Source organism: Mustela nivalis (genome assembly GCF_964662115.1).
Source record: "Mustela nivalis genome assembly, chromosome: 2".
NCBI classification, from domain to species: Eukaryota; Metazoa; Chordata; class Mammalia; order Carnivora; family Mustelidae; genus Mustela; species Mustela nivalis.
In genome coordinates, this window is record NC_139021.1 from 124,105,026 (window position 1) to 124,177,114 (window position 72,089).

Genomic DNA, 72,089 nt, shown 5'->3' on the forward strand with positions numbered 1-72,089 from the left:
TGGCCAAATAATGAGACAGGAGAGTTCTGAGATGAAATTTCCAGGGAACTACATTCCCACTGGCCACTAAGCTGGACAATTTTTGGAGGCTCCAACGCACAAACCCATATTGTATACAGCATCTCCCAGGTGCATATTCTGAAACAATTAAATGAGGATTCAAGCCGAACCATGGGGAAAGAATTTTAAGTATTCATGATTCATCTTGTTCTCACTGAAAGTCAGCATAAAAGCTTGCACGTACAGTGTTTCCAAATAGCTGACTGTCCTAACATTTTCTTTCATAAGAGATAGGTCATGCAGGATACTCATGCAAGAGGTGCTTTTATGAAGGGTACTTTATCCACCCCACCACCAAAAAAAAAAAAGTATAATGAATTATTTTCTAAAGCTGATGATTTCGGAGCATTCATTTTTATGAAAGTCAAAGTCACCCCCACTCAGTAATGAATTCCTTTTGGACGCAATTCAGACTTTCCAAGGTTACCAATACAAATTTTACAGAAAAAAAAAAAAATCCTACCAGTCTGACAAGAGATATCCATGAGAGGTTGAGGGACAAAAAGTTAAGGAAGCCAAAAACAGGATGAGATGACTGGGCATTTAATGAGTACTTGAAGAACTTACTTTTATGCCAAAGGAAAGAAGCCAGTTTAGGATGGGTTTTAATTTATGCAAATGAAGAAGTCAGAGAAAGAAAAGAAAGAAAGACTTACTGGTTTCCTTTTACTTTTACCTGCTGTAGAGTCCTGTCCTTGTGACCTAAAGTACTCTTGTGAAAGGGAAGATTCTGGAAGGGGAGGGAAGGGAGAAGTCTGTCAAGGAAACTACAAAGGTCTGTAAATGAACCCTATATCTTCCCTGTCACTATGCCTTTCCTTTATTATCTTACTTGTTTTAGAAAATATGGAAAGGGTTTCTGTGTGGGGAAAAGGAAACTTGAGTTTTATTTTTCCCAGCTCCATTATATATAGAAAAGGAGGCAATCAAAAGAAAACACTCAGATATAATTAATCCCAGTACCACAGAAACAACAGCAACAGTTGTCTTTGAACAAATATGCACAATACCGGTCTCTCTTTGCGAAGAGGCAGTCCTATTACTTGAATGCTCCTGAGGATGGAAGCTGCTGGGAGCAAACCAGTTTAGGGACCAAAGAAATAGAGTCATAATTTAATCCTGTTCTGATTAGGCTGACAGATGGTGTCATCTATGGATGCATGGCTTTGGACCCACTCCCTGGGACATTAGAACAATATTGCTGGTCAAAGCTAGGTTTGGAAAATTTCAGACCAACTGGAAAAGCAAATCTATTAGATTTTTAAGTTGATTTATGGGCAGGGCTGCTTACTGTTGGAATAGAATCATTTCACAAAACTTACTGGCCTGGGGATCAGAACCTTTGGCTACGAGCCCCTGTGCAGACCCCAAATCCTGACCTTTGCAAGTGTTCTAGCCATTCTGAGTGCTCATTTCCTCATTTGTTTAAGGCATTAAAAAAAAAAAAAAGAGTTTCTAGAGCAGTTGTGAGGATCGAAACAACTTATGTGAAAACATTGTATAAACTCTAAAACGATGGGTAGGTAAGATTATGTTTAGGTTATTATAGATACTCAGTGTTATTAGATAACTAAACATAATTATTTTTTTGTTTTGTTGTATATTTTTGTTTGTATTTTGCTTTTTTGGTACAGGTCATTTTGTTCTAAAATTTCCCTCGCTAGGGTATATCTAGGATGACCCTGCTCTTCTTCCAGCTTTTATTTCTTCACTTTTTTTTTTTTATTTCTTCACTTTCAAAGAAGTAAGGAGATCTAACATCGGTTCAAGCTCAAACACTCCAAAGGTATGTGACTCAAAGCACAAATATAGAGCAGAATCTGTCTTGAGTAAAATCCTATGTGGACAACATCTGAAAGGAAGTCAACAGGATGACACTAAGTGAGGCACTTGAAACTAAAATATAGAACTTTTAATAGTTGATGTTTGCTTTGGCTTCTCCAAGAAAAGTTGGAGAAATGAGGTCTGTATTCTTTGGAAGATTCTGATTGAAAACAGGATTTTTATTAAGTTTTAGAAAAGCCATAAGGCGAGGATGAATTCTCTGATAGCCGTTCAAATATTTCCTGAACATTATCCCTTTCGAGGGATTGGAGCTTTGATGAATGTGGCTGTCACCCCCAGAGATGACATGTACTGTATAATAAATGGATCCGCGCCTGGGTGTTTAGTCTTCTATGGAAGAACACAGAATACAAAGATTTGAGGGTAAGCTTATTTTGCTTGGTGCTGATTTTACATCTGTGCAGGTAGGTGTGCAATTTTAAAACACAAATTACCAGGATGCTATAGATCTCTAGCAGTCGGGCCGTGAAGAGACACATGTGTGCAGCAGAACCAGAGATGTCTGTGAGTTCAGTCAGGTCTGACTCAATAGTCTCTAAAGTAGAAGCTATAACAGATCCAGAAATACCAGCCATTGCCCACTCATGGCTGCTGACTCTCAAGCCAAAATAAACTGGGCTGACTGAACTTTTTTGTCACATCTGATTCAGCAGCATGCAGCTTAATGGACTGCTTCCCCCAAAGAGAAAAGTGGTGGACATCTGCTCTTAAAAATGACTGACATGTTCTCCAAGCTAGCGTTTCCTCTAAGGCTTTCATGCCATGTATTGCTTCAGTAAAATTTAAAACTTTTTGAAAAGTATTTTTCAAAAACTTAAGGAGAGATTATGCTTTTTGAGTGTAGGGCAGGCATGTCTTCCTTCCAAGACTCTTTTGCTGTAATTGAGATCACTAGGATGTGATCTTCCCGAGTGTTCTTCCTTTCAGGCCAGTGGATTTGTAAAAATAAATCTCTCTGCTCCCTTACATGTAACAAATGAGCATCTTCTGCCTTGGACATCTGCTAGGAATGCACTTTAGATTATCCTGAAGGTCCACATGATGCTTTTAAGTCTCCCATGGTGCTTTCACATGAATGGTGTCCCACCACTTTGAGCCTAGAAATATGGCTGGGTTCAGACAGAAGCCTCTGCAGAATGGCTGCATCCTGTGAAAAGAAGGCAGCAGATTACAGCCAAAATCATTATATGACCACGATGAGCTCTTGCAATGTTTGAGGGATCCCACGGTGGCCATCCTACAGTGATCAAGGGCCATGAAACTACAAAATATGTTTTCAGAAAACAAACAATGTTCATTCCTTTTAAACCTGTTCTCTCAGATCTGCTCTCTTTTTTGCATCCACTCTCACATATCAAAGTGCATGTTGGGAGCAAGGCCAAGGACTACAGGTTCTACACAAAACCCACAGAGAACCAAAAGGAGCCCTTCACAGGCATGAAGATAGGTGGGAGGTAGTGAAGTTTATGGAGGTTATAGTGGCATTTTTTGGGAAAGATTATGGATATAAATTTTCTCAATAGCAAGGGAAATGTCTTATTCATGTGTGTATCTCACACATAGCTAGCAGTGGCTTGTGTACAGTAGGTATTAAAAGATATTTGTTGATGCCATTGATCATTCACAGAGCAAAAAATTGCTCCACATGTGCCATTTGAGTCGCCATGGGGCATGAAAAGATGAATAAAATAAGGTCCCAATTCCAGAGTTTACCACAGCGGCACCATTTGGTCCAGGCTTCAAATTCACAAAAGGCCTAAAATGTGGACATTTTTCATTTTTGAACATAAGATTATATATGCCTTCCTAGAGGTAAAACTGACAAGACTGAGGACTGAAATTGTTCATCATACAGATTTAAATGAAGCCACAATTTTTTGCAACTCCTTCTATGGTTTTTATTTTAAAGAGTTAATTAGCCTTTTATCTTATTTATGTAAACTTGTTTATGTATCCAAATATTGTCTATCATTTTCCTATCTGAAATAAAAGATTAACAAAAAGTTGGCTTTTATTAATGATGGCATTATTCATGGTAAACATTGTAGTTAGGAGGTTGCTGTTCCTTGTGATTTTTACCTTCTTTTTTGTTTTCTAAACATTTGAAGCATTACATGGAACACATATGACATATAATCAGAGAAAAGCAATAAAATTATATTCATTATGCAAAACAAAAAATATTCAGCAAATGTGTGAATGAGGAAAGTCAATCATAGATGACAACTTAGTTTGAACTAAAATGGCTGGAAGGATCATAAATAGAAAGTTCAAGAAAAGGAACTGATTTGGAAGAGGGCATGTTCCAATCGTGGAATGTTGATCTGGAAGTGGCAGAAGAGCATCTACATGGAAATGTGGAAGAGAGGCTTGGGGAAAAGCTGGCAATAGAAACTTAAGGGATCATTGATGAGAGCAAAATTGCAAAGGTAGGGTTGAGCCCGGATGGACAAGATAGAGCTTATACATTTAGAGAGCACAAGAGTCAACAGACCCATGGAAGAGAAGGATCAAACAATGAGAGAATATGAGACTCAGAGGTGGGGATCGCACATCACCACAGGAGTGGAGGAAGCCACAAAGAAGAGGCATTTCACAGCACCAAAGGCAAAATGTCAAGGAGGAGGGTGGTTGGGAAAGCCTATGGTGGTTTTGTTGTTTTTTTCCTTTCTTTCTTTTTTGTCTTTCTGTTTTTTTAAAAGATTTAATTCATTTATTTGAGAGAGGGAGAGAGCGCATGGATGGGGGATGGAGAGGGGCAGAGGGAGAGGGAGAAGCAGACTCCTGGCTGAGCAAGGAGCCCAATGTGGGGCTCCATCCCAGGATCTTGGCATCATGACCTGAGCCGAAGGCAGATACTTGACTGATTGAGCCACGCAGGTGCCCTGGATTTTTCTACATTCACCCAGAGGAGTAGGTAAATACTATGCTCTCAAAGAATAATTAACGTTAGGAAAATCTCAAGAAATTATAATAAGTGAACAAAGTAGAATATATACATAAATAGTGTGGTTTCGGTTTTGTAAAAGAATTAAAGATCTAAATAAGCACAGAAAAAATAACGCACTCAACAGTAGTTTCTGAGCAGCTAGTTACCAAGTGCTAGTCTCTGGGACACAGAGGTGAATAAGACAGATACACTTGACCTTTATATTTTCATTATAAGAAGGATAGACAGTAAATAAATTTATAAAGTAAAGATAATTTCACCTAGTGTAGGAAAAAAATAAAGATTGATGTCATGGGGATGATTGAGGAAGGCAAAAGTGATGGTCTCTTTGAGGACCTTGCATTTAAGCTGGAATCCAAATAAAAAGAAAGAGTCAGGAAAAAAAAAAAAAAAGAAAGAAAGAAAGAAAGAGTCAGGGTGAGGGTTGCTGGAAGCACCAGCAAGAACAAAGTCCCCAAGACAGAAAAAAACTTGTTTTCTGGGAACAGATAAAATTTCAGTATGTCTGGAGCTGTGTGGTTTTATGATAGATTATAAGAGATGGCCTATGCCCCCAAACAGCTCATAGGCACAGGAGAGACAGACGCATAAAGAAATCATTACATATATTATGATAAACACTGAGACAGAGGCAAGTACAAAGTGCTATGAATACACAGGAAGGAAGGAGAGTCACTCAGTTCTGGAAGCTGTGAAGTGAGAAGTAAAGGAGGAAACTTCTGAGAGTCATTGGCCTGCTGCCTCTCCTATAGCCTCTAGTCTGGGACCATGATAATTGATGAATCCCCCAGTTCTACACAGAGTTGTTTCTTGGAAGGAAACCCTAGAAATCAGAGACCTGAGACTAGAGCATTCTCTACTCTCCAATAATACTTGTGTTCACTCTCCTAGAATTCCTACAGCATGAAGAACAATCTTGGCCAATGGGATTGTGTCTCCTCCCCTTATCTATCAACTCTGGATGGTGAAATGGGCCACCCAAAAGAGATGAGGGCTGAGTAGACAAAGAATCACTAATAGACTAGTAGTAATGAAGTGCATCACTGAAAAGAAAAATAGCAAAGTGTTCCAACTTTACATTGTTATGTGAAATATAATGACATATTTAGGGGAGCATGAGTACTATTTACAGCAGAAGGGGTGTGTGTGTGTGTGTGTGTGTGTGTGTGTGCACACACATGTACATGGTGATGGTAAACGAAGTTGAAAAGTCAAGTTAGGGTCAGCTTATGAAAGGTCTTCAGTGATTTTCCTGGGACTTTATACTTGATCTTGTTGGCAATGAGGCACCATCATTTTAAATAGAAGAGATACACGATCCATTGCGCATTTTGGAACAGCTCTAAATGCAGTTTGAAATATTTATGGGGGATTAACCAGGAGGTTGGAGGGTCAGTTGGGAAATGACAACAGTCACCGATGCAAGAAATGATGAGACGCTAAAAGAGGACAGTAGCTGTTGAAAAAGAGAGGACAGGTTAAAGATTTAACGAAATTATGAGCAGCATAACTGAAAGAATGAGGTGATTACTTGGGTAGGAAGGATAAGAAAGAAGAGCAGAAGGTCAGGGATATCTTCAGATTTAGTGTGGGTGCCTGTGTGGCTAGTGATGCTTCTAGACATTAGATGGAACACAGGGAAGAGAGTCTATTGGTAGTGGAGTGTGTCAAATATGTATTCTATATAGACTGAGTGTGAGATGCTTACAGAGCAGCTGAGGGAGATGCAAATCCAGGCATGGAGTTCAGGAAAGAGGTTGAAGTTAAATACCAAAATCCCCACAAGCTACAGAAGTTAGTTGAAACCAAGAGAGCTGATGATATAATTATAGCTTTTGACCCAGCTGTTAGCTGTCATTCAGGTCATATGGGAACCTTTGAATAATAGGGAAGAACATTCTTTGCCAGAAGGTAGAAACAATGCCCAAGATCCCAGAACCACAACCATCTGAATTCTCCAGCTATGCACTTGGCAGACACTAAACAACAGCATCCACAGAGAAAACATATTTTGTCTTGTAGATTCAAATTTCCTTGCCCAAAATTCTTAGTTTGGATACAAAGACTATACGATATCTGACATATGGTTGGTTTAGGAATTTTTGTTTTCCTCAATAATGTGATCTGATTTACATATGATCCATTTGACCACTTACACAATCAATTTTAAGTTTAGTAAATATTTGACAAAAATATGAAAAGCTTATATACACAAGTTAGATGGACTATGAATATGGACTTGGGAACAGATGCACAGATTCCTTCTGACTTCTCTTTCAGGGCTCTTTCAGCTCTCTGTCTCTCCTGGGAAAATCAGTTTGACTCTGTAATTCAATTGGGAAATTCCTCTGTGGTTTGTTTTGGTGGCTTCAAAAATGTAAGGAGGTGTGAAAGTATCAGACTGGCCATTGCAAAGTAGTCTTCGTGGTACCCATCGAGAACCAGTGAATCGTTTTGGTCAGTTTGACTTTTCTGTGGTCTTGTAAGTCTATTCATTACTTAATTACCTAAGGTTTGACGCTTCATAAGGCAAGCAGAATTTGACATGGTTTTAACGGTTGATTCACCTAAAGAGTCCAAAGATTGTTCTTAGTTATAATGACAAAGTCTATATTTTCTTTAGTGAAAATGATTGATGTGCTTTTGCTCTATTTGCAAAATGATATCAGAGTGTCTCTACATGGCAAAAGGCTCTGTAAGTTGGTGAGGTTTCTTTTTTTTTAATAATTATTTTTAAAATCACTAAAGTAATGAATACTTAAGACTTTCAAAGTATGAAAAGTATAAAAGCTAAAAAAAGAAACCTCAGGAAAGGTGAGAATGTCTATGATCATCAGAAACGTGGGGATCATTTTCTAGGTTTACCAGGCACTTATAAAGGTATGAATAACATTCATAAAAATAGCGACATACTAACCACATGGTTTGATCCCTTGGTGTTACCTAACAAAATTTTAAAGTGGTTTTTCCTTATCAGCACTTACGGATCTACTTTATTCCTTTAAAAAGCTACACACTATTATGTAGTATGGATATTTCATAATTTAATAATGACCCTACGGATGGACACTGTGCTGTTGCTACAGAAAATACTGCTTTGATCAGTCTTATACACACATTCTTGTGCACATTGTCTGTAGAATACTTCCTTAGAAGTTGAGTTGCTGGGTCAGATGACAAATGTATTTTTAATTCAGACTGTTACTGCCAAATCATTTTCCAAGTTATATCCTCACTAGCATTAAGAATTCCTACTTCCCTTGAGCGCCTCTAATGTAGCATCCTAAAACATTTTTGAATCTTTGCCAAGCTGATAATTGAAAAATGGTATCTTGTGGTTTCATCTGCATTTGAAAAATGGTATTTCATTGTGGTTTGATTTGCATTTCCTTGACTATTCCTTTCACATTGAATCATGTATCTTTGGCTGATTTTTCCAAAGGATTTTTTTTTTTATTTGTAAGAGCTCTTTGCTCATTAAGAAAACTAATGCTTTGTTACATTTGTTGAAAGAGTAGTTACCCAGTTCATTGTTCAATTTTTGAATTCACTTATGGTATATTCGTGATTCTAAAACTTTCTAATTTTACAAGTTGAAATTTATTCATTGCCTATGGTTTCTGGTTTTGTATCTTGCTTAGAAAACATTCTCATCATTGCAGGGTTTTTTTTTTTTTTTAATTTGAGTGTTTAATTCTTTGGTCCATCTGGAAATATTTTGGACATATAGGTTGAGATAGGTATTTAATTTGATATTTTAAAGACCTTAAGGCACTTACAATACTTTATCCCTCCCCACTCATGATTTATCATATATCAAAATCCTTATGTACTTCAGTTTATTTCTTGACCTTATTCTGTTCCATTTTCTGCCTGACAGAATTGAATTTTCTTGGTTATTGTAGATCTATAATATATTTAAATATTCTTAAAGCTCGTTCTCATTTTTCTCTTTACTTTTAATGTTTCCCAGGTATTCTTTCATGCTTTAGTCATAAAATCTTTAGAATTAACATGGTTCATCTTTAAAAATAAAAATCTTGTTGCTGTCATTGTGGAGATTGTGCTAAATTTGTAGATCAATTTAGGAGAAATTAATACTTTTTAAAATACCAAGGTATCTAATTCCCTAATAGAAATATAACCTTCAGTTTGTTAAATTATCCACTGATGCTTTTCAAAATCATTTTGAAGTTTTCTTCACATGGATCTTGCACATTTACTAAGTCTATTCTTATATATTTTATGGTTATAATTTATATTACAATGGAACTCTCTCCTTCAAATATCTTATGTAATCTTTGTTTATGTATAGAAAAGCATTGATTTTGGCATAATTTTAGATTATTATTTTTAATAGTTTCTTATGTTTTTATGTGCTTTTCTTGGAGTTCAAGTTTCAATCTTCTACAATTAAGTGATAAATTTGACTCCTTTCTAACTTCTATAACTCTCATTTCTCTTGTATAACTGCACTGACACCATTGCCCAGAAAGGAGAGTAATAGATATATTTATGACACCTTCAGCCATTTAGAAATTTTAAACCTTTATGTAGAAAAATCTGTCCATCTTTTCTCTCAGAGCTTCTGGGTTTCACGTCTTGCTTTGGAAGATCTTTTCCATTCCCTGAATGCTAAAGACACATCCTGTATTTTTTTCTAATATTTTATAGTTTTCACTTTTATATTTAGTTCTTTAATCCATCTGGAATTTATTTCTATATATTGCGTGAGATAAAAATCTAACTTTATTTTTTCCAGATGGTTCACAAATTCCCCAACATCATTTATAAAGTTGGTCAGCCTTTCCTCGCTAGTTTGAAATGCCACTTTAGTCACATTCTAAATAGATCTGTTTTTTAAAATCAAAGCTTAAAAATGCAATGAAATGAATGACAGTAGAGAACAAAGACAAGAAATGCAGACAAAAAACAGACATCAAGATAATGTTGTATACAAACTCTTTAATGTATATAATAAAATACAAAGGTCATTCGAGTAAAATAGTATTGATATAAATAATTTGGAGAAAATACTCTCACAAAATATTCTAGAAAGGACTTAGAGGATGGACATGCGTAAAATATAAGGCTGCAGCCGTAGATTATTTGAACACTGTTTAAAGTTCCTCCCATCATATGGAATGTTATTTGAAGCCTCAGGGCTATAAATGTCCTCCAGCTGCCGAGTTTTACCCCCAAATAGGATATTTGCAAGAGTGGATCAGAATGGCCCAAAGTACAAAGAAATCAGCAAAACCAAACCAAAACAAAAACCCAAACAAAACAAAAAATGTAACAGTCTCTTCTTATAATTCAAGATTTTTTGTGTGTGTACGTCATTAAGTCTCTGCAATATATTTCAGCATTTCACTTTCCTAGCGCCAAAGCAGAGTGAAGGTGGACAGACACTTGGTCTTCTACAATTCTTTCTCTCTCTTAACCAGAGAATAGATTAAGAATTGAAACTAAGTGCCAAAGGGAATAGATGTCAGTGCTGAAATCTGATACCTTGGAGGAAACTTAAACCATGTGCACCTATAATGCATACTTTTCCAGAGCTTTGGAAGCTTTCTATTAAATCACAAATCCACAATTAATATTACAGTAGAGAATCCCAATGCTTCTTGGTTGTGTCTTTCTGTTTTACAGGGCCTGAAGTGCTGCAACATATTAGTGGAAGCACTACAGGTCCGACCAGTAAATTTGTGTAAGAGTCTTCATTTTGGAAGATTAGCTAGAATGTTATTGGCCAATACAAATATTTAATTTCCTATGTTAGCAGTTCCAGCTGAAATAAAAATTCACAGAATAATGAAAGATAAAGACAGTTTAAGGATCTTGCAATGGGAAGTCATCTTTGGGACTCATCTAGTCAGGGTCAAAAGAAAACCCATGCCATGGTTACGTTTCCATGCAACATCATTAAAATATGTACCCTGTGTTTCCTCATGAGTAGAATGATATGTTTTTAGGAAAGACATTTGATTGAGTTTCCATCAAGGAATTAGGTAAAAACAACCACAACAATAACGACACTACCACAAACGAGCCACTCTCCTCACTGGCTGGGGATTGGTGTGTTGTGGGTCTGTGAGGGATCGTAGAGAGGTATGGCTTGCGACACATCGTACAGATGATCTGAATAGTTATCTGCTTACACATACCATGGAAGCAGGTCCCGGGTTGTCAATATACGCATGGCAACTGCTGTTCTAATCACTTTATAGGAAATGCTGGACTGTTTTCAAACACTACAACGTTTAGCAATCTAGAATAAAAACAGACAATTACTGAATACAAGGTTAACTCTTTTCATCAGGGGTCTTAGATTTAGGTTGGACTTAGGTTTTGTTTTTAAATGAACTAAATGACTATAAAAATAGTCCATGAGAGTAGAGGTACCCACGGTTAGGTTAACGAATGTTGCCCTTCACAGATTTTCCTGGAAAACCTGTGGGAGCGTGTGTCTATTCTGCCACCATTTATTGCCGAGATGGTCCTCCGTGCCCTTTGTCTTCCTGGAACGCTAAGTAAAGCCAGACTCTGGACTTCCCATTTCCAAGGCCTTTGGAGGAGTGCTAATTACAAAATACTTTACTGAAACACTAGGAACTCATTCACGAAGCCAAGCCAAGTCTCAGATTTGAAAATGTTTAAAAATATCCTTGCAACAGCCGTACTACTTTATAGTTTATCTATTTTTAGATGCTCAATGTTTGTTTTGCTGGAAGAAAAAAATTAAAACATGAAAAGTATGCCATGAGCAAATCTGCAATAATAAGCAGCACATACATGTTGTAGAAGAAAACATTCAACATAAAATAGTCAACAGAAAAACAGATTCTGCCGAGGCGTTTTTATAAATAGTAGCACTTATTATTTTGCTTCCAATTGCTAAGCATTTTAAATAACATGCCCTTAAAAGTTGTCAAGTTCTTTTCTTTATATAAATATAATTTCCTGATCTTAACGTTCATAAAATTATTATGAAAATTATAAATGTATTCCACTCGTCTCATGTGTAATATTATAATCATCATACTGTTAAAATTAGAAACACAAGGAAAAAAAGGATGAAATAAAAACATGCTATCAGGCACTGAAAAAGCCAAGGAGTGGAAAATATTAATTTCTCTGTATAAAAATAGAATTTGCCTTTGAAACGTTTGAATCAGATATTTTGAACAGATATCCTGTCACACAGATTTATAGATAAAATTGTCCCCAGTGGTTGTCAAACAGTCACACCCAATTTAAGGTCATACTCCGGTCTTATCTTTCATGTCCCTTTGAATTCCTCAGCATAATAACAAGGAGGAATTCTGCTTTGAACCCTAAAAGAGCAGTTTCGTAACTGCTTGCCTCGAATGTAATCATTGCTATACAGTCAGGTAAATTTTCACACTGTATCTTTAAAAGCAAAAATCATTTAAAAATGTTCTGAATGACCTCCATCTGGAAAGTACAGAGGTGTGTAAGGGGAAAGAATGTCTATTTCAACACTGGGGAGGTGAAGTCTTAATGCAGGGAAGAAAAGCGAATTTCCTGATTTCCACAATGCCGTGGCGTGGCGTACTCTGCACCCGGTCACCAGTCAAGGGCTGCTGGCTGCGTGTCCGGCTGATGCAAGCCTCTATCCCTGACACCTTACCAGAGACCAAAGGCCGACTCAGGCTCCCATAGCCGCAGTTGGGAGGGGTTCCATCTACCTCTGGCTGACTCCAGAAACTATGGTAACACTTAAAGGGCCTGAAACACCTTTACTCCCTGTTTCAGTGTTTCCTTGCATCAACCCACATAATTCGACTTGGCAATACAGAAAATGGCAAAGTAGAGTTAAGAAAAATACTGATGAATACCGCAAATCATGTTTCAGAGTGGAAATTGTGACTTTGCTAGCATTACCAGTATTTCCTGCCTCACAACCGAAATGGCTTGCTGTGAATTTTGCAGTGCCCAAGCCAAAAGCAATAAAATTTCTGTAAGAGCATATGCACCATGACAGAATACCACATCAGCCCAGAAAAATGATTTTCCTGGGAAGGTCTGTGCAGCGATGGAGAGGGCTCTCAATGCTATGGAAGCTGGGCAGAGATTTTCACTGCTTCCAGCTCACAGTGAGGTAATTTTAAAAGCACTTTTCCCTTCATTTGTTCTGCATTCACTGAATGTACATTTTTTGATGTCAGGGACATTGCAGGAAAGATCAGATGAGATAGTCTGACAATGGAGCCAAAGTTCAAAGCTTCTCTATTTTCAGGTAACAGCCGTGACAGTTTGTCTGCACTAAATCTTTTGAGGGCATGTCACTGTAACCCTGTCCATAGCTTTTCAAACAGTTCAAGACAAACAAATCACTTAGTCGTTGAACAACTGTAACATCTGATACCATCGCACAGAAGTTGTAGCGATAGCCACTAATCAAAGTTCTTTCCATTCAGTTGAAAAAAGAAAATCCCTCAGCTTTGGTTTAAGATCACTTTTTATGTTGTTCTTTTGAAAATTATTATATGCCAAAGTTAAAAAAGAGGGAGAGAGTGGAGATTCTGTCCATAAGAAGGAACGTTCTAGTGGCTGCTTTCTGTCAGTAAGGAGCTATGGGGTGGACTGCGAGTCTTCAGGGGTGACTGGTAAAGTCTGCAAGGGGACCCCCAAGTCACCCTTAGAGCCGCTCTCCGGGTCTCCGGATGAGATCGCACTTGCAGTGGGTTCACACGGGCAGTGATGTTTTGCTTTCAGGCTGCCGGGCTGATGTAGCAAGGAAGTGCGGACATCCATCGCCAGCACCACCAGGCGGTAGAGCTGTAACACCACCACAAGGAAATTCTTGGCGGCAAAGAACACCAGCATCTGGTTTATGACTTTGAAGTAGGTCATCAATATGAGACGCACGATGAGGAAGGGGCCGTCTTGTATGAAGATGCTGATCCCAATGTTCCAAAGATCGGCGCTGTATTGGCAAAAGAAGAAGCTGGGGAACCCCCTCATTGCCATGGACAAGGGGCAGACCACATGCTGTACTGAGAGCACAAGACAGACCAATTAGTGCACCTCTGAAATGTGTAAGACAGAATGAAATGGGGACAAGTCATCAACGATGGGGGCTGTAGTACTTAACAGTTAGGATTGATTCTATAGTTTAATTCTGGGGGGAAAGAGTGAGCTCATCCTTAACATTGAACACCACGTTTAGCCACCCCTTAACCACTTAACATCTGTGGTCATTTTATGTTTAAAATCAATTTCAATAAAACACACAAAAGAAAGCCAGTCCTCAGCTTTCCATCCATGTCACAAATTTTAGATCACCTTCTAGTCCCCATCCTGGGGACACCACACCACCTTTTCTGTCCCTAGGGTCTGCAGTGTCGAGAGAGAGCACAGCAGGGCATTGTAGGCCTCAAGCCAGATAGACTGGCTGCCTCGTTTTTTTCTTAGTAAGATGGGGGCCAAGTTACTTAACCTTCCTGGGCCCCAGTTTTTTCCTTAGAAAACCAAGGTAACAATGATGTCTGTGAGGAGGGGGCCCCTATTCCTTGGCTCTTTTTATTTCCATGAGAGTAACATCCTTGGCTCCTCTCTGATTTCTCACTTCTCTCTTTCCCTTGGGATAATGAATGACTTCGCTGATGCTGAGTTTGGGATTCTTCTGTATCCTCCCTTTGGGATTTACCTGTTTCCTGGTTGACTCACTTAGCCACACTTATAAATTGTGTTGTGGAAATGCAAGTGTTTATAATTCAAATTCAACCTAATTCATGTTAAACATATTTTTCTAATGGTGGGTGGACAAAAGCCCAAAATAAATGCCATTGTTATTTTATTTTGTCTAATGCCGTATGGTTTCATTTCACGGTTTACAAGAAACACTGGATATAATTACTGATTTTCCAGTTGAACAAAAGGAGGCCCAATCAACAGATGAACCTTTTTGTTTTAATTTCTAAAATGCTAATTTAATTCAAGGTCAAGGGCATAAAATAATCCTTTATAATAATGAAGCCTTCCATTTGGAATTTTCAAACAAAGAATGCCTTCGTCTATTGGAGCCTGCAAATATTATGAAGCTGCTTTGATATGGGTGAACATAATGTACTGTTTGTTGGAAAATACAATAGTGATTTAGTCAGAAGTAACATTTGGTCTTTGTTTTTCAAACAGCTGCATAACATTATCACCCCTGAAAGTTTATACAATTTCTTTCCCAAATAAAAATTTTCTTAGCAAGGCTATAAACCACAAGATATAGGAGGGTGAGGAGGAACAGTGTGCATAAAAAAAGAAAACCTAACATAAGATCAATAGTGGCCTCTCTCTCTTTTTAAAAAAAATTTATTTATCTTTTTTAGAGGGTGAGGAGAGAGGAGGAGAGAGATGGGGAGAGAGAATCTCAAGCAGAATCCCTGCTGAGGGCAAAACCTACACAGGGCTTGATCCCACAACACTGGGATCATGACCTGAGCTGAAAACAAGAGTCAGATGCTTAACTGACTGAGCCACCCAGGTGCCCCAATAGTGGCTTCTCTTAAGAAGTTAGGGTCAGGAATTGATTCTAAGGGACCTCCCAAGAGTGTTCTTCAACATCTAAAGTGATGGTACCAAATATTTTGTCAGGAAACACCACCTGATCAAGAGGTATAGATTGGGCACATTACAACAAAATGTGTGTGTGTGTGTGTGTTATTAGCATACATTTGTTTGTAATTATTAACCGGTAATTAGATTTTGGGTATTTCTAAAACTCCACCCCCATTCTTTCCATCTATTTTGATGACATTTTTGTTTCAGAGAGTGTTTGCTAAATTCTAAAATGGCCTCCGAAAACTCTGGGCCTCTTAAAGTAAGCCAAAAGAAGATGTAGGAAGATTAAATATCTCTGTTTTAGATTAATTTTAATCCTGAGGCCATTGAGTAGGGTGCCATAAAAAAAGAAGTCAGGCTTAAGGAAAATGTAATTATTAAATCCCAGAATTTCTTCAGGGTAAAGTAGCATCCTAGAGAATTCTCAAGTCAGAATTCCAGATATCTTTCCTGGAAGTTAGGAAATGGCTCCAATTGACCTTCCTGAGATGGTAAAAAAATGTTCTGCCTAATGCACTGCCTACTACAGCAGCCATATGCAATAGATGAGCATTTAAATTGTGGCTAGTGTGACCGAGGAACTGAACTTTTAATTTTATCTCATTTCAATTAATTTAAATTTAAACAGCCACATGTGGCTAGTGGATGCTATATTGGACTAGATCATCACTAGTATGATATGCTTGGTAAACAGTTTCTTCTTACGAAGTCTTAGGAGTTGATGTATTTATTAATATGACCAATGGAATTCGAAGGGCCACTACTGAGGAAAATTTTAATTTTCCTTGTGGCCCCCAAACTGCTCTTACTCCCTGTGATATTCTAAGATATGGGTCTGACAAAAGAATGAAAATGAGGTCTGAAAATATCAAGAAGTAACATTTGTATCCCAGCAACTATGCTAAGTACTTCACAAACTCTATCTATTTAGTTATCACAAGAAACTTCAACTCTAGTTTCTATGATTAACAGTCCCATTTCATTGGTGAAAATTGAGGCACAAAGGTCTTACATAATTTGTGGGAGATTTTACAATGCATAGGTGATGGAACCACTCTTTGAAGTGAGTGTAAAGCTGTGCTTCAGTACACGCAACTCTCTCAGGATCACCAGGTCACAGAATGGATCCACTAGCGGTTTTCTTAAGTTTCAGTCAACTTTTCTTCTAAACTGAACCAGAACTAACACTGGAATATCAAAATGATTAAAAATGATAATCTTCTCAAATGCCTACAAAGATTATAGCTTGTAATCAGGAGTTATAATTTTCTGTTTCTTTGAGCAAATATTGAGACATTTACCTGCCAGGTCGAGTGGAAACTGTAGCATGCTCCAGGTCCATATGACAAGGATGGCATAGACCAGGGCAGGACTATTCCTAGAACACAGACAAAATTTTAAATTAGTAATAAAAAATATGATCATTTTTAAAGAAATATTTTCTCTTTTTTATCATATTTGAGCATACCTTAATAAACCTCTCAAGTGTTGTCAAAATATCTTGGTGATATAAGAAACCCATGAAAAAAATCCATTCATGATAATAATGGATTAATGAAAAAGTAAAAAAAACTCTGAGACTTAAAATCCAACTTCCACCTGTGCCAACATCTGTGTAAATTATGGCAAAGCCTCTTTGTCCCATATTTTCATCTTTAGTTTTACAAAATCATGGAAACATTATTGGAGATAGATGCTAGGGTAAATGTTAGACTTTGACTCAGAAATTCAGAGGGCGGACTTCAAGAATTTTCAAGGAGAAAATTTAAATTTTTTTTTTCTAAGATCATGATACGCTAACCTAAAGATACATCTCAAAAGGACTACATGATGCTCCCAAATTAAAAGTTCAACACATAAAAGAAAACTACCTTCAGCCGGGAAAAGAAAGTGGGAAGATAAATCCAATAATAAAAAATTTACACCAATTTCTAGGATGTAAGTCAGGGAATGTGACAGTTTCATTCACTATTGTATCCCCAGTGCCTGGAACAGCAAATAAGAGAACCTCAACAAATATTTATGGAAGAAATTATTGAATGTACGAAAGAAGGGCCGTACTTGGCAAATATACAAATACACAAACGTCATTGACCTATGAGAAGGGTCTTGAAGACTGAAGTCAGAAAGAATATGTGTTATAAAAATACAAAGGATATTAAAGAAATATCAAAATTAATTTTTTTTAGCAAAAATACAAAGGAAGGTAGCAATTTGAGGTTAGTGGTATAATAGCAGATTTTATTGCCAACTTCTCTGTCAAGAGAGATTTTCAGATTGGAGGGGGATAGAAAGGCATCAAGTTGAAACCAAATATAAATGAGGTGGTTGCAAGAGATATCTTTAAATGCTTCAAGTATTGAGGCCTGGAAAAATTGGATCTCAAAAACTATGAGAGAAATTGTAAATGACATTTCTAAGCCTCATTATCTTGGTAGTTAGTGGCAGAGACAAGGGTGATGACAAAAAAAATAAATAAATAAAGTCTTAATTTTCAAAATGAAGCAGAAGTGTATCTTAAAGTACAAAATGCACATTTACAATTAATCCCTAGTTAGGTTATATAAGTGGTTATTTAGAAGATTTCTGAAAGCCCTTATAGAAGACAATAATTACTAGGCATTAGCACGGGTTACTTGGAACAATTACACTCAGCATACTAAGATTTTCTCTCTCTGTCTCTCTCTCTCCAATAGAGTTAGGATTACCAAGCAAGTAATGATATATAAATTAATATAAGACATTTGGGTTTAAATAAGACTTGTGAAAAGGCCTCCCACAGTGTTCTTATTAACAAGATTAAGAAATGTTCTGGGTATAAGCACAGTAAGGTGGATTCCTAACTGTGTAAATGACTCCCCAAAGAGAGCTCTCTAAGGGTTGCTGCAGGCTCTGCCTTTGATTCGATTCCACTTCACATTTCACCAATGACTGGGTTGCCACATTGATGGAAGGCTTCTCATATGCACATATGACATCAAGGCTGGATAGAAAACAATTACCTTAGAAGACACAATCAGGATCTCAAAAGATCCTGACGAGATATAACCGGATGACCTAGAACAGGATAGAAGAGGTAGCATTTCACAGCAGCTACCATAAAAAAGGCTCAAGGAGTTTCCCTTACTATGATCTAATTATAAGTTCACAGTATGACACGGATTTATGACTTTCCAAAATTAAATGTGATCATAGGTCATTTCATAAGAAGTATAAAGTCTAGAATTTTAAGTGGAGTTACCTAGGGAATGCAGTCTATAACTTTATTCCATCTTTGTAATGTCAATGTCTATACATAATAGACCTTCAATAAGTAGCTGAATTATTCAATAATTTTACCTACAGTTTCTGAACTCATACTGTTTCAGGAAGTTTCTAATGATTTAACTATGATCACACTTAATCCTCATACCAATTTCACAAAATAATTATACTTGTCCCTATTTGACCAGTGAGGGAGGCATAGATTTGTAGAAACTCTAGTTGTCCAAAGTAATGTGGTTATTTTAAGTGTTGGAAGCAGAAGTCAGAATTGGATCGCTTGTTTCAGCATCCACACTTTTAACCATGGTACTATACTATTTCCATAAAGGAAACTAAATTTTAGCCCTGCTGTATCTATAATGTTCAGAATATATCAGAAATATTACATATTGTGCCTAATGTTTTAGGAAGTAAATTTATAAAGTTTTTGGGCTAAGGGAGAGAGGCTAGGATGGTGAGAGATCTCAGAGTCATGTCATATGTGGGATAGCTCAAGAAATTTTATATATTTAAAAGGCTATCATATGGGGGCGTCTGGGTGGCTCAGTGGGTTAAAGCCTCTGCCTTCTGCTCAGGTCATGATCTCAGGGTCCTGGGATCCAGTCGGGGCGGGCTCTCTGCTCAGCGGGGAACCTGCTTCCCTCTCTCTCTCTGCCTGCCTCTCTGCCTGCTTGTAATCTCTCTCTCCCTGTCAAATAAATGAATAAAATCTTAAAAAAAAAAAAAAAGGCTATCATATGGAAAAGAAATTAAACTTATTTCTTCTGACTTCAGAAGGCCAATTCAGATTCAAAGAACTTTAGTGGTGCCTATAAGAATGCAAATTTTATCACAATAGAGAAAAGTACTCTCTAATAATACCAACTCAAAATGGAATGAGTTGCCCTGAGGTTTAGTAAAAATTTTCAAAGAAAGTCTGGACAAAAATTTGTTGAGAAAATTCTGGAGAGGATTTTGCAACAGATGTAAAATAGATTGTTCAATAGATGGCTACTTTTGAAGTTTCTTCTAATTCCAAACTTCAATAATTCTACCAAAAACTCACATGCAATTTGTCTGCAAGGCAGCAGGAAGCAATGGTAAAGAACAAGGTCTGGTGCTAGGTTGCTGGAGTTCAAATACCAGCTCCAACCCTCACCAGAGAGGTAGGATGTGGGCCTTCAGTCCCAGATCCATATTTACTGATACATGAACATGAACAAGTAATTTCACATCTATATGCTTTAGTTTATCCATATTCCATGTGAGGATAATGATAATAATTTAATAGCTACTAGATTTTCTATGACAATTACATTAAATATATTATAAAAATGTATTAAACATATAAAGCTCTTAGAACAACACTCAAAACAGACTAGTTATGAAGGTTAGGTTTTATTTTTTATTACCATATAACCTTGAGACCTTCTCAACTTCTCTTGCCTGCCACAGTTCAACTTATGAAATGGTGATGACAGTATCTACCTCATAGTTTATTGTAAAGACTAAATAACTTATCATAACTAAAACCCTAGAAGAGTACTTGGAGCACAGAAAGGTATACCTAGCAGTAGTAGCAAGCGGCAGCAGCAGAAGCAGCAGCAATGTTAGCAGTAGTATTTTTATTATGTGAATATATCTCTTAAATTTTTTGTTTTAATTCTATCATTTTACAAAATAAGGATAAATAATGAACACTAGCCCTTAGTAAGCCAAATTCTAACCCTACAATATAAACATATATCTTTTGCATATGCAATATCTGAGCACACACAAAATATAGGAAACTCTGAGTGTTGAGAAACATTTACTAAATTTATCAAAAATAACTTTGGAAAAAATGGCCAGAAAAATTTTAAAGCAGACAAATTTGTACTAAGTCAGATAGTATACGTTACTCAGGAAGGTTAAAAGGAAAGTAAATAAATCACTGAGCTTAAATGACGATCACTCAAAATGTGAAGGAATTTTGGAGTAAATTTATTCAACATTATTTCTATTGTGTAATTGTCTCCCCTAATTGTCTCACCCCATTTTCTCATGTGTAATGTCTTCATAAATGTCAACTGAGAAGCATGTAAGCAGACAATGGTCTCTACTTATAAAGAGACAAAAGATCTTGACAAATATAATTATATATGTGAGTATCACTTCTCTACTTGGAAAATTAGGAGGATAAAAGACTGGAATTTGGTAGATCAGTGCACCAGATTTTATGCGTGTAAAGTAAAAATAAAGTCATACATTGCTAATTTGCTTAACTGTTTCTTTTTGGTCTTGTAAATGTTCCTATAAATAAGAGATAACCAGTGGATAGAATTCACCTCATTTTTACTTTAAAAAAATGTTTATTTATTTTAGAGAGAGTGTGTGTGAGTATGGGGAGAGGGGCAGAGGGAGAGAGAAATGAGTGCAGAGCCCCAACATAGGACTCAATCTCACAGCCCTGAAATAACAACCTGAGTTGAAACCAAGAGTTGGAATTTTAATTGATTGTAACACTCAGACTCTTCTAATTCACCTAGTTTTTAGGAAATCATCAACCTCTTCAGAAAAGGGAAAAAAAATAAAGGGAAAAAGTAAATGAGAAAATGCAGTATTAACTGACCTTAGAAGAAAAGCAAAAAGAGTTAAATGAAAAGAAAATACAGTGTAAAAGATAGAAAAATTCTCCTTTGTGGGGTCAAACACAGTGAGATAACAGTAATGTTATGAGAATGGACTTTTTCCTCTTTAATAAATGATCTGTGCTCAAAAAAAGACTGCACATTAAAAATTATCTCTAGAAGTGTAAATAACCAGTTAGCTCTTCCTGGCAATGATATTGACATTCAGAATTGTTAAAAGTGTTGGAAGATAGATGGCTGTAGCAGAATGAAAAGTTCAAAAACCTCTCTGCAACAAACATACTTGACAAATTGTCAAAAATAACCACTTTAGATCTCTAAAAAATCAACCAAAGGCAAAAAACAAATTGAATGACATTTATTTATGAGAAACTGGTAGAACTTCAGTTAAGAAGAGTGGGAGTTTGAGGCATTCTTTTCCATGGGATATTTTCACACCTCTCCAGCATGGCTATGTTAAAGAAAAATTGCATCAGATGCTGTCTGATGTTTAATTCTTTAAACAGGCAAGGATGACTTTATTGTAGATTATTGCAAAGGAGAGAAATATTGAGTTCATCCCTACTAAAACAAAAGGCAAGAGAGGCTTTAAGTACTGGAGTGAGCTAGTGCAAAGCTACTAAAGGACATTAGAGGGGGAGATTGGTCAACAGGATTTCACCATTTTTTGTGTGTGTGTGTTTGCTAAATGGCATTGAGGTAAGTTACGATTCTAATATCACAAAGAGACAGAGAGATAGGAGTGCTATCTTTCTTGATGATCACATTTTGAAGGATTACTCTTTCATCCATTAGAAAGATTTCTGGGGGGGCACCTGGGTGGCTCAGTGGGTTAAGCCGCTGCCTTCAGCTCAGGTCATGATCTCAGGGTCCTGGGATCGAGTCCCGCATCGGGCTCTCTGCTCAGCAGGGAGCCTGTTTCCCTCTCTCTCTCTCTCTCTGCCTGCCTCTCTGCCTACTTGTGATCTCTCTCTGTCAAATAAATAAATAAAAAATTTAAAAAAAAATAAAGATTTCTGGGTAGTAAAATAAGAAAAAGGTTGGAAGAAGACTTAATCTTGAAGGGACAGAGAAATAACTTAAAATTGCAAGTTTTCTAAAGTAAATGCTATAAGGAAAGGGAAGTCAAAGGTCTATACTCAGCAATAGATCTTTTTTTTATTTTTAAAATTGTATACCATCTTTCTCACTTAATTTAAAAACTTTTAAAAATACTTCATTTTTTATTTTTATTTTTTCATAAAATGTTTCTTTTTTTTTATGTTCAGTTACCCAACATATAGTACATCATTAGTTTTTGATGTTTTGTTCCAATGATTCTTTAGTTGCAACAGATCTTTGAAAGCTTAGTCAAACTGAGAGGAATGTTAAGGCTTTCTTGGTAGAATAGTAGTTTTACGAGGGAGGGTTTGACAGTGAAAACCAGAGGCCTCTCATGGCCATAGTGTGCGGATTTGGCTTGGAGTGGATTGTGAAATCTTATGCTTAGAGGTGTGGTCAGCAAGAGTAATAAACTTTGTTGGAAATGAATGGGAGAGACCACAGCCTTGCTACTTTATGGTTGCAATCCCATTTGGGGTGAATGGTAGACTAATTTGAATTTTAATGGAGAGATTTTGAAAATAAGAGCCTTAGATGGGCTATATAATGTCTCCACATATGCCAGACATGTGTCAGGAAGATCAATGCAAACCCAGTGGAAATTGAAAACTGAGTATATATGAAAACTTTCTGAATTTAAATGTGCTATCCAACTCATACACAGATCCATTGGCGGAGAGTATAGGTGATAAGGGCTTGAAGCGTTTGATCACAAATCCTGTCCAAATCATTGGCTAATCACAAGCTCTGTAGTCATAGCTACAATCCTAATAGGCCATGCTAAAAACAAATAAGCAAAAGAAGGATTAGGGGGGAAAAAAAAGGCAGAGACATCAGTGGCTACAATCTAAGAGATGAGAGATTCCTTAGATTAAGTTCAGAAAATTTACTGAGACAACAAAAACAACAACACTCAGAAACCTAAAGTACAGAGGAAGTTTGAGGATAATACATTGCTACAAAATATAATCTAAAATGTCCAGTTTCCACCAAAAATATAAAACATCAAAAAAAAAAAATAGTGGCTGACCTATACACAGGGAAAAAAAAAATCAATAGAAACTGACTAATGGGGTTCAAATGTTGGGCTTAATAGACGAAGGCATCAAAGCAACTATTATAAGTATGTTCAAATGATAAAATAAAACTATGTTCCACAAACTAAAGAAGAATATGATGACAATGACTCAACAAACAGATAATCTAAATAAAGATATATAAACTGTAAAAATAAATAGAAATTCTGTAGTTGAAAATACAAGACCCAAAATGAAAAATTCATAGGTATACTCTACAATTTGAGTCTGGACATAGATTTAAGATGGTAGAAGAAAGAATCAGTGATCTGGAAGGTAAATCAATGAAAATTATCCAAATTGAAGAAAAGAGAGTAAAACGGATGGGAGACAAAACAGAGTGTCAGAAACCTATGGAACACATTTAAGCATATTATCTGTAATAGGAGACTCATAAGGAAGGTGAGAGAATAGATCAGAAAATATGTTTGAATAGGTGATGACTGAAAATTCCTAAATTTGAGGAAAAACACAATTTACAGATTCAAGATCAATAATCAACAAACTTATAGTAAGGTTAAGGAGACAAGGAGAAATACACTGACATACATCAGTGTCAAATATCCCATGCCAACAGTATCATAAGAGAATAGAGTACCTAAATTCATATGAGACAAAGTAGACTTTCAGACATATTACTAGAGAAAGAGTGACATTTCATAATGGAAAAATAGTTACTTCCTCAGGAGGATGTTTTAAAAAATTAACGTATGCACACCTAAAAACAGAGCCTCGAAATACTTGAAGCAAAAACTGACAGTATTGAAAAAGGAAATAGATAATTCAACAACTAGAGTTGAAGATTTCAATGTCCCACTCTCAAAAGTTGATAGAATAACTGCACAAAAAATCAGTAAGGATACAGAAGAATTAAATAGCCTAATAACCAACATGACGCAACTGACATTTACAGAACACTTAACCAAACAACAGATAAATACACATTTTTTTCAAGTATATGTAGAACATTCTCCAGGATAAGCCATACACTAGGTCATAAGATAAGTCTCAATAGGTTTTAAAAGATTAAAATAATTTAAAGACTACAGCAGAGCTAAAATAGAAAACAACAGGAAGGAATTTGGGAAATCTCCATATGGAAATTAAATAGCTTACTTCTAAATAACCCATGTGCCAAAAGATAAATCACAATGGAAAATATTTTGAACCATATTAAACAAAAAGATAACATATCAAAGCTTATGGGACACAGATAAAGCAACAGTTAAAGGAAAATCTGTAGCTTTGAATGTCATGTTAGAAAAGCAGAAAGAGGGCACCTGGGTGGCTCAGTGGGTTAAGCCTCTGCCTTCGGCTCAGGTCATGATCTCAGGGTCCTCGGATCAAGTCCTGCATCGGGCTCTCTGCTCAGCAGGGAGCCTGCTTCCTTCTCTCTCTCTCTCTGCCTGCCTCTCTGCCTACTTGTGATCTCTCTCTGTCAAATAAATAAATAAATAAATAAGTCTTTAAAAAAAAAAAAAGAAAAGCAGAAAGATCTCAAATCAATAATCTAAGCTTCCAACTCAAGACACTTGGGGGAAAAAGAGCAAATTACATCCAAAGCAAGCAGAAGAAAGGAAAAATTGAACATCAGAGCACAAATCAATGAAATAGAGAACAGAATAACAATAGAGAAAAATCAATGAAGTCAAAGTTGGTTATTTTAGAACATCAACAAAATTGATAAATCAAAAAAAAAAAAAAAAGAAGAAACAAAAAGCAGAGAAGACACAAATGACCAACTGAGAATATAAAATGGGGCATAATAAGTGACCCTATAGAAACTGACACAAGTTTAAGGGAATACTATAAAAAACCCTTAATATTAAAAACTTTATATGTAAAACTAGATAATTTATTTGAAATGGAAAAATTCTTAGGAATAAAAAAAGAAAAATGTAATCAAAATTTACTCAGGAAGAAATAGAATAACTGAGTAGGCTTATAATGAAATAATTATGCCAAATTTGTAATAAAATATCTTCCCAAAAGTAAAATCTGGGCCCAGATGGCTTCATAGGTAAATTCTACAAAATATTCAAAGAAAAAACAGTACTAATCCTTTACAAAGCTTTTGGAAAATAAAGAAAGAAGGGATGCTTCCTGAGGCATTCACTGAGTCTAATATCCTAATACTAAAACCAGAAAAACATACCATTAGAAAATATTACTATAGATCAATATGCTCATGAGCATAGATATAAAAATTATTAATAAAGTATAATTTTATCCATATAAGTGATACACTGAAACCATTATGCACCATAATCAAATTTGATTTATCCCAGGAAGTCAAAGTTGGTTTAGCATCTGAAAGTTATAATATACCATATTTATAGAATGAATACACCCATGACATAATAATCTTGATAAAAATAGAAAAAGAATTTAACAAAATTCAATGTCCAAAAGAGAGAGAAAGGAAGGAAGGAAGGAAGGATGAAAAGAAGGAAAAAAGAAGGAAGGAAGGAAGAGACCCTTAGTAACCTAGAAATAAATAGGAGTTCCCTCCAACTGATCAAGGGCATCTACAAAGGGTATCTGTGCAAAACCTATACCTATCACATCATCCTTAATAGTGAAAGACAGAATGTTTATCCTTTGAGATTGAAATGCCCACTCTTACACTTCTATTTAATATTTTACTAGAAATCCTAGCTAGTGTAATAGAGTAAGAAAAATCAATTAAAATCATAGAAAGAATGAAAGCTACTTTTACTTACAAATGGCATTATCCTGTAAGTAAAAAATACTAAGAATATACAAAACTAATAAAGAAGCTGACATTATTGCTGGGTACAAGATCATCAGATAAAAATCAATTATATTTCTATGTAGTACCAATAAGAACACGAAAATGATATTACAAAATTAAGAAAATAATTCTATAGAAAAAGAATAAAATACTTAAGAATAAGTTTAGGAAAAGTAGGACAAGACCTATATTTTGAAAATGATAAAACATTACTGAGAGAAATTAATGGATATTTGAATAAATGATGAGATCATTTATGTTCACACATTAAAAGACTTAATATTAAGATGTCATTTCTTCATAGTTTTCTGCTTAAATTTAATACAATATTATCAAGACTCCAGCAAGCTTTGACAAGCTGATAATAACTTAAACAGAAATACAGAGGACCTAGGATATCCCCCTCACTCCCCAAAATTAAAAGAACAATGTTAGAAGATTTACAGCATCTACTTTCAAACTTACATAAAATTCCAGTAATCACAATAGTGTAGTGCTGGCATAAGGATAAATATATAGAGCAATGAAATACAATAGAAAGTCTATAAAAACTCTAACATGTGTTGCCAATTGATTTTTGACAAATATATCAAGGAAATTTAATAGGGAAAGGGTAGTCTTTTCAGCAAATATTGTAGAGACAATTGGTCTCAGGTAGGACAAAAAAATCTTCTGGGACAGTGTAAAAAATGAGACAAAATAAGACAAAACACAAATTTAGATCCTTACTACACACACACAAAAGTCAAGTCAGAATATTATAGAGGGAAATATTTCTGATTTGGGGTGAGGAAAATATCTCTTAGGTATGACTCCCAAAACACTACTTAAAATTTAAAAAAAAAGATACATAGGACTTTATCAAAAATTTTTCAAAAATACTCCTTTTCTTTTTTTAACAGAGACAGAGGCAAACCTTAAGAGACTCTTAACTACAGGAAACAAACTGAGGATTGCTGGAGGGTACGTGGGTTGAGGGCATGGAGTTGTGAACACTGGTTGTTGTATGCAACTGATAAATCACTAAATTCTCTGAAACTAATAATATAGTATATGTTCATTAAATTGAATTTAAATAAAGAAATTTAAAAGGACTTTTTAAATGACAAAAATGAAAAGCAAGCTGTACACTGGAGAAAAAAATGTTCATTTATGTATCTAATTAAGGACTTTTGTCCAGAATATAAAGAATATAAAGATCTCTTAGAATCTCTCACAATTCAACAACAAAAAAATCAATCCAACCCCCCAAAATGGGCAAAAATTTGAACAGGCACTTCACTGAAGGAAGATATAGGATTAGCTAATTAGCACATGGAAAGATGTTCATTTAGTAATTAGAGAAACAGAAATGAAAACTACAGTATGATACCACAAAAACCCAATAGAATGGTCAGAATCAAAATATTGAAAAAATGGTAAGGATGTGAAGGAATGGAATATAAAAAGGTACAGCCACTTTGGAAAAGAGTTTGGGAGTTTCTTAAAAAGTTAAACATGTACTTAAAATAAACTCATTCATTCTAATCCTAGGTATAGACCCAAGAAAAATGAAAACTGATCTATTCAAAGGATTTTAGTGTATGTTTATAAGCAATATCATTCTTAATAGCAAGAAGGTAGTAGTACGCATGTATATCAATGAACGAATGAATCAATTTGAATGAACAAATAAAATGTGGTGTATGCATGTGGTATATGCATCTATTCAGCAATTAAAAAGGAGCTCACTACCAATACATGCTATAGTGTGAATGAATCCTAAAAGCATGCTAAGTGAAAAAGCCACACACAAAATGCTACATATTTTATGATCCCATTTGTGCAAAATTTCTGGAAAAGGAGACTCGGTACAGAAAGAAAGCATATCAGGAGTTGCTTAGGGTTGGTCATGGGAGGAATGAGAATTGACTCCAACCAGCTACAAGGAATCTAGATTTTCACGATGGTTGCACATCAATAAATTTACTAAATATCATTGGACCACAGAATAGTTGAATTTTATGGTGGGTAAAATCAAGCTCTTAAGAAAAATTTGTAGCATCTCACAAGTCCATGTAAATTCATAAGAATTAGTCAAATGAACTTAAAGTGGGCATATGGAAACAAATTGACATAAGTTAAAAAAAAACTGGATTTGAGGATTTAGCAAGGATACAGGAAAGAGAAGTAGACATCATTTCAGTGTACCCATTATTGAAGATTTTCTCCTAAATCTTTCAGCCCAAATTATGGAATTAAATAAAATAGAAAATAAAATGTTATAAAATAGGTAAATGTTAAGCGGGTTATAATTAAGAAGCCAAACAAGTGAACATCTTTTATGGTACCTTAAATTTATTTTTCATGATGGTCTTTTTGAATCTAAAGGGGAAAGCTCTGCCTCGGTGTGAGTTTGTCTGTCCTTTGAAGAGACAGATACTTGTTGTGTCAATTCTTACAGTATAGATGAGACCAGTGCCAAAATCATGAGTCAGAAAGTGAGTTTTAAGAGGGAGAGAAAATTCTAGGTTCTTTCTGGGCCTTGACTTTGGAGTGATGGAGACATGTGGGAGAAGAGACTACATATACACTGACACAATGCAGTTATATTAAAAATAAAACGACTTTAGTCTGAGATCACAAAGCCTGAGAAGAAATTTTAAAACAATAACCATGGCGTACTTTATTTGATCCCTTCTCAGAATATAATGCAAGTTTGAAATAAGAAAAAAAGATTTTTGAAACATATGATTAATTTGTATGTGGCAGAAGAAATTGCTGAATTGAAATCACCTATGTTGGGAGAGGACAGTGTGTCCAGAATTTCTCTCACCACTTACCATTTGCTCCCAGTCTCCACCTAGCACATTGCCTGGGACCTACTAGATAATCAATCTGCAGTTGATGAATTAATGAATGCCTCATTATTTTTGAAGATTTTTTTTCTGGGAAATTAAGATTTTATTGATTACCTTATTGAATATTTAACATCTATTGGCAAATACTGATCTATAAAATGCATGCTGGTGTTATTTGTGGATGGGCCTAATAAACAGATCAATTAAGTAGCCAAGTTTGACATTTCTCACATTTATATTACCAGCTCCACAAAACATATCCCTCCTGAATACTCCATTTCCTATCCCATATCCTTCTCATCTCCCTAGATATTAAGCATGTATGTGTTTATTTCTATATAGGTATAGCTAGTCATATTTCTTGTTTTATGTCCTTGTCACTGTGCCTGTAGTTATTTATTGTTTTTACGTTCTTGGTTATGATTTCTTCATGTTTTTCTTGTAACTCCATTGTATTACAACTGTTTTAAAGTATCTGAGAATTTGTTATAAAATGTACAGCACTGACCAAATATAAGATATTAAAGATACAAAATTGACATCAATATTTTGAGGACAGCAAATCAACTTAATTTGTATTCTTTTTAAAATTCTATATCTACTTAATAAAGTGTGAGAAATTAGTATAACTGAAACAGGAAATGATCATGTAAAGGTAACCCCAGGTTACAGATATACTTTGTGCTATAATTGGGATATTAAGTTTACTCAGTAAGTTAGTGTATTTTGCTCAGCTTTATGTTTCATTATTTGAGAAACACAGCATAAAGTAAACTGTAGCATTAAAAGCCAGCTTCATTGCAATTTATTTTTATAGCATAGTGCAAAACAACCCAAGCTGAAAGTACATTCAGGCAGTGAGACTTAAATCCCTAAAGGTAAGAAAGTGGTTCCATAAACAGATGTGATCATGGATTCTGAGTTTATTTGCTTGTGGCAAAAATAAAAGTACCAACTCAATAAGTTTTAATTTATAGGCATCTACACCAGAAGGCCTTTAGGCACTTTGAACAAAACTGACTAAAAATAAAATTTAGTAAAATAAACCCAATCTGCCCCATTCTCCATTCACACCAGGGAATATAAATTCCCAGCAAGGTAAAGAGGAGAGATTTCTCCATGTCTTTTCTAGGTGCTTTCCTGGAATTGTAGCTATGCTATGCTCTAGAAGAGAATTTTGCGATTGGCTGCATTTCAGGACACTTGAGAATATGAGAGAGGAATTGTGGATGATCATTCCACCTCCTGAAGGTTTTCTAACAACCATGGCCTCACCTGCACATGGTCATGCAGAAGCATAGAGCTTTTCTGTTCTCACCCAAAGGAAATATTACTTGCCCTTTTTCTTCAGCAGGAAGTTCAAATATATATATATATATATATATATATATATATGTCTACATACATACATACATACATACTGGCTGGTACCTAATATGTATCTGACCATTAGGAAATTCTATGATTCTATCATTGGACATATAATAAACTGAAAATCATTTGTGTAGAATATAAATACATATATTTATATTCATATAATAAACTGAAATAGACATATAATAGACTGAAAATCCTTATTTGTGTAGAATATAAATAGACAAGTATGGGGGGGTAGACCTCCTTACCTCACATTTTGTTCTTCCAGGGTCTCACTTGTGAATTCCAGTATGTCAGCAGCTGTCCCCACAAACATAAGGAGAAGTTGAGAGAGTTGGTCCCGAGTGATCCCTCCTCCAATGGGTAGAAGCCATCTTCCAATTATGAGCATTAACAAGAATGTCTGATGGAGTCCCAAAGTCCAAACTTTCTCACATACTGTAGATAAGTTATTTACAAAAACTTGGGCCTGTGTAACAAAAATGTCATACAGGGAGAAGACTGTGAGCTACCACCTTGGAGAGATATGCCTTCTTCACCATGGCTTTCAATCAAGAGTTAGCTTTTGTGGAAGGTCATTTTCAGAAAAATGATTCCTCACTTACTAAAGAAAATAAAATTCCTTTCAACTGGACATTCTGGGGGGAATAAAAGGCTAAGATGGTCGTAAAAAGGGGCAGCCTTATAACAGGAAATAATTTAAACCTCACACTTGCTAGTAGGATTGTAACATTTGGTACTTAAAGAGCCAATTTGGTGATGTTTTAAAGATCATTTCTCGTTTTACTCTTCTCCATAACAAAGTATTGCACACAGCAAAACTGTTTAATACCATATTAAAATCACACACACAAAAATCCTATATTTTTCTTTCAGGGATTTCAAGTCTGAATTTACTAATCTGGGACTATTTTAACATAGTACAGATATCTTGTTTTTTATTGGTTTAGAGCACTACTACATCAAATAAGAAAATGCACATTAATGCTTATTCATTACCTAAATGCAAAGAAAGAGATTAACTATAGTTATTATTTTTATTCTGAATATTTAACATACTATTAAAAAGTCCATAAACTAGCAACCAAATTTTATTCTGGCCTTAATCTTGAACTCAGAGAAAAATTTACATCCTTTTCATGGATTCTGAATGATATCTATTGCCCATTTAATTTCTAAATAAGTTTTAAAATATATAAATTATTGGCCGTAAAGTCTATAATCTTTTTTTTAAAGATTTTATTTATTTATTTATTTGACAGAGAGAGATCACAAGTAGGCAGGGAGGCAGGCAGAGAGAGAGGGGGAAGCAGGCTCCCTGCCAAGCAGAGAGCTCGATGTGGAACTGGATCCCAGGACCCTTGAGATCATGACCTGAGCTGAAGGCAGAGGCTTAACCCACTGAGCCACCCAGGTGCCCCTAAAGTCTATAATCTTTTAAGGGACTATGGGATTGTGGGTCTCCAGTGGCTTGGATAGTTGATTCCAACTAATTTATACAAGTAACTTAGCTATGTCTATGCAAAGCCTATTTATTACCCTATTGATGACTTACAGATGTTGAGTGTAGAGGTAGAGGGAGGATAAAGGACAAGACAGGATGCTAACGTGATTGAAGCCATGCGTGAAGATCAATGATTTTTCATTTACACAGTGTTTCATACTTTTTCTATTGGACTTCACATACATCCTACTTGATTCTCACAGGAAGATTCCTAGGCCGGGTGAATATTAATATTTTCAATTAGATGAAAAACTGAGATACAGAGTGATTAAGTGACTTGTTCCAAGTGATATCAGTCAATTGTGATTGGAGCTTGAATTAGAATCTGATGCTAATTCAATTAAACCTCTTAGAATCAATAATCTATCGTATTGTTGAAAATGTGACTTATTGCTAGGGAGGGGTCTGGGCCTTGGGTCTCTTCCATATACCATTTTAGAATAGGCCATGGTTAGTTTGACAAATATCAGGCAAGTGAAGAACAAAAACTGATTCATTTTGACTAGAAATCTTCCCTATTTTGTTAATACACACTTAAAAATATATAGGCCAGGTCTCAAACTTTTAAATATATCACTCATTCACAAATAATATGTATCTCACCTTGTGCATGTAATATCTAACCTGTTAAAGGCTACTTAATGCTGCAAGTTAAATATATCTATTAGCATATATAAGATATATGTGACTATTATGTATATTAAATGTGTTTAATAAATAAAAATACAATTATTTCATAAATTCCTGAGCCAAACAATTAAACAACTGGCAAATTTCCTTAGGAAAGAGTGAGCTGAAAGGTGTAGAGCATGTTATTCTCTGAATGAAAGGTGATTTCCTAGATCCTTTAAAATACAATGGAAAAATCTCTCACCGTCCTAATGAGATCATCTGCTCCATTGTCTTGGTCACTTGATATCAGAGTTTGATTGAAGTTTTCTTTGCTACTGGAATTTTGTGATGTTTCTTCAGGTTGGCTACTGCAATACTAAGAATTTGGTAGAAAGCCAATATGTTAAAAAAAAAAAAAAAAAAAATTTGTTTTGCCCAGGATTTTTCAATGTATGAGCCTATGAACATTTGTAGGTTGTGAATAATAAGTTTAACAAGTAAATAAAAGGCAGGACCATTAAAAAAAAACAAAAAACAAAAAAAAAAACCAAAAAACAAAAACCACAGTATGTAGAATTTAAAATGGCTTCAATTATCTAAGAGATTATGAGTAGATATGTGTATTTACACAATATGCACAAATATTTCAAGTTACAGTCTTAAAATAGAAAACCACTTTTTAATTAATATGAGATGAAAATCAACTATACATGTTTTATTTTCCCACAAGTCTATGAGGATGTAGTCTCCAAGTTCATTGTACAGAGCTGTAGAATTTTTTAAGTTCTTATTTGAATTTCAGTTAGTACACATAGAGTATTATATTAGTTCCAGGTTACAATATAGCGACTCAACAATTCCATACCTCACTTGGTGGTCATCATAACAAGTCACTGCTTAATCTCTGTCACCAGTTTCCCCCACTCCCCCATCCACCTCCATTCTGGTGAATATCAGTTTGTTCTCTATAGTTTGTTTCTTCATTTGTCTTTCATTTTTCCCCTTTGATCACTTGTTTTCTTTCTTAAACTCCATGAGTGAAATCAATGGTATTTGTCTTTCTCTGAATAATTTATGTAACTTAACATTATACTCTCTAGTTCCATCCATGTCCTTGAAAATGGCAAATGGCAAGACTTCATTCTTGCTGAATACACACACACACACACACACACACACACATATGCATGCCACATCTTTATCCATTCTTCTGTCAGTGGATGCTTTGGGCTGCTTCCGTATCTTGGCTATTGTAAATAATGCTGCTATAATTATAGGGGTGTATGTATCCCTTTGAATTAGTGTTTTTTTAATTCTTTGGGTAAATACTCAGTAGTGCAATTGCTGGATCATAAGGTAGATCTATTTCTAACTTTTTGAGGAGGCTCCATACTGCTTTTTACATTGGCTGTACCAGTTTGCATTCCCATCAACAGCGCACAGCGGTTCCTTTCTCTTCATATCTTCACCAACACCCGTTGTTTCTTGTGTTGTTGATTTTAGCCCTTCTGATAGGTGTGAGGTGTTATCTCATTGTAGTTTTGATCTGTAATCAAAGTGATGATGAACATCTTTTCATAGATCTATTGGCTATCTGATGTCTTCTTTGGAGAAATGTCTATTTATGTCTTATACCCATTTCTTTTTTCATATTCACATAACTTTTATTATAGTACATTATTTAAGTGTTCTATTTTATTATTAGCTATTGTTAATCCCTTGCTGTGCTTAATTTATAAATTAAATTTTATCATAAGTATATACATATAGGAGAAAACAGTGTATATTGACTTTGATACTATACACATTTTTAGGCATCCACTGGGAAAACTTAGAACTTATCCCTCATGGATAAGTGGGGGGCAATGTATTTCTTCAGCTGAGAATTAAGAACTATGGGTATATCATTCACTTTCTTTATGCTATCCAATGTATTTTTATTTATTTCTCTATCTATCTATTCATTTATCTATCTATCGTCTTAGATAGCCTATGTGAGCAGAGTGGGGAAGGGGCACTGAGAAAGGAGGAGAGAATCCTAAGCAGGCTCCAGGAGGATCAGCACGGAGCCTGACATGGGGCTTGATCTCAAGACCCTGAGATCATGCACTGAGCCAAAATCAAAAGTCGATCTCTTAACTGACTGAGCCACCTAGGCACCCCGAACCAATGCATTTTAAAGCAGTTATCTAAATGTGCAGTCACTGAATTCCTCTTAACTTTCATAGTTAGTACTTAATGACTGCATTTGGACTGTACCCTGAGGCTTTGTTTCCAATGGTTGACCACAGATTATAATGAATAAGACATTTATGTCTGGTGCTAAAATACATGCCATTTAGGATTCCTTCTTAAATGCAAATGAAATTGTACTGTCATTTTGCTATCCATTTTTTAAAATTGGAATATTTGTTTTTTGAATTTCCTAAGTTCTTCATATATTTTGGATACTAACCCTTTAACAGATATGTCATTTGCAAATATCTCCTCCCATTCTATACATTAGCTTTTAAGTTTATTGATTGTATCCTTCACTGTGCAGACCTTTTTATTTTGATGTAATCCCAATAGTTTATTTTTGTTTCTGTTTCCCTTGCCTTAGGAGACATAACTAGAAAAAGTTGCTATGGCTGATGTTAAGGAATTTAGTGTCTGTTGTAGGATTTAATAGTTTCAGGTCTCATATTTAGGTATTTACTTACTTTACATTTGCTTAAGCAGGTAATCCAATTATTTTCAATCTTGCTTGTTAAACACTGAGACAAACAAAAAAATTAACATGTTCCTCTATTAAAATATGTATTTTAGTGTCATTTTGGAGGTCAACTTGGGTTTATGGAAACTTTGACAAAGACCCAAACTTGATGTTTTACCCTTTTTGTTCCTTCATTTTGCATGTAAATTTCTACAAGTTAACTGTGCATGATTTTTATCCAGATGCTAGGAATCTGAGTAGAGAAAAATATGTAAGAGACAAAAAGAGTGGTACTTGAAAATATAAGTGTAACTAATGATTATTTCACAAATTAAAAAAAAAAAAGTTTAAAAAAAAGTTGATTTTTTTCAAACACCTGCAAGGCTAATGTACTTTTGAAACACACACATACATATACACACATCACTACCACCATCATCACCACCACATAACCACACTCACATATTTGGACTTAGAGAAAGTATTTTTTTAAAATGCTAATGCTATAAGTGTATTTTTCTTAATTAGTCTAGATACCACATCAATCAATCTACAAGCTACTTGAAAAAATAAAAGAAAGTCTGTCAAGAAGCTATTTTTTTCTACTCCCCATCAAAACAACTAGTGTTATGGGTGAAATGACAGGAGTACTTAGGAAAGATGGCCATGTGCCATATCTCTAGGAGCAAAAATCCAGCTGTTTGCACACTTTTTTTTTCTGTGCAGCTAAGACTCCATGGAAAGATAATGAAGATAAAAAGTTAAATCTTTGAACCAAGCAACAAATCCTCATTGCAGAGCAGCTTTGTGAGAATCAAAAGGGCACGAGGAAATAATTTTGACCATTTTATTCCATAGGCATGAAATCTATTTATTAGCACATATATTAAAAGTGGTGACCTTGATATGTTTTTTTTAATCCTTAGCACCAAAAATTTATAGACATCTCATTACTACCAAAAAAAAAAAAAAAAAAAAACCCAAAACCAAAACAAACAAACAAAAAAAACCCCAAAACTTCATCTGCCCTGCAGTGGCTGGTAGCTTGTAGTCCATATTATGATAATGCAATCTGAGTCCCATTCCATTCTTGTAATTCTACTTGTTACAAATTGATGAAATTTTTCCTTTAAGTGACAGCTGCTTGGTACTGCAAAGATCAACCAGTTTGATTCCTACAACCTAACCTGGCTTGTATTGTTTTTATGGTAATATTATTTCCACTTAGCATTGTATAGGTGAGTTCATTTAGATGATCTGGATACAAACAAGCCACTTTTTCATGGGTCTTAAAAACTCGTATTGCTTCAAGAATATTCCTTTGGGTCAAACCAGACCCTAACCCCATCAAGACCAGAAAGTTTCCATTGCTTTAATTCTGCCACTTCACAGATAGATCTAAGAATTATGGTCATAACTGTTGTCATAATCATGCTGTTTCTAGTCATGTGCACCTAGGCAGATGCAGAAATGAAGGTACAGAACTGATCACCTCGTAGGAATGTCTTCATGAGATAGGTCAGGATGCTTTCCTAATGCCAAGACATAGGTTAGAACATTTAGGATGTAGAATACGTGGAAACTGTGAAAAGAAATTAAATCACTAACTTTTCATGAAAAAAAATCAGGTAATTTTGATAACGCCTCTAAAATATAGAACACATAACAGAGAAAGGCAGTGTGGTTTAACAGAGTAGGGGTTAAGACCTAGGTGCTAAGCCCCAGGACTGTTATTGATTAGCTGTGTGACCTTGAGAAATTAACTTAATGTTTCTGTTTCAGTGTCCTCCTCTGTAAAGTAGAAATATATATAACATGCCTAACTCATGGAGTTGATGAGTTCATAAAGGAGAAAATACATTTGAAAAATACTTTGAAAGAAAGGATTACATAAAGAAAAGTGGTTATTATCACAACCAAATTTTTTTTAAATGAATGGACTAAGAGAATTGCTGTACCTTCCTTTATTCTGCCATTTCTCATTTCTTTAAATGCAATTCCAATACTGTTTTGTCTCCCTTAACGCTTACTTTTTTCTACTTCCATCTCTGCCCACCCTGCCCAATTCAATCTTTGGGCATTCATTTTAATTCTTAGTGTCAAAATGAGTCAAATCCATTACTACTAAAGGTCCAATTTCTTTTGTAGTATGAAAATTAGAGAGGTACTGCCTGGGGCTCAAAAATCTTTTTTTATTAAAAAGAGAGCTTTTGGTTGCATGCTATTTGTTGTAATGGGATTTGACCTGTATATCAATTAACTGTGCAACGCATTTATATTATAAAAGCATTTGGGGAAATGAATTGTTATTGTGGATGATAGTCATGTTATAGAATTGGATGTGAAAGAAAGAAATGATTCAAATCACCAGAGCTTATTTCCATCCCCCTGAAAGTAGTAAGTAGTAAGGAAATTGAAACAGTCCCCTAACTCTTATGCTATGGTTTTTAAAAACCATGATAACTTGAACCAGCCAATCTAGTGCTACAAAAATATTTTGCTACAGTCATAGAGATAGCCTATGACTTTAATATTTTTAAACAGGGTTAAAGCAGATAAATGTTTTCCTCAGGCCTATTTTATTGGTATGTGCTTGTGGAATTCTTCAGAAATAGTCCACAGAGCTAAATTCCCCTGTGGGTGCCTAAAATTTGGAGCAAGCATTTTCCAGACAAGGTTTGGATATCTGAAACATATATCAGAGGCTTAACTTTACTATAAAATGACCAACTGCAGCAAAGAAATCTGTATAGGGGCAAATTCTTATCTTGAATAATGCATTGTATCAGTGAAAATACTCTAATAATATTATATCATAACTATAGCTTATCTATAACATAGCCCTATGTTATGACCCAGAAGATATGAAGTCCAGGCTGGCATCTGCTAGAGTCTGCCTTTCACAGTGTGGTACAGGAGCATTAATAGTAATAGATTGTGAATCTAATCCAGATCCTGATACCTGGGGCTGCCCATCTAAGCAGCAACTCACTTAAAAATCTTTCTCTCTCTATAGATTAGGGACTCTCATTGGAAGCCATTGTTTATTTTTTAAGTCAGTCCATATACACGTAGCCCACCTCTCCCAATGGTAGATCTCATACTCCTCTTTTTAATTCTTCATATCTGACTCCAGAGTAGAATACCCATTTCACTAAAACAGCTCATGGGACCCTCAAAAAGGAATCTTTTGTAATCTGTAAGGCCTGTATTTTAAGACAGACGTTTTTTAGTAGCCCCACCAAGTTTGATTGCATTTGCATAACAGAGTCTAGACAATGGGGTTTATTTTTAATTTCTGCTACTTTTATTTTATAGGATGCTAGATTATTGAGCCCTGCCCATTTTCAGTACAATATAGGAATTCATTGAATATGCGAAGTTTAAAGCTAAATTTTTACACACAACCTTCCTGTACCTCACGTAAAAAACTCTAGCATATTTGAGGTCAGGAGTGCCTAAGAACAAGATCTTTTTTATTCTTTTTTTTTTTTAATATTTTATTTATTTATTTGAGAGAGAGACAGTGAGAGAGCATGAGCGAGGAAAAGGTCAAAGGGAGAAGCAGGCTCCCCATGGAGCTGGGAGCCAGATGTGGGACTCGATCCCAGGACTCCGAGACAATGACCTGAGCCGAAGGCAGCCGTCCAACCAACTGAGCCACCCAGGCATCCCAAGAACAAGATCTTTAACATAAGTTATTAATTAATTATAAATCTTAATGCTTAACTATAATATTTTTATTGGCTTTGATAGATCATGAATTCACTTTCTTTTGTTAATGGCCTCTTACTTTTTCAATTCTTGATAACTACCATTCCTTTGAGAAATGCATTTCTGAAATAAATTTTAGTATGAAAATAGTTTACTGATAAATATTCCACTTTCTTACTTTCCAAAGGGACATACCTGGGTCTCATCGTGCATTTCAAGAAGCCATAATGATGGAACAATGCTAATCAGATATAAAAATATGGCTGGTGAAAACCTGTAAAAGAGAGAAAAAAAGTTCAGTTTTTACAAAAAAAAAACCCTCTTTTTTAATTAAAGAAAAACAAATACACATACCCTGATCACATTGAGTTAAACCTTTTTATCTCAAGTGTTTATTTCAATGGGGATAAAAGCATTATGTGATTTCTGCCATATGGATTGTAGAGAAACAAAGTAACTGCAAAAGGCACTAGCAGCTGTCATTCTCACTGAATTTCTAATCCAATTAATAGAAGTTAATTTTAATATGGCTTAATGGGACACTGCCAACTAGTTTCAGGCACAAAACTGGATATTTTGTATTTAATATGTTTTACAACAAGCAAATACAGCAATAGTAAATCTTCTTGGATTTTTTCAACATTGCAATTTCAAGAAGATTAGCTACATTTTTAAATATTAACCTGGAATTCTGAAAGCCCAAATAGTAACATCCTACTAGAAGACAAAAATCAGATGATAATGAATAGGAATGAACAAAATCAACTGACTTTGTGATATCTGAGAAACCTAGTAAAAATTAAAATGCAAAGAAACAACAACAGATGAAGTGCTTAGTATTGTTTTAAAAGGCTATCTATATTCATTATTTGCTGGCTTAAAATTCAGAGGGTAGTCCAAAAAGTGGGCTTTTATAGTCAAACATATTTAGGTTCAGATACCAGTGGCTCTGTCTGCTTCTTAGTCCACAAAATGGAGACAGTCACTTAATAGCATACCAATATACCACAGACTGGGTAGCTTAAACATCAGATAGTTATTTTCTCATGGTTCTGGAGGTTGGAAGCATGGTGAGGTCTCCCTTCCTGGTTTATAGATAGCCACCCTCTTGCTGTAACCTGGCCTCACATGGCCCTTCCTTGGGGCATGCACATCACAAGCAGAGAGAGACAGAGATCACTCTCTTCTCCTCTTAAAAGTTGACCAATCTTAATGGATTAAGATCCTACCCTTATGACATCTTTTACCTGTAATAAATTCCTAAAAGCTATATCTCAAAATAGAGTCACACTGGGGGTTAGGGCTTCAGCATACAAATTTTTGGGAAACACAGTTTAGTCCAGAGTGGTCCCATTTATCTCATAGAGGTCTTTATTACACTTTCTTTAAAGCAGTGCATGGCAGAGGTGGGTATTCCATAATAGATAACTATTATTAGTATTTTATAGGACATTATATAATAAAAATATGCCTTTAGAAATTTAAAACAAGAAAAAAGTAACATACTTTCCAAATTTATTTCTTAAAATTGTACCTCTATCGTTTTAGATAGGACTATTGCTGTATAGGCCATCTCAAAGAAAAAAATTGTGAGTTAATATAATTTTATTAAAATACTTTAAGTATATGCATGTGATGGTTTAAAATGGTTTGAAAAACAGAAATGTTAATTGCTCAACAAATAGAATTACTTTAGATGAAATGGTATTAAAACCATATTATCATAATCCAGGAGAGAAAAGTGAGCAAACCTAAATGGAAGACAGCATCTAGAATGGGCTTTTTCAAGACTGTTAACAATTTCACTAATACTACATTTCAGCTTTTGGAAAGAAGGGAGAAAGAACAAAAGAAAGTGAGGTCTTTTAAAAAAAATCAATATTTCATATAGATACTCTTCCACCTTTGATTTCCTGCAAAGAACCAATTTTGAAACAAAAGGTTATGGCTCATGATATTATTGAAATCTGACTTGGAAGATGGCTGGGCGACAGAGAGATAGCAAAAGCCCCCATGTTGAACATACTCTTAAAAGAATAGGGAGAACTTGGTGTGCCTGGGTGGTTCAGTCGTTAAGCCTTCTGCTCAGGTCATGATCCCAAGGTCCTGGGATTGAGCCCTGCTCAATCCCTCCTCAGCTGGAAGCCTGCTTCTCCCTCACCCACTCCCACTTGTGATCCCTCTCTCGTCCTGTGTCTATGTCAAATAAGTAAATAAAATTTAAAAAAAAATAAGGAAAATTTTTATAAAAAATAAAAAATTTAAAAAAAAATAAGGAAAATTTATTCCTTGGCCTTACATATCAAGGGAAACATCAGGAGAGAGTATTTCCTTTGTGAGATTGAGAAAGGAAATGAATTCCAATTGCAAGGACATTTGGAATATGTAAATGTTTATTTGGCTATGTCAAATGTTGACTGGATTGCAATTTTGTTGACTCTCTAGGAATTAATTTTGGGATTGACTCCCCTAAAAATATCATAACAATAATATCCAGGGAAACCATGGACTGACCCTATAATAACTCTTGAAAGAGGTTCAACATGAAACAAACAACATTTAACATCTTGTATGCATAAGAATGATTTCTATAATTGGAAAAAAAAATACTACCCTATTTCAAGGTATTGCCTCTAATTAGGAATCTAGATATTTAAAACTAAAACAAACCTAAAAAACAAAAACAACAACAAACTTTAAGACCCGAGATTGTCTATATTACCTGCCACAGAACATCTAAATTCCATAATCGGACATTCAAAGCCTCCGTATTCTAGTTTTTCCACTTCCCGTTTCTCTTCTTGCACTACATCCTCAGAACAAAATGTTTTCTACAAAGTTCCCCTCACTTTAATCTGTCTTCATAATCTTTTTCGACATAGGTGAGAAGGGGGTAGAAAGAAGGTATCACGCTGAGAGTCTAGGAATTTACCATATTCAACTTAGTCCATAGCGTTTCTCCCCATATGTTCCACCCTCCTAACCCTATACTGGAGAGGATTTGCTGGAATTTCAGGAGGCTTCCAGAAGAGTTACTGGGGATGTGGATAGCATGCCTAAGTGTTCAAGAACAAATCACCACCCAGAACTTCCTCCTGTCCTTCCTCTCTAACTCCCCTGTAGTCAGCAACAGTAGTTGTACAGCTGAAATTAAAACAACAAAACTTATGGAGAAAATAGAAGTCCCTCTTATCTAGGGAAGTATTAAAACATGTCTAAATATATTTTATTTTTTCGATATGAGGAATACATTTCAGCCACATATAACATATGTTTTGTGGGACCATTCATCCCTGTTAAGAACAAAGTGTTCCATGCTCCGTCAGCTTGATTAATCTGAAGAGAGGTTCTGAAATGACTTTAGAGGAAACGTCCCTCCAAATTATGACTGTCTGTTTTGGAATGCTCTCCTCTTGCCTCTCCAGCCATCAACATCCTACCTGTATTTCAGAGGCATAGTAGGAATTAATCTTAGCTTATATTTCCCTTGTGACCTAACAACACATTCTCCACTATTTCATGATTATGTGTGTATTAGCCTTAGCTTTCCTAATACAGGCTCTTTGAAGGCAGATTCTGTCTTATTTACATTTATCTCCCTCTCTTCTTTCTTCTCGTTCATCTTTTCTTCTTCTCAGGGATGTCAGATGTCTTACTAAGTCTTTAATAAACGCTTATTAAGAAAATACTTAAGCGGTTCCTGGGTGGCTCAATGAGTTAAGCCTCTGCCTTCGGCTCAGGTCACGATCCCCGGCGTCCTGGGGTCAAGCCCTGCATCGGGCGCTCTGCTCAGCAGGGAGCCTGCTTCCTCCTCTCTCTCTCTGCCTGTCTCTCTGCCTACTGTGATCTCTCTCTGTCAAATAAATAAATTAAAAAATGCTTGAGTGCCTGAATTTATGAATAAAATGGAGGGCATGGAGGGTACTGGCATCTACAAAGACCTTTTTTATTCCCATTTCAGGAGATCCAGTAGCAAGTACACCCCTGGAGTTGTGGCCTGAGAAGAATTACTACACAAACCTAGGAGACCCAGATTTGAATCACCTGTTCCAAGGCGCATCTTCCAAGGTAGTGGAAATTTGCTACCTTCCCTATGAGTCAATGTCCTCATCTATAGAACGGAGATAAAATATCCAGGTCATAGGATGGTTGTGAGGATGAGAAGAGAGAGTGTGTGCCATGGGCCTGAGAGTGTATGGCTCAACACATGCGCATTGCTGCCTTACCTAGGCTGAGCTCTGCAAGTAAACTCATAGCTACATATTCAAGACCTACACCTAAAGAGGACCAGAGGATGCCAGGTTAGAAGGCTGTTTCTTCAAATAACTCACAATCGAGGATGCCAGGTTAGAAGGCTGTTTCTTCAAATAACTCACAATCAATCCTATTGTCAATTCCCCAAATGAAAATTCCCCAAATGAAAATTCCCCAAATGAAACCTGTTTAAGACCTCTTGAATCAGAGGAAATTGTTTGCACTGCTAAAGACATCATTATCCTTAACTCCACATTTGATGCTAAGGCCAATCCTGTCATCCAGTCATGGTTTGCACGGGTCATTTGCCCACAATGGCCTACAGAATGCTGCACAGTCAGGGCCCTGCCTACCTCTTGGGCTTTGCCGCTTGCCATTTTTCCTCACTGTGCTCCCATAACATTGTTTTTCATTCGGTTCTGGAGAAAACCTACGTACATTCCCAACTCAAGACTTCACACATGTGTTTCTCTCTTGAAACATCTCTTTACCCCTACTCTTCACCTGATTATTTCCTTCTCGTAGTTCATGTCAGGTGTATGAGACCCTGTGGAAGAACTTTCCCGGTCCTCCAGTCTAAATTAGATCTCCTTGTTATACTTGTCCTATAGCATTCTTCATTATTACCCTGTAGATCTTCGAAATTTAAAATTATATATGTGCACATGTGTGAGTGTTCCCTGGCACTTAACTGTCTCCCAGCAAATGTAAGTAGTATAAGCACCAAAGTTGTGTGTTCATCCTTATATCCTCAGTGCCTCCCACAGTACTTGGCTGTGTGTTCTCCACAAATATTTGTTGACATGGTAAGGTCCTGGTTGATTTAAAATTTCTATTTTTTTGACACTCTATTGCTTGTTTGACTAGAAACCTCTTCCTGATATATCACATTAGTTGATTCTTATCAAAAGTTTTTTGAGGGAAACTAATTATTCTGTTCTTACATGAATTTAATATTGTTTTGCTACTATGAAAGATTTAATATTCCAAGGTAACATTCCAGCCATTACTTTTTAGTTGATTCTTGATCATGTGTTGTCTATGCAATTCAGTTTCAGAATCTGAAACTGAGACTCTGAGTCTCATTCAGATTCAGGAGAATCTGAGCTCTAAAAATTAAAAACTATGCCTGATCGTACCTTTTTCTGTGTAATTAATCAGATTGCATGCCTTTTATTAACAGCTACAAAATAATTTTACTCCAGACTTTATGTCAACAGCATCAGAAGTAAGCCAATGCCAAGCATTTTGTATAAAGTCTAAAACCATAGAGGGGGCTAGCCAATCCAGAAATAAATTAGGTTTCTGGATACTTGTTTATGAAAATAAGATATACTATTTATTAATAAGCTAACAAAAACTGATAAACATGATAAATTCATAAGACACGTTCAAGCAGGAAATTTTTAGAAAGTGTGTAACACCTTACTACTATACTAATCAGCTATTTGGCCTTAGAGGCTCAAATATACTATGATACAAATTACCACTATTCTGTCAGAAGACAAAAGTTTCCCAACATTAATAGTTTAATGATAAATTTTGTTGCTTAGTTTTTTTTTTTTTCTTCAAATTAAAACCTTTCAAAAGATACTCTTTCTTTCCAAGAAGTTTGGTGTTTTTGTTTTGTTATTCATTTATTTATAAAGTTTTTTAAAGACTGTATTTATTTATTTGATAGAGAGAGTGCACACACACAAAGAGCTATAGACAGAGAGAGGGAGAAGCAGTCTCCCCACTGAGCAGAGAGCCTGATGAAGGACTTGATGCCAGGACCCTGAGATCATAACCTGAGCCAAAGGCAGGTGCTTAAACAACTGAGCCACCCAGGCACCCCTTGTTTTGGGTTTTAAACCACAGCCCTTATCCAACCCACCAGTTTTCTCTGAAGTACATGGCAGGAGCAACCTCTTAAAGCATTTTTTTATCCATTTGTTTATGTACTCATTTGTTTACTAATCAAATGTGTTAAAGGTCTTGCTACCTGCTAGACACTGCCCTGAGCTCTTCAAGAACTATCCTCATTTTTGTTTGTTTGTTTCATCCAAAAATAAAATATTAATCATACAAAGTTGTCATTTCAACAAATTACAGTGTTCTTCACGAAATGATTATGTCATGACATTTAGCAGTTTAGCCCTACAAGACATCTTATTTACTTTATCTCATCATTAGTCTACAGTTAGGGTTCCATTTTCTTTTTTCAAAAAATGACAGTTACCATTTTCTTATTGGGAAGTAACCTTGGTTCCTTTTTTGAAATGTATTATAATATATATCAGCAAATAGAAAAATTAACCATATTATCCCCACTATTCTGTACGGCTTTTCTCTCTGCGAACAGTGAGTATTCTAGTCTTCTAACCATATGCATAGATCTGAAAATAGATAATATTTAAGAGAAACAAAACTACGGTTCCAAGATGACTTCGGTGTGGATCACGGTTTTATTTGCACTTCATTCCTCAGTATTTCCTAAGGTAGAAAGCCAGACTGGAGTTGTAAGGATACTACACCTAAGTTTCACAGTCTCATATTAAACTGCTTTGAGTGTCCTCAATAAAATTTCCAGAGCACTTTATAATAATAGGCCTATTTTCATGGAATCAAGAAACTAGGTCAAGATACCCTTTCATGAGCCCCCAAACGGTGTCTAACTGTTTAAGGATTGTCTGTTCTCCTTTCACACAGACTACTTTGTCTAAGTGGGCCTTAACATCCGCGATTTCCCTCTGGGCTGTTCAGCAGCGGCTTGGTGTCCGTCCACGCTGGGAAGAGCAGCCGGCATGACAGCCTCCACACACACCTGAAGATAGGCTTGCAGAACACAGAACCCTGCACACATGGAAGACACGGATCCAACCCCAGATATCCCCCCGTCTGTCTTCTTAAGCAGCTCACCCTCCCACAGCCTTTGCCTGTGTTTGCCTGTTAGGCAGGGGAGGAGGCCACACCAACCGGCCGTAAGTTCATGAGAGCTCCCTCCGAAAGGAAAACTGAGTAAGGGTTGAGCATGATTTAATTGGTACACAAATCAGTTGATTGGTTTGTGTTCTCCGTGATCTTCTGGGAGAACAGCTGAAGTACAAGATCACAGGAGACTGGATGAATTTCATGTGGGCTGGGAATGCCCCTTCTTTATGCTGTGAAAGCCCTTCACAAACGCCTACGTTTGGGTTTGCCAAGAGAATACTTCTGGAGGTGAATAGTAGGTCTCTTCATTGTAATTTTCACTGTTATTGCCAGTTGTTTTTCTAATAAAGTCATATTTCCAAATTATGATATAAACTGGTGGCAAAATTAGTAATACATTCTTCACTTAAAAATTTCCCAAAGTAGGGGTGCCTGGGTGGCCCAGTGGGTTAAAGCCTCTGCTTTCGGCTCAGGTCATGATCCCGGGGTCCTGGGATCGAGCCCCGCATCGGGCTCTCTACTCAGCAGGGAGCCTGCTTCCCTCTCTCTCTCTGCCTGCTTCTCTGCCTACTTGTGATCTGTCTGTCAAATAAATAAATAAATAAATATATTTTTTTTAATTGCCCAAAGTATATTTAAAGCAAGAATAAGTTTTATTAAATTTGAAGCTGTTCACATTCAAAACGCAGCAGTATGCTTCAATATGACTAAACAATTTAAAGGAACAAAATATGCATCAATTTTAAGATCTATGTACTATTTCTCTCGTAAAATTTCTGAGGCAAAGAAAATCACAACATCTTCTTAAATGAATTGGTTCCAACTAAAACCCTAAGTGCTGCCATCATGATATTCCCCCAACCTGAAAAACCTTTCTCTCTTTCCTGCACTCTGGTAAAACCCCCAGCTATTACAAAGGCCAGTACATAAATCACTTACCTGAGAAGTTTCCCTTGTCTAACAAGCCTACTGTAATGATTGTATCTTTATTCTGCAAACTTTCTTCAGTCTTGGACTTAATTTGTGGAAAATTATTTGGTTCTTCAGGGTGTGGTTTTTTTCCTGTTCTCATATAACTGCATGTATTTTATATTCCTTCAAGAACATCATTATAGCACTTAGTACAATAACTGATTGTTTAATGATTAAGTGAACCTAAGTGCTAATGACTACAGGAATTTTAATGGTCTCTGAGAGGATAAAATGCATGATGGATGTTATTTATGTAATGCTGTAACTCATTTCATTCTATAAAAGACAGTGGTATTTATTTCTGTTCTGTAGAAGAGCTTATTTCTTCACCTTAGGAACAAAAATACAGACGCTGGAGGATTTTCCCCCTCTTCTGTTTTGTTTTACATCCTGTGTTGGCTTTCCAAGCATGTCTACTTGTGCAAGAGTGTCTCTGAGCCATGTCCATGTGTAGCCTGACTCCTCTACATTCCGTTCGAAGCAAAATCATCCCACTGCTCATTGTCAAGTCACCCCAATTTTGAAAAAGACAAAATACTTTGTTTGACCCTTTGCCTGCTATCGGGAATCCTTGATCCTAAAAAATCTATGTAGTTGTATTTTCCACAGATAAACCCCAGTCTGCTTATTGAATGCAGAGCACAAGAAATCAGCTGATGGCGTTCAGAGCTGGGATGAAGATGCCTCTGAGCCTTTGCTTCCTTCTGCGCATGTGGAAGCAAGAATAGTGCCTCCAGGGCTCTAGCGAGGACCGAATGAGGTAATGTGGGCCATGTACGCTCCCGGCTCAATAAATGTGAGCGCTCGCTCTCTTCTCTTTTATAACGCACTTTCTGAAATGGAAATAAAACATGCAAACAGAAAAAAAAAATAAATAAATGGGAGCACTAACCAGATGCTGGGAATTGTTCTGTGATTTAGTATAATTAGTTGTGACCTTAGACAAGAGGTGGAGCCTTGCTAAGCAGCAGCATCCTCCTCATCAAATGGTAATAAAGAGTAAAGCTCTCGTCTAGGGTCCTCGTGAGGACCACTGACATAACGGATGGGAAGCAGGCTTGGAGCATTGTCAGTACTCAGTAGCTGATAACAGTTTCCACCCCCATTGTCACCATCAGGAAGCTCAATCAGGGACCTACAAAAGCAAAGGAATACTGGAAGGACCCGACCAGGACTGGCAGCAAGGCTGATAGTAGAGAGGACTCCTCCCCCTAAAGAATACTAATTTTATTCTAATAAGCATACAACATTAAGTCAGTTATATATCCACGGTCTTTTAAAAATCAGTCGGACAAACTGAAAATAAAATACAAGACTCTTCTCTAAACAATGACTAAACAATTACTGTAGGTTTGTATTCAGAGAAAAGAAACCAAATCAACCCCACCCTGGCATTTTATACTAATAATCTGTGTGTCCTTAATATCACTTCAATGTGACTTTCAAAGAAAGTTCAATTTTCAATACCTGCATATAAAAACCCCTGTTTTGTTTAAAAACAAAACACTGTTTTTTGCACCACACCCAGTGCTCCATGCAATACGTGCCCTCCTTAATACCCACCACCTGGTGCAAAAACAATGAATACTGTTACGCTGAAAAGAAATTAAAAAAAAAAAACAATGATAAAAAAGTTTAATTGTATATATATTTTTTAATTGTGTACCTTAGTTAAGGTATAGGGTATACTGTGTGATATGTGACTTGTATCTCAATAAAGCTATTTAAAAAGAAAAAAAAATACACATTTTTTTTTAAACAAAACTTATATTCCTTAAGTCTCACCCTTCTGATACCTGTACTCCAGAGAAATTTCTGGAGTAATGAGGGTCATGCACATGAGGAGAAGTGAAGTGACCTTGAATGAAAGGTGAATTTTCCATTGATGGAAAAGAAGTTAAACTATTCAGATTTGTCCTGATGCCGTATGCAAATAATGGCACTGCATGAGAAGGAGAAATGCATGAAATTGAAGAGGAAGGATATATTTATAACAGCTCACGGGAGCTGCCCATATCAATTTGCACCTTGTTTTTCTCTCTGTCAAGTATAAGAAGTTACAAAATACTAGAACCTTAATTTTTAGTTCTAAATGTCTATGTTGAACATACTCTTGAAAAAAGCATGGACATCACTTAATGGTTCAGTTTCCTGGGGTTCCCATTCTAAATGCAGACATAATTATTGCTTTGATCCCAAGTCCATTGCAAAATAAAATAAGAAAATATGACAGTTTCTTAGGAGTGAAGCATTTTACTAATTCAAGTTAAGGTAAGACTCTTCTTCCTAAACCGTGAGTCAGATCACTAAAAACAAAATCATTTGCTGATGACATTCAATGTGTGCTTCCAAAACAGATGCAAACCTGTCATCCTTGTGCATTGAACTCAAGGCTCAGGATATAAAAACACATACATGCAACCTGCGAAGACAATGAATATTATAAAACTCTGGATACATGCTTCAGACAGGGCTGATAAATCCAAAGCACAGTGGAAAGTGTTCCTAGAATAACTTAAAAGCTAAAGAGAGATTTCAAGAAATCTGGACAGCAAGTGTGAACAATAAGAGAAATAGTCTATCTGCTGGGAGAATTTCCATTGTCCAAGATGGCCATATGGAAATCACAGGGTCTCCTAAATCTCTCCATTTCATCCTCCCTGATATCTGAAAAGATCAGCAAGAGAAGAGTGCTTTTATTTCCCAACTTTCTCACTGGTTAAACAATTTTGATGAAGGAAGATACACATTGTCAAATACTACAGAATGACAAAGATTCTCCTACACTACCCAAGACTTGTTCAAGGTTAGGCTTTGTATGGTTTCTGTCAAGTCTGTGTTTCCACTTCTGCTGTTGAGCCTTCTAAATACAATTGAGTATTCAGAACAGACTACACTGAGGTGTTTTGTTTGTTTGTTTGTTTTGTTACAAAATTGGTTTGAATTTGAAATCCTTTTAGGATAGAATCTCTTCTGACTCCCCATTTGTCTTTCCTATTTGTAGTTGGGGCCACCCATACACTGTCTAACACATGGTGTCTCAAATGAGATATGGTAACATAAAATTTAAAAGGAATTTTTCACGACCTGGGGAAGAGTAGAGACCTGAAAGAAGAGAAAAGAAATGCAGTTTTATCTGTCTTCTGGGGATTATGTCAGAAATGTCCCAGGGCACACTTGGCCTTTCTCTCTCCCTCTTTTCATCGCCCTGGCTATTCCCACATTGACTCCTTCTCCTCTCTAAACAGACAAACCTCAGATGTCTCCTCTCAGCCAGGCTTCTCTAACCACCCAGTGGGAACCCCCCGACCCCGCTCCTTTATCCCTCTGTGACTGCTACCACTTAGGCCTCCAGAGTTGAGATCCCTCTTTGTTACTTATTAGCTCCCTTGTTTCTTATTGACTTCTTTATTTTCTGAGTCCCTGGACTAAAACGTGAGTTCCTTCAGGGAAGAATTTTACCTGTTTTTTTCACCCTCCATACTCTTGACACTCAGTGTCTAATACCCATTAGCTAGTCCATATACGTTTGTTGAATGAAGACTGATAAGGCTTTCCAGAAAAATCTGCTCAAGGTTTCCTACACTCCCCTCCCTCGGGACATCTTTAACTACACAGCCTTTGCACTCCTGTCTCTTACCCATTATCTCCTGTTCCAGCTCAAATGCCATGACAGCCTTCTCCCTACTCACCCCACCCCATACACTTCATCACATTCCTTCTCCCCTAAACAGTTGGACTCTTGATAACCCGCTCCTTCAATTGCCAGCTAAGCAGTTGTGAATAAAATGACTTCATAACTCTGTGCCTCAGTTTCCTCATCTAAAAATGGGGAAAAACAGAGAAACAGAAAATCAGTGCAGCTGCTGTCAGGATCACATGGAATAGTCTGTGTAGGACGAAAGAGCCTGATCATCAACAAATGCTAAATTATTCATAATTATTCCTACACATTTGAGCACTTAATCAGAATGCTACCCTTAAATTTAAAACCTCAAATATTTTGGTTTTCTGTTCTTTTTGCCTGTTCACACAGAGTCTAGCATAGTATCATATGTACTTATTGGGTAATTCAACAAATAGACATTTGGTTAAGCTCAATAAAGGAAAGAGTAAAGAGATAAAATGAAGAAAGTTGACCAGGTAGGTAAGGTCTTTTATTAACTCAATTATATTTACCTTATATTCTTAAATTCTGATGAGGAAATCTAAAGGCTTAATGAATATTTTTTGCCAATAAATCCAACTTAGATTTCTATTTATTTGAGGATACTGCCTCCTTTCAAGTAAACAGGCTTCAAACTTTTCACAATCTTGGTCCTTTTTCTTACTCCTGAGAAATATTTTATTGGTATTGGCAAATAAGCAACAGAAACATTGTCTTGTGTTTGACTTTACCTAAATGGCAATTCATAGATCTATTAGACTGTTACCTGGATAATAGAAAATAAAATCAAGAAAACAAAAAAGCAAGCAATACTAATCTCCATCGTATAGGAATGTAAGTGAATGTTCATGTGAAATTAATAAATGCCAGGTGAAAGTGAGCAAATTACACCAGCACACATTTATTGGGCTTGACAAGGGATGTGTCATTGGCTTACCCTCTCTATCCTATAGGATTCCAACAAATTAAACTTCTCCAACTGTAAGTTATGAGTGTTGACGTAATGTTGCTGTCACTGGACGGCTGAGCTCAGCAGCACTAGTTCCATGTTTCCTTTCCAAAGGATAGCTAAAGAAACATTCTTTTGACAAGTGTAATATGTTTGCTATGTTTCAGGAATTTTTTTTCACATTTTCCTCTATAGCTCAATGTATCGTTCCATGATTTCTGTGGGTTTGATTTATGTGGGGTCAGGTGCAAAAGTTAGTAAAAAGCACAATGTTCAGAATAGACCAGAGTAATAATGAATACTGTTATGCTGAAAATAAAAAATAAATTAAAAAAAAAAAAAAAAAAAAAAAAGAATAGACCAGAGTAATCTAAATGAGGGTCATAGATTTGATGCTCTGGAAAAGAAATGTTCACCTCCTGTATGTATGGAGCTTCATCTACCATCCAGGCATTATTTGACTGGTTGATTGATTTTAAGTATGGAAAGGTTTCACCTTATTCTTCTTCTTAACTTGTAAATGGATAATGTATCCAACTGATACAAAGGATAATTCTTTTACAAGTCCTTTAAAAAAATTAACCCATAGTATACATAATTCTGTAACTTTATTTTCCTGACAATATGTCATAGGCATCTTTCTAGGTCAATAGCTAAACTCCAGCTCATCACTTTTAATACCAACAAAATATACACAGTATGGGTATATTAACAATTTTCAACCAGTCTTTTGATGGCTAATCAGGTTGTTTTTAGGTTTATTTTTTACTTACTACAAGATGGAAATTAATATTTTCGTATATATGTCTTTACATATGACCACCTTGGGTTCTATAGGGTAGATTCCAGATTATAAGACCAATGGATCAAAAGGTATACAATATGTAGATCTGTACATAAATCTATATATTTACATTTTTTCTATAGAAAGATCTAGATACTGTCATATTTACTTAGGTTTTTTTGTTTTGTTTTGTTTTTGTTTTTACTTCATCAGTCTTGATTTCCTGATGGAAATTGTTTTTTTAATCACACAAAAATAATAAGAAGTCATGCCTTGCCTTACTCAGAGAACTTCGACCCAGCAATGAAATATGTCTCAAATCAAATATTTTTTAATTGTTACCATGTTATACATGGATAATTGTCTATATTTTTTTAGCATCCTATCTTCTGATTTTTTTCCCCCTCAAACTTACTGACAATAGTATATGAGCTTTGTCCACCACAAAAATGACCACATTTTCAGGCTCAGCAGAACAAAGCATTTAGTAATATCAGTAGAACAAAGCATTATTAATCACATTTTTATTTAGATCATTTACAAAGACTCAGTTCTTGAAATTTTATAAGTCAAATCTACTATTTTCTTTGCTTATTTTCAAATATTAGTTTAGATATTAAGCCAGCACAATTTTTTCAATAAATGCTAAAATATACAGTACGCATCATGGCCTGCTCTGAAATAAAGGTGAGAAATTTTTTCTACTTTTTGATTCTGAGCCAATGGTTTATTGGCCAGTCCCTCAAGTAAAGTTGTTGGACTTGTACAGACAGAAAATGTGTCCAATTGACTCATAATATTTTTTAATAAGAAGAAGAAAAGAGAGAAATCCTAGTATTTAAAAAAATAATTCCTTTTTTATTCATCAACCATAAAATATATTATTTCATTTAATTTATAATGACCTATAAGTATTTATAGATGAGGAAACCGAGGGTCAGAGAGTTTCAGTAACATGCCCAATGCCTCAGAGCAAATAAGTATTGCTCCATTGCTCCATTTTCCTTTTGATTTTGAGACCACACTACACACGAAAAGGTCCCTAGTTTCCTATTTAATTCTATACATTGATCACCTATTTTTGCCCCAATCATTTTTCCTCTTATAGTTGTAATCAGCTGCCAGTGATGGTATAGACATGAAGGTAAAGTTTCAATGGGCTATAGTTATTTCTACATAACTGGTGGGGAATTCTGACTTAACATGAGTGAAGGCCCCTGGTCTACTCTTGGAGCGCAAGGGAGAATATTTCACGGACCATTGGGTTGGTCCCCCTTTTAAGGCTGGCCTTTCTTCCAGAAGCTGTGCTGGTTGGTGACAGAACTACGTTCCATGGAACACTTTTTAGCCTCAGATTGCAGGCTCCTGCTATGAAGATATTTTCTACCTTAGCATTGCAAAGCTGCTCAGTAAAAATGAAATAAATCTCATATGGCCTGCAGGGTGAACATTCTTCTCCCCTTCTGTTTTTTTAACTTATTGGCTTATTGGGGAAGCTAATGACCATTTTTTTTGAGGTTTTTAAAGGACACATTGGAAAGTACTTCAGATCTTTCCTCCTTAATAAGCTGATCATAGGGTGGGGGGAGGGGTTGTAACATTTCCATCCTTATTGTATTACATTAGGATTCTACCTGAATAATTTTTTCACTGATAATTCTGGTAATTTTTAAAAGTGGAAAATTTAAGCAAGATTCACATAATCTTAAGAGACACAACAACACATTCTCACCCTTGGACTGTCACAAAATACAAAGCTTTTTGCAGTTTAATATGCAAAATTGTAGATAGGAGGTTTTATCCCCCCCTTAATATGGTTGGTGGCTGACCATAATGTCCTTGTGTATGTAGTTCTTTGATTTAACTAATAATATTTTCTTCCAGCATTAAATATTTTTAAAACTACTGACATATGTGAAAATACTGCCTTACTGTTTTTTTTTAAACTAATGTATAGTATAATTTTACTGAATTTTTATGTGACTGTAGTCTTACTCTTTTTAAAAATTAATGCAGGAAGAAGCCTAGCTTGGAGAAGTTTGGATGAAAATCTACTGGGAATGGAGGGATGGAGGTGGAAACTCTTTGTAAATGGCAAGAGACTCTCTTTCTCAACTCTTCTATTGCCAGTCAAGCCTTCCGGGGAATAAAACATCACACAGAGCCTGTCGTTCCTGCAGGTTGAGGTTAAGTTTGAACCTTCCTTGCTCGTCCCTCCACCAGTGTGGCAACCCTTCTCTGACCAGGTGAACTTGCATTAACCAAGCTCCCACGGAACCAACCTGCGGCACCTGAAGCTTATGCAGAGCGGCACAGAAGTGCTTCGAGGAGCTTCTTGCCCTAGGCGACTGTTTTATGCACACAAGCTCTTTCAAAAGTCGCTTGTGCTTAGCGAAAGGCATCCCCCCACCTGCAGGCAGAGATTAACGAGTGCACACCCACACACCCCAAGTTCGGGAAGCTGGGCTCAGGAACATCTCCCCTGCCCCACGACTCCCCCGCTCTGGAGCACCTTCCGCAGAGAAGGCAAGCTTTTCCCTTCTTTTTTTCACATCTTCCAAGTTGCCAAACCTGGGACTGGGTGACACGGGGCAGAGACTGAGCCTTTCCTGTGTTGCCCTGGAACAGGAAGAACCCTGAGGTACTGCGGAGTGTCCCAGAGACGCGCAAGCATCTCGCGCTCCTAGGAAGCTCCCGGCGAGGACAAAGAGGGTCAGAATCCGAGTAAGAAATGGGCGGGCTGCGGGGAGACTGGCTCTTGGGCTGCTGGCGAATGCCATAGGGAACAGTGCCCAGGGACTCCGCGCGCCCTCCCTTTCCCGGGGTGCGCTCACCATTTGTAGCCTCTGCCGCGCTTGAACTTGAGGGTGAGCCCGGTCTCCAGAAAGAGCAAGAGGTTGAGCAGCGCGAGCAGCCAGTACCGCGGCTCCTTCTTCACCTCGGTCACTCGCCAGACCCCAACCAGAGAGTGCAGCACGAACAGCAGCCGGGTGGCCAGATTGTTGAGCAGGACCAGTCCCTCCATGCCGGCCCGCGCGCTCTGCCCGCGGGCCCCAGACCCCCGCCTGCGCCCCCGCGGGCCCCCTCGGGAGCCCCGGAGCCCGCCCGTGGGCGGGAACCTGACAGCTCGAGACCCGCCGCTGCTGCCGTCCCTCCTCAGCCTCCGGAGCAGGGAGAACAGGAGACAGCGGTTCGCCCCTCCCCCAAACTTCCTGACAACTCTCCAAGAGGGGAGAATCTAAACCCAGCCTGTCTAGACTGCTGGGGAGTTCTGGGGCTGCGCCTCCGGGATCTCCGGGGCGTTATTCCCCGGCGCTGCCCATCTCCTTCTCAATCCCGGGAGCCAGGCTCCAACCCTGCAATCTACCCCATCCCACCCCCGCAGGGTGTCCTCCAAAACTTCCCGACTCCCAGAGATAGGGCGGAGTGAGGGTCGAGGTGCTACATAGCCTGAGAGGGGGGAGGAGGACGCATCCGTGCCATCTCCTCCCTGGCTTTTCCAGCGAAGTAGTTTGATTCACTCACACTTCTTATGGGAACAAGCTGTCATAGTAACTCTAAGCTGGAACGGAGGAGGGCCAAAGAATCCGCTGTCCAAGCAGTTTTGGAAACGCTGTTCCTGCGCAGTTTGAAGAATGAAACTTCACAGGACTAGAGGAAATCAGATGGGGGTTTTCTGAGAGCGGTCCCTGCACCTCGTTTAAGGAGTGGGTAGCCCGGGTTACTGCCACTCTTTGGTCAATGTGTTATCAAAGCAAAGAGATGTTCTTTATTATGTCGTCCCTACTCTCACTCCCCTCCACCCCCCACCTCTAGGAATTTCTTCTGAAAGTTGGAGGTTAGCAAGGCAGGAAGGCAGAGGGGAGACAGAGGAAGGAAGGAGAGGATAAAGCCAGGGGTTGGACTTGTGGGAGCAACTCATGCAGCTGGGAAGGCACCCTTGATTGAGATCAATGACCAATGAATTCAACTCTGGTCTTTCTAGCATCCAAGGTGAAGAGGAAACTGAAGTCAGGGTTTCCTAAAACACCCTTCATGATTTCTGTTCCCTTGTTTCCCTACTGCCTGTACCACTATTTATTTGACACTTTTCTTTAAATAAACTCAAATTTTTACTGAAATAATTTTTAAATGAAACTTTATATCACTTACAAATGGAAAAACCAGCAGAGTAGGCCAGAGGTAGAAGGTATTACAAAAACAAATAAAATAAAATGAAACCAAGTTATTGAAATCTCAGTAGATATTAATTATTGCCTTCTAAGACTCTGTACCTCAGCCTCCTTCTTTCTGGGGAGATAAAGCAATGCCAGGGGCACCTGGGTGGTTCAGTGGGTTAAGCCTCTGCCTTCCTCTCAGGTTATAATCCCAGGGTCCTGGTATCAAGCCCCACATTGGGCTCTCTGCTCAGCAGGGAGCCTCCTTCTCTCTCTCTCTCTGTCTGCTTTTCTGCCTACTTGTGATTTCTGTCTGTCAAATAAATAAAAATAAATAAATCTTAAAAAAAAAAAAAGAAATTCCAGTCATATTACTACCAAACAGGGATGTTCCCTTGACCACATTAGTAAAACTGAGAGAAAAACACAAAAGAAGTATCTTGGTTAGGTTTATTCAACTTATGATCATCCCTTACCTTTCTTAAAATTAGGTTGAAAACTCTGAATTATATGATTAGTGTTTTCATGAAGTAAAAAAAATCCAGTTGCTTAGAAGCTCAGTTACTTCTGATACTATTGTCAGGAAGATTTTCTTTTCCCTGTGGGTGTGTATTCTTCCATATCTTTCAGGAAACCCAGCAGTGATTTCCTGGGACTTCTTATCATAGTGCTTTTCATTGTGGGGTGATGGCATAGTGACCAGTGACCTCACGCTATTCAGTGACACACAAGAGCACAGTGTACCAGTGCAGTGGGAGGCAGGGTGGTGTGGACATTGGAGCCTAGAGCCAGGCCAGCTGGCTGCCTTGGAGTCCCGGCTCAGCCACTTAGTAGTGTATAACCATTGTACCTCAATTTCCTTATTAAGCCTATTAACTTATAGGGCCATTGAGAGGATCAAATGAGTTAATCTATACAGAGCACCTGGCAGGTAAAAAGTACTCAGTAACACTGGTGATTATTGCTGGACCAAAAAAAGTTAGTCTGGACAAGTAACACTAAGAGTGAAGCAGACAAACGTAAGACCCGTCAAAGCCTCAGGCTGAACACCGTCAGGAATACGTCTGTTGCTGAACAAGTTGGGTTTACTGGTCTTTTAGAGAGAAAGAGCACACTCCAGGGAGAACTGTGGGCATCTCAGAAAGAAGATATTAGACGGATTAGAGAGAACTTACTAGAAAGGATATGGGCTTGTGTTAGGTGCTTTAAAGAGGACTAAGAAAGTAGGGCTTGACTTTAATTGGATGCTCTCCGGAAGTGGGGTTAATTCTGTAATGGGTTGTCTTAATAAAGCTTACTTAGATAGGGGACTGTTTGGGCAGTTAGGACAATGTTCATGTTTTGTTTGAGTTCAGACACAACGACAGAGTGATCCTGTCTTTATCTTGATCAATCAGGCTCACAAAATGGCTTTGCTTGATATTCATACTCTGTGAAGGTTTTGTGTTCAACAGGAGAGTGGCAAGGCCTGGCTGCTGGGCAGACCAGTTTCCTGCTGTCAGGGTTTGCTTCTCTCTTTCTCAGGCTTCCTAGGAAGGGCTGCAGGAGAAGGGTTTAACAAGAAAGGAAGAAAGTCAGTCTAACAGCTTCCAAACATCTTTGCTGCTCTCTGTTTTGAAGGTTTAGGTCAGTATAGGCTCCATTTCCTCTGGGTCTGAAAAAGAAAACTGTCATTAAATGGAACTTTGAAGTTATTTAAAAAAAAAAAAAAATTCTCCTAAGCTCATTTTAGAAGACTGGAGGCGGGGGTACCTGTGTGTCTCAATCATCATTTGGGTGTCTGACTCTTGGTTTTGGCTCAAGTCATGATCTCAGAGTCAGGATCTCAGGGTCATAACATTGAGCCCTGCCTCAAGGCTGTACGCTCAGCACAGAGTGTGCTTAAGATCTTCTCTCTCCCTCTCATGTATGTGGTCTCTCTTTCTCTCTAGTATAAATAAATAAATTTATCTATCTATCTATCTAAAAGAAGACTGGAAGCTTTGAGAACTATCTTGAGATCTCCAATCCAAACTACTCTTCTCAAAAAATTGTTTCACCTCATGCAGCCAGTTCTTGTGGTATAGGATTGGGGTGCACAAAGTGGAGCTCACCTTATTATCCCAGGGGACAGTAGTCACCAGGCCTCTCTTGCCTTCTGAAAGCAAATTGAAACCCTTGTCAATCATTTCTTTCATTTAGAGTGATTTTGGTTGCATGCAAGAGTCTGTCTCAAGCTAATTCAAGTAAAAGGAGTAGTTATTAGAAGAGTACATATGGCCTTATAGGAGATGGAACCCCTTGGAAATCAAGCACAGGCATTAGAGTAGAGCTTTGGGCTAGAAATGTAAGACAGCTGTGGACTTGAGTGACTCTGGGATCTCATGGTTACAGTTTGTAGACCTTTTCTAGCAGCTCTCTGACCCTGTCCACCTCCAGGCAAGTCTTTCCACATTCTGAGTTCAAATTCCTAAGAAAAGGAATTCACCGAACTCTTTCAACTCTAGTTACCAGGTCACATTATGGACAGTGAGTAAGCTACTGAATGACTGTAATCTGGTTACTGATCATCCCTAAGGGAAAGACCAACATTGATGCTACTTTATCATCTTTCAACATGGGATTCTGGGTAGGGCAGTGTGAGCAATGGAGGAAGGGTCATAGCAGGCACATTGACTAACATCTAGGACCATTCACAGCTCAGCTGATATGCACACATCCTATGCCTACAGTCCTAGAGATGTCCCTCTCTGAAACTACTTAAACACTGTACATGAAGTTATGGGCTCACCTATGACCTCCCAACAACAATGCAATCCAAAATCATCTTCATCCTGAGGTCATCAAAGCTGCAGTGGATCTCAAAAGCTACAGCTTCCTAGTAATTTTCATGCCTCCCTTTGCTCCATTTTGATACTATTCAGACATCATTCTTTTAAAATTATTTATTTATTGTTACTTATTTATTTATTTGAGAGAGTGAGAATGTGTGTGTGTGTGTGTGTGTGTGCGCACAAGTTGGGGAAGGGTGAGTGCAGAGTCCAACATGGGGCTCCATCTCATGACCCTGAGATCATGACATGAGCTGAAACCAAGAGTTAGAAGCTCAACTGACTGAGCCACCCTGGCACCCCCATACATCATTCTTATACATATATACACATATGTATATATGTGTCTGTATACATAATATGATGTATGGTAAAAATCATACGGTATAGGAAAGTACACTTCTACTCCTCAGAGAAATTATTCATAATTAATACCTTCCTTTTGTATTTATTCTGGTAGTTACAATTATATTTTTAAAAATATACCTTATGGTTCTCCATTTTTTAATTTTTCAGCTTACCAAAATGTTGACTTCTCAGTTTAAAAGCTGGGGAATCCAATACTTTCACAGTATTTTCTTTCTTCTGCACTCCACCTCTACTACCCAAATTTTGTTAATGATGATGCTATCGCAACAACACTTTGTTCTCCCCATATAATTAAGTATACTGTGCTGATACTAAAAATTGAGAATCAACAAAAAATATTTAAAATATGTAATTATTATTCAATGCATTTTTAATATGAAATGTATGTTTCCCCTGAACTTTGAAGACATCCATTATCTTCTGGAATCCAGTACTACTGACAGGAAATCTCACGTACATCTCATTGTCTTCTCTTTGTAGATAAGCACTTTTTAAATCTCTGGACTTTAGAATTTTTTTCAAACCTTGGAAGGCTTATCATTTGAATGTGCATAGATATTGGACTTTTTCCATACACTCTACCCCACATAGCAGTCATGTGTCTTTACACAGGGAAGTTAAAACTTCTGTTCTTTATTTGATAACTTCATTTCTCTTGTTTCTGTTTTCTCCTTCTGGAATGCCTTATGTTTTTCTTCTTTTTCTTTTTGATCTATGTCCTAGTAGACTTTCCTAACCTTATCTTCTTGATGTCTAACTTAATCTTCAGATAATTTTATTTTATTGTTTAACTCTATCAATGATTCTTTGGGCCAATTTATTTTGTAACAAGATTTTCTTATTAATTGATTAGTTAATTGGTATCTCATTTTTTTCACAACAGCTTGTTCTTATTTGATGGATGCAATAGCTTTTAAAATTCCTCTAAGAATATTACTTCTAACTTCAAATTTCCTCTTTCTTGAATTATTTCTGCTTTCACCTTATTGATTGCTCAGTTTATTCCATTCTTTCTTTCACTTTCAAGGTTTTATAATCTGGTAATCCTCAAATAATCAAACGATCCCTTGTTGTCTATTTATATTTGCAAATAATGAACTAGGCTGGCCAGAAGAACATATTTGGTATCGGTGTTCTGAGTTGCTATCTACTAAATGGGAGAGTTGGTTATGGTCCTAAGGACTAGGGCAGGATACCCTTATTAGTTCAGCTTTCCTGTCAGATTCAATTAGGAGAAGCAGGCTGTGCCAAGGTAAGGAAGGTTCCTCTCACAGATGGTGCTAAGTGCACTTCATTTTGTCCTTGGTAGAGCTTCCTTGATTTATCTTCTCTACTTCATCCCCCATCCCTGGCTGTTGTGCATATCCACACCCCTCAAGGATGCTCTGATTCTTTTTATACTTTTACTAGGAGTCTTACCCCATTCCTATCTGTGTCCAAAGAACAGCTCCCAGATTTAGCTGGAAATCATTGATGACTTTGAGTAAGAAAGCAGACAAGATCTTCAACCATTTCTGCTGTCCTGAATGCAGTGATTTCACAGACCCCTTAAGCACGACTTCTCTTTGCTCTCGCTGGTGGACTTCAGCTTCGTGGGGGCTCTCACAGAAGAACCGTGCTCACCTCTGCTAGCTTTGGCTGTTTTCCTTTGCTCTCGTTGCACCATGAACTCCAACCCTATCTGTCCAATGTTATATTCCTGGAAGTCCTCAACATTCTGGGTCCACCCCTTCCTTCTTCCTAGTACTGGTTTTATTGCCTACTCTTTGGTTTCAAAAATTATTTCTAATATTTCAAAGATGAAGTCTTAGTTTCTAGACCAAAATTTGAATCAGAAGACTCACAGATTTCTTTGTTCTTGTGAAATATGTGGATTAGATAGAAATATGTGGATTAGATAGCAACTGCAACTCTTATACGTTATGTATGACAGTGGAGGAAAGCAGAGCTTTATTAAGTTAGCATTAACAGTAATGACTACTCTTCTTTTAAAAAAGAAACTAAAGGTCAGTGGAGTGATAAAGTTTCAGAGCTAGCAAGGAAGTTCCAAAGCTAGCAAGGAAGGGAAGTCTAAAGTGCCAGTGAAGGAACAGGAGTGAGGTTTCCTTCTTCAAATTGCCTTCTTGGGCCCTGGCCTCACTTCCTGAATGATGCAACTATAGGTCACAGATTCCTTAATCTCCTTGAGCCTTGGTTTCTTATCCATAAGGTAAAAATGATAGCATCTTCGTGTCTACTATAAGGGTTAAATTGGTTGATGTTTCAAAAGTGCTTATAAAAATTCCTGAAATATAGCAGGCACTCAGTAAATATTTGTTGAATAAGAAGATATGAGCGAGGGTTGAATAAACAATATCTGAAAACAGAAATGTGTTATTCTCCATCTGGTACCATCACTGAGTCTTCTTCTAAGGCCAGCTGCTTGTACATGATAGGGGAAGTAATAAAGCCAGTAAATGTCATTGGTCGGACCTCAAGGCTTCATTCCTGGAGGAGATCCCGAAGAGATCACAGATAAGTAGAGACCACTGCATGTTTGCTGGTGATGATAAGCACGTCTAACAATGCTGGTGGTTTTACTACCCTGAGTAATGTGAGACTCATCTCCCAGGAGAGCTGAGCTGTTATGAATAGTTAGGATTTTGACTTTGGAGTCATACAGCTTGGGTTTGAATCACAGCTCCTATATGGACTGACTTATGTTCCCCCAGACCCACATGTTAAATCCTAACTTTCAGTGCCTCAGAATGTAACCAGATTTTAAGATAAGGTCTTTAAATAAGTAATTAAATAAAAATGCAGCCATTAGGGTAGGTCCTAATCCAATTTGACTAGTGTCTTTCTAAAAAGAAGAAATTTGGGCACACAGAGAGATATTGGGGATACACCAGCACAGAAGAAAGACCATGTGAAGACACAGCAGGAAGGCTGCCATCTGCAAGACAAGGAGGGAAGCTTCAGAAGAAATCAAACCTGCCAACACCTTGATCTTGGACTGGACTTTCTGTGATCCAGGTTGAGAGGAAGTAAATACCTATGGTTTCAGCTACCCCATCTGTGCTGATTTGTTACAGTAGTCAGAGCAAACTAAAGCTTCAAGCATATGATCTCAGTAAATGTGGGTAGGTTTCACTCTCTCTCAGAGCCTCAGTTAACTCATTGGCAGAATGTGGATATTAGCAGGACTCAATCTATAGATTTTTGAGGATGAAATGAGGTTGACATTTAACACAAAGTCTGCCTCACAGTAAGAGCCTAACATGTTAGCTATCATTATTATTATTATTGCTATAAACAGTGTTAGTTATTATTGTTGTTATTAATGTCTTCAGAGGGTACAGTTATCAGGCACCATCCCTATGTGGTTTGAAAGTGAGCAGTACGGTTACACACCCAAAACAGTGCAATCTTTTTTTGTAATCACAACCCTATTTTACAGATGTGAAAATAACCCTTTTTTAAATGATTTTTGGGGTCTGGTAAAATGGCCTGAATATTTAACAGAATAAAGTATGACTATAAAACACAAAATAATCAGTTTGAAAAAGAAAGTTTATCTGAAACAGGGATTTAAATCATGATGCTTAGTTCATGTAGTTTGTGTGCACCGTTAAGTAAATGGACATTTTGATCCATTTTGAATTTGTTCAAATTAGCCAAGGGTGATAGCTATCGTTTGAAGATAGCTTTGAAAAGCTATCGTTTGAAAATTCTCTTATTCTAAGTTTTTTTTTTTTTATGTGTAGTTGACATACAATATTATATTAGTCTTAGGTGTGTAGCATAGTGGTTCAATAGTTATATACATTATTTGATGTTCACCATGATCAGCATAGTTACCATCTGTCACCATACAGTTATTACAATATTATGATAATATTCCCTATGCTGTACTTTCCATTGCAATGACTTATTTATTTTATAACTGGAATTTTGTTCCTCTTTTTCCACTTTACCTATTTCACCCATCCCCCTATACCCCTCCCTCTGGAAGTCACTAGTTTTTTCTCTTTAATGGTGAGTCTATTTCTACTTTTTTGTGTTGGTTCATTTGTTTTGTTTCGTAGATTCTACACGTAAGTGAAATCATGTGGTATTTTTTTTCCTGTCTGATTTATTTCACTTAACATAATATCTTGTAAATCCATCTGTGTTGTTGTGAATGGCAAGATTTCATTTCCTTTTTATGGCGGAGTAATATTCCATTGTGTTTATATACCACATCATTTTATCCACTTATCCATCGGTGAACAGTTAGATTGCTTGCATATTTTGGCTATTGTAAATAATGTTGCTATAAACATAGAGGGGCATATATCTTCTTGATTTACAGTTTTTGTTTTTATTAGTAAATACCCAGAAGTGGAATTACTGGTTCATATTAATCGTGAAAATTATTAACCACAGGAGCAGGAAAATGAATTTACACTGGAAACCATAATAAGATGTTGCTTCCTATAAATGCTTCTTTTAGGTTTGATTTAGAAGAAGTGGTCAGGGTGCAAAGAAGAGATTAATGGGGTAACAGTCATAATGCCTTAGTTCTAGCTCTGTTTCAGGATCTTCCTTTGTAAAATGGTGCTGAAAGGGCCAGTATTGTACACATCATGAACCTTTAAAGAGTCACATGAGTTAATGATTATGAAAATGCTCTGTGAAAATACATCAAGGTCAAGGTTAACATACTAGTGCTGGGTCGTGTCCATAGAATGTAACCTTGATATGATGTGATGAGAATGGCACTTGATCTCTGTGGTTTTACTCCTCCAAACCCATAACCCTAATCTAACCATGAGACAAACTTAAATCGGTGACATTCTACAGGATACCCTACCAGCACTTCTCTAAACTGTCATGGTTATGAAAAACAAGCAAAAGACTAAGAAACTCTCACAGACTGGAGGAAATTAAGTAGACATGATGACTAAGTGTATTGTGGTATCTTGGATGGGGTCCTGGAAGACAAAAAGGATATTAGCTGGAAAACAAGTGAAATCCAGATAAGATCTACAGTCGTTGGTAGTAATATACCAATGCTGGATCTATAGTGGTGACTAATTTAATTAATGTGATGATATGAGAAGAAGGAAACTGGGTGGGGGGTTATGGGAACTCTTTGAATTATCTTTGCAAATTTTATGAAAAAACTATGATAGAATTAAAAAGTTTATTTTAAAATGCATATATATTTTATTTGGTTATTTAATTTGATTTGAAAATGGCTTAAAAATTCAAACTCTCACTTTAAAAATGTTAGAGAAAAGAATTATGTGATATTGTGAGAATATTTTCAGAATAGAAGAGTCAATTATTCTTTTCCTGTTTCCCATGAATAGAGTTTCTCCTTTATTATCATTGTCATCTACAAAATTATCTCAGTGCTGAAGAGACCAGAGAGTTTATCATCCTCTTTACCTTGCATACTGAGCCCCAGAATGGGCAGGTGACTTGTCCAAAGTCACAATTCATTTCACTTTTGGCAGTACTAAGAATGTGAAAGAAAAGACTTTTTTAATTGCACATAAAGTATTAAAAATATGGATCTATATGTGTGTATTTGTGTAGAAGTATGTACACACACAAAACACATATCATATATTGCATTATGTATATAATATTCCTTTTTAAGACAGTCTTATTAGTGGGTCTATTAGTCTGCTGGATTTTGTTTTGTTTTTTTTTTGGTTTGGTTTTGGTCTAGATTATTAAGGAAACACATCCAGCTCAGTTAAGGAAGGAAGTTTGAGAACAAAACCAAATAAAACTCTGTCCTTGTGACAGGCCTGTATGAAACATTAAGGATTTAAAGAGGTGCAGATCTGGTCTCTAATCTTGAGGACCTCACAGACTGGTCTACAAAGCAAACACCAAAGCAGCTTTCCATTAGAACCTCGAAAGCCCAGGGGCAGCCATACGTATGTGCTGAGAAAGCACTGAGGAGAGACATCTGACCCAACTACAGGATTAGCTTTAAAGACCCATTCATTGAAGAGTGACCACCGGAGATGTCTTAAAAGATGATTGAAGAGTTAGCCAAATGAGGAGAGAGGAGGAAGGGCTTCCACGCAGAAGGGACTTGTCCTTTGCGATTGCAAGCAAGGAAGGAAGGGTGTGGGTTTAGATAAGACCGGGGATGAAGGGCGAGCGGAATTCAACTGAGATCAGGCTTGAGGACGTCACTCATCACAGTGAAGTAGGATATGAAGCCGTGTGCTGATAGTGAGGGGTGAGCACTGGGTGGGCAACTTGGAGAGAGAGGTAAAGATTTGGCCCTGTGTCTGAGGGAAAAGAGAGTAAAATGTAAGCAAAGGTAAATGAAGGGCTAATGAACAATTCTGAGCTGGCATTAGTACAAACATATGGGAACGTGAAATTTCCTCTGGCAGCGTTCAGCTGTCCAAGTGTAGAGAAATTACAGAGGAAGTGGACTGTAGCATTCATTTTGGGTTCACTATTCCCAAGCAGGGCTGGCAGAGTATAGGGATCTAAGGGAACCAAGAATGGCTGATGTCATCTGTTACAGACATCAGTTATGAAGCCCAGGATGGTCAGGGCAAAAAGGAAACTTGAGGAAGTCAAGAGACTAGAAGAAAATCAAGGTAGTAGGACATATGATGTCTCTATAGGGATAAGGGAAAGTAAAACTCTCTTAAAACTAAATTTGGTAGAAGGCTAATCCATGTGTGGAGGTCCTGAGTAAATGAAATGAGATGCCCAGAGGGCGGAGAGACGGGAAATGGGCATTCAATCCAGGCGACTTCAACAGAGGATGATGCTTACCTGAGGGTAGAAACTGGGTGTGGTGCCAGGAGAATGCATCCCAGGTGTCAGGGTTTTCAGGGGTGCAGACTGGCAAAGCAGTAAGGGAGATGCAGCAAGGAAAGGACATGGTTAGAGACGCCTTCTTTTTAGGGACCAAGGATCACAGAAATGGGAGGAAAAGCTAGAATAATTGCTTCAAATATAGCCAGGAGGGAAACAGTTCATGTTGAAGGAATGGGCCTTGGGATCAGGCCAACCTACCTGTGTAACTACAGGTAGGTCCATTAACTCCCTAAGCTTCCCTTTTTTCACATGTAAGACCTCTGCTCTAGGAGGCTGTCATGGCCCCAAAGAAGGTCATGTGCCCCCTACCTCAGTATGTGGTAGATACACAGTAAATGAGAGTCAGTGGGTTTTTTCTCCTTTTGACTGGGGCTGGGAGTCCCAGGGGGTCTGGCCTGTCTGAGCAAGACCTGCACACAGTGGATAGAGAGCACTAGCTGCTACCCTGGTCCCAGGCAGGCAGAGTAACCGTGACAGGTCTGACAGAACTGAGGGCTCTGCCTTAAAAACCAGTAGCAAGAGATTTCAATATTAAAGTCTATTTTGAGATACAAAAGATGGGAAAAGCCAACATCCCAAATCACTTCTGCAGATACGTGTTCCAAAAACAACTCCCACTGGGGCCCCCTTTGTTCTCCAAAGGGCTAGTCTTTTGTTCCCAGGTAAGGAGGAGGCATAGACACAGCAGAAAATAAGGAGCAGGGAAAGAGGAATCAGGAAGGGGCAGGAACAAAGGGAAGAGAAAAACCTGTAGAGAGGCAACACTGTGAATTGAACTCAGTCGAATTCCATGGCTCTGGGCTCAGGTTGTATTTATAAGGAAAGGGACATTCACGAGATCTATGGGGTCTTTAATTCTCATTATATATAACATGTTGGTTATATTTATAAAATAGAATAATAACTACATCTGGAAACTTTACACAGAAATTAAGGTTGACGTATGTGCCAGATTGATTTATATTCCCTGATAAGATGGTAAAGTAAAGATTTATTTTACTTTGCACTCTTACAGCTTGGATTATTATTCATACTTTATTTCGCAAATTGGTGGTAACCCAACTGCAGCCAAATCAAGAGTTCACATGCCAAGTTTTGGTCTGAAAAAGTCTTTGCATCCAATATATATTTGGCCACAAAAATAAGGAGATCAAATAATAGAAGAGAGAAGAAAGTGCTTTATGTACTCTGGAGCTCAAAAACAGATGTGAATAAAGTTCTCATGGAGTGTGGCTAGCTAACATCTGGTAATCCCTAATGCATTTCACTGTCTATTTGTAAGTTTCCCCCAATGTTTAATATCAATAGCTATACAAGAACATAGTGACTTACACAAAGAAAAAAATTTATAGATATCAAGGACAAAGCCAGAAAATTACTCTGTTCTTGGCATCCATCCTTCCTGGGCAAGGACTTCGTATTTTCTTTCTGTTGATGCTATGTTTAATAAAGCTATGTGATTGGTTAGATTTCGATTGAGCTGAACATGTTTTGTTTTGTTTCTTTTCTATGACTCAGTGACAAAAGAAACATAAAACCTTCTGCTTACTTTAATCACAGACTTCAGGTTTCTTCTATGTAATCTGAAGAAGAACTGAGAAAATATCCCCGGAAGAACTAGTTGTACCTATAGAGGAGGAGGAGGGTGAGAAAGGGATAGGGAGGAAGGTGAATATTTCAGCTTCTTTTCTTCTTTTGGCATGCAATCTGTTTGATTTCTTGCTCCCTTTCAAATAACACTCTTCTGCAAAGACAACTCCCATTTGTAAGGAAATTTGCAGATGAGAGCAGACACCTCTGTGTCTCTGACCACAAAGGTTAAAAAGGTTGAGTGATGTGGGGCAAAGATGAAAAAGAAATTGTGATTCTCATGGTTAAATGCAGTCAGTAGCTGAGATTAGATATATGTTCTCCACCTCATCCACAGATCCATATTGCCTTACATAAATTAACAGTAATCTACACATTCCTTTGACAGAACAGGCTGGCCCACAGAATTGATGGATTAGTAACAAACTCAGAGATGACAACAAGGTATCAACTTGTGTGCCTACTTAGGTCCACTGGTAGACCTGCCAGGAATAGGAAGCATTAGAAGAATCCAAAAGCTCTTTATAAACTCAGTGGGAAAGTGCCTAGCTAGTAGGTTTTGGATATTTGTCAGGGGAGGGGGCAGAGAGAGTAGCAGCACATGAGCTACTCAGTTACTGTCCCTGCTTTAAGGGACATTAAGGGGACATTAAGGGACAATAAGGCTGGGAATTTTTATTTTAAGGTCAACCCATAATAACAAATGCATATGTGTATTATGCAGTAATAGTAATAAATCCAATCATATGATGATGCTTTCTGTCTTCAGAAGAACTTTCACATGTATCATCTCATGAGATCCTAAGTGATTTCATGAGATAGAAAGGGGATGTATTTGTATACCCATTTCCAAATAAGGAACTGAATTTCAGAAAAGATAAGTAATTCATGCTCGGTCATGTAGCTGGTAAGTTAGAGAATTTAGGAAATAATATGTAGTCATTTGAATATTTTGCAATCATTGCAGGAACTATGTCTAGGATTTTCTGATTCCTCAATTGTGCAACAACAAACTGTAAAGTTGACTACATGGGACACATTTACAGTAAATGTGTGCATACATGATTACGTGAAAAGTCAGAGATAGCCAACCTTTGAAAGGAATGGATGATTGTATTAGTCAACTCCAGAAAAAAATACATAAATAGATTTATCATAAACGATTTGTCTATATGATTATGGAGGCTGGGAAGATGAAAATCTGCAGATTTCATGTCCCAGTTGAAATCTGAAGAATGGCAGGCTGCTATAGAACCAGGAATAACAGATGTCTCAGTTTGAAGACCATGAGGCAGGAGAATTCACTCTTCCTTGGGAAAGAGCCTGGCTTTTGTTCTAGGCAAGCCTTCAACTGATTGGATAAGGCTCACCCACATTAGGGAGAGCAATCTGCTTTACTCCCTCTACCAATTTAAATGTTACTCTCATTCAACAACACCCTTACAGAAAAACCCAGAGTAATGTTTGACTGAATATCTGGGTCCATTCAAGTGGACACATAAAATTAATCATCACTAGTCTATTCCTTGCCAATTTGTCACCCATACACTTCTCCTTAAACTGTACTTAATCTCAAAATAAAGCAAATAGCAAGATCACCTAATATGATACAACTATCCTGTATTCAACCAAAATACACTAACCCTTTTCCCAGAAAAGGAAACAAAGTCCTTGAGTGATACTTACTCTTCTATTTGATATCTCATAACTTAAGTACTCTGAGAGTGAGATGTTATGGACTGGATTGTGTCCCCTGTCAAAATTCCTATACTGAAACCTTAATCGCCAATGTGACTGTACTCAGAGATAAGGCTTTTAAGAAGATAATTAGTGTTAAATGAGGTCCTAATGGTAGGACTCTAATCCAATAGGATTGGTGTCTTGTAAGAAGAGACACCAGATGTCTCTCTCTCTCTCTCTCAATCTGCATGTGCACACAGGAAAGGCAATGTAAGCACAAAGCAAGAAGGTGGCCATTTGCAAAGCAGGAAGAGAGGTCTCATCAAAAATCAACCCTGTGGGCTCCTTGTTCTTGGACTTTCAGCCTCCAGAACTTGAGAAAATAAATCTTTGTTATGTAAGCCACCCAGTGTGTGTATCTTGTCATGGCAGCCTTAACTAACCAATGCAATGACCAAAGCCCCACCTGAGATATTTGTTACTATCACAGAAGAGGGAAGTTATTTGAAGTATGTCAGTCCAACAATTATCTGCATGTGTTAAACCATTCCATTAAACTTCCAGGCTGGGCATAAACCCTAAATGAAGCTTTTTAATAAAGCATCTCTGAAGACACTTTCCTGGTATTTTGAGGGCTGGATTATAACATAAACTGCAAGTCTTTTCACATTTTCTCAAAAGCAGCATGGTGAAATTTCCAGCTGTAGGAGGAATGACTGGGAAAGAGAGGAGGCAGTTTTACTGAGTGTTTACCATACACTGAGCCTCGTAGATACAATGAAAAAAAGATACACATTGTCCCTACCCTCAGGTACTCTTGTAGTGCTGCCCTAGGTTCCAGGCTGGGATAGAGTATTTGTTCCTCTGAATCTGTAAGGTTGTCATAAAAACAAAATTGATTTTAAAAAGTTTATTTGGAGAGTCTAGCAGGAGGCCCACCTATGCATAGAGGCTTAACTGGATGTTATTCCTCCCTAACTGGGGGAAGTGTTTGCTTTTTCACTTACCATCGTGGGCTATCAGTGGGAGTAGCACTTGCTCTAGCCTGGTCACCTTGACACCTTGACATTGTGCTACCAGATGGGTTGTAAAAAACTTGATTTCAGTCTGAAGAGTTTGTAGGTTTGCAGAACGGTGTGTATGTGTATCTTGTGTTTTTAACTATACTTACGGAGCCAAATTCTAATTTATTGCAAGGCCCATGTTTGTATGGAGGTGGTTTTCATTCTTTGGGATATTTTTTGACAAAGTTGAAGAGAGCTCTTGAAATATTTTCAATGTTAATATAACACCTTTATGCAGTACATCTTAAAGAAAAGCCAAATAAAGTATGGTCTGTAACAACACTAGGTGTTTCAAATTTTCACTCTGCTGCATTCATAGATTTTGGAGATGGCCTATGAAACTGTAAATAAAAGCAATACAATTTTTCTGCAAAACAATTTCTAAACTCTCCAATAGATACAATGTGAGATTCATTTAATAGATTGGTACAGACTTTCCTTGGAGAAACTAAAAGGTTGTTTTTTTTTTTCCCCCTTCTTTCTGTAACAAAAGTTGATAATGTAGAAATATTGCACAAATGCCATGACTACAGCATCTTTTCTTTTTTATTGAACAGCAGTTGTAACTTGAAGAGTAACAGCCTTCAGAAAATTGTGGAGACTTCGTAGCAACAGCTAAAGCTATTTGGACTTGCCAAATTACCTAATGGAATAGGTAAGCTTTATGCCTTTAAAATGAGCCACTTTTTTTCTTTGAAGCCTCTGGTACAGAAGTTTTCAGCCAATAATATTCTGAATTGAGTATGAAATTGACTGAAATTCTTAGTTTTTCATCCTTTCAAAACCGCCAATACAGGAAAAAAAGTTGTAATTTTTTAACAACCTGAGATCTAAGAATTACACACATGCTACCTTTGTTTCCCACAGAGCTTTAAGAAAAGTCATATATCAACATGGCTACTTCTCAGTTTCTAACTTCTATCAACCTCTACAACAACTATGACAACAACTTCCCAAAGTTGTGGTGGTAAAATGAGTGATAAATGTCGAATGCAAACAGTAGGGAACAGATTAATGGACAGTGGTACTTTTTACAAGAAATCTAAGAATCTTCAAAAATAGTCTCTCA

General features: G+C 36.9%; 1 protein-coding gene and 1 long non-coding RNA gene across 2 annotated transcripts; one reads left to right on the plus strand and one right to left on the minus strand.

Annotated features, from left to right (window-relative positions):
• Nucleotides 1-9,800: 9,800 nt before the first annotated feature.
• On the minus strand, nt 9,801-57,295 carry TMEM26 (transmembrane protein 26). Its single transcript, XM_082721645.1, has 7 exons — nt 57,159-57,295; nt 55,360-56,176; nt 39,182-39,260; nt 32,840-32,953; nt 30,710-30,930; nt 16,741-16,817; nt 9,801-13,878 (listed from the first exon to the last, which is right to left on the minus strand). Exons 2-7 carry the CDS (start codon nt 55,548-55,550, stop codon nt 13,454-13,456), a joined length of 1,107 nt encoding a protein of 368 aa, XP_082577771.1. The 5' UTR covers nt 55,551-56,176; nt 57,159-57,295; the 3' UTR covers nt 9,801-13,453.
• On the plus strand, nt 42,947-55,353 carry LOC309860112. Its single transcript, XR_014309161.1, has 3 exons — nt 42,947-43,054; nt 47,735-47,885; nt 54,542-55,353. It is a non-coding gene; the product is annotated as an uncharacterized lncRNA (long non-coding RNA).
• Nucleotides 57,296-72,089: the final 14,794 nt, after the last annotated feature.

Bases quoted from the DNA above. Each gene is read 5' to 3' on its own strand.
- TMEM26 (XM_082721645.1), bottom strand. From the start codon at position 55,550: ATGGAGGGACTGGTCCTGCTCAACAATCTGGCCACCCGGCTGCTGTTC. The intron at 39,261-55,359 runs GTGAGCGCACCC...TCTCTTTTACAG, and splicing joins CGCGGCAGAGGCTACAAATG to GTTTTCACCAGCCATATTTT. The intron at 32,954-39,181 runs GTATGTCCCTTT...CCAAATTCTTAG, and splicing joins AAATGCACGATGAGACCCAG to TATTGCAGTAGCCAACCTGA.